We start from the raw sequence: 72,089 nt of genomic DNA, 5'->3' as shown, positions 1-72,089 counted from the left end.
ATTGTACCGGGTAGTATATAGTAGAATAAACATATTAACAGATTGTATGTACACTTGTGCAAATGGATAATTTAGTAAGTAGAGGTAGTGTTATATACATGTATACATAAGATGTAGATATAATAAGGCACAGTAGTGCACACTATAGGAGTAGTGGAAGTGGAATATTGCTCTTAAGGAGCAGTTATCTGTTTAGGAGGGAGATTGCCTGGGGGAAGAAGCTGCTTCTGTGTCTGGAAGTCCTGGTGTTTGGTGCTCTAAAGCGCCGGCCAGAGGGCAGCAGATCAAAGATTAGGTAATGCACCACAACAGTCAAGTGACTTGCGTGAGCCACCTTATTCCCCTGTGCTACCCACTTGAGGGGCGCAATCCACAGTTTGAGAACCCAAACCTCTCATCTAAAGGTCCATGCATCGCATCATGGCCACTCTGCAGAGGTAAGGGATGTTTTTACACTTATCCTTACAGAAAACCCCCGGTGGTGCACAGCATGTTGTATTTCTAGCTCTACTTTTGACATTTTTTATTTAAAGTATTGCAATATATCGCAAATGTGTATCGTATCGAAATACATAGCAATATATTGTATCGTGACCCATCTATCGTGATATGTATCGTATCGGGAGGCACTTGCCAATACACAGCCCTACAGCTGTTGGACCTGAGTTTGATCTGGAAGATCACCTTGACCCTTCATGTCACTGAACTAAGGATTGAACGACCTTAGACTATTTGAGGTCGACTATTATGGGATAAAAGTTGCGTCGACTAGTCGATGACGTCATTAATAAATCAAATAAGAGCTAGGAAATGTGTCGCAACAAGATTTGATGGGTGTGGGCAGTAAGTCACTCGTGTGTGTGGGCTGCGGGACAATGGTGGGACTCTCGCAAAATAGCCTCTAAATACAGAATATAATATTTAAATACAAATAAACTGTTGTTCATCTATTGCACAAGAGCAACAACAACTAAAATAAAATAAAACTATTTTAAAGCGCGAGGTTGGTGGGCTACGCAGTAAAAGAACAGCAGGTGGATCTCTATAGCACCACTTCAGATCTGAAGTGTGCGTATAGACCAAACTTCCCTGACATTTACATGTCAACTGAAAGGTGTCATGCACTAATAGATGAAACAACAAAAAAATGTGTTGAGTTTGTTTGTGACGGCCTATGACTTTCAAACAATGTCAATATATTTATTAGCCTTATGCAGCAGACGCTTTATCATAGCGACATGACAACCTGCTTGTTCTTAATGGGTTTGTCGCTTCTCGCCGCGCCACATCCAGTGTGGACAATATTTGAAATTGTAATGGGTTCTAATGCGTTTCTAATGTCACCAAGAATTACGAGTTTAAGTGGCTATGCCCATATCAGGATGTTCCAGATGGAGAGAACAGGGAACGTCAGACCTCATTTAATCCAGAATGGACAAAAGAGCACGAATTTATATCCAAAAACAGTAGAAACGCTTTTCATGGATTTTGCACACTGTGTCGCTGTGAAGCGGACGTTAGAAGTCAAGGGAAAGCCGCCATTAACCGACATGCCGGCACGGAAAAACATAAATGCAACCGAGGTACGTCTTCCCTTAGGTCATTTTTTCGAGAAGCAACATCACCTCAGGATGACAAAATCTCCGCTGCAGAGCTTTGTAAAGTCTATCACTCAATCAATCATCACCAGTCATACAGTAGTGTAGATTGTGGAGTGAAAGTTGACAGAGAGATCTTTAGTGATTCATCTACAGCTAAGGGGATGACCTGTGGGAAAACAAAAGCTAAGGCTTTGTGTGAGAATGTCCTAGCGCCCTACTCTGTACATATTAGACATCTGCCCGGTTAACCGAAAATATATATCACGTGATTTATGCACAACTTGTGAGTGAAGTACGGTAAAATGCTGCTGCATCCGAAAGCCAGAGGGCGCTCTTGTGCAGAAACTCCAAATACGCACTGCAGAAGAAGACCATAACACACGTAGTTCTAGGAAATGCCTAAGGACATGTTTTTATCACTGATCCTCAAGCCTCCTCAGGTATCTTCATGATAATAAAGTCTATTTATAATGATCATGTTTGACGGGTGTTACTTTTTTAAATGCACGTTATAAGCGACTCAAACTCGCACTGCTTTTAGATCGGGCAGCATTTCCTACTGATCCCAGAGCCGTGCTTCAAGGATGAGCCATGCATCAATAAAATAATCGATACCTTGCATTATCGCAGCCAGCTCGGTTTCAGCAGGATTTTGTGGTAACCGCGGTTAACCGGGCACATGTCTAGTACATATACATTTAGATTACATCAAATTAAACAATCTGCCTTTTTAAGTGGCAACGGATGCATCAAACAAAGGTACGACCAAGTGTTTCCCGATTGTACTGAGATATTTGCACTTTGAGGAAGGCGTGCAACATGCACTGTTAGATTTTTATAGTGACAGCAACGAAACTTCAGAGGCTATAACAAACCAGCTGCTGGCTAAACTGGAGATGTCTGGTCTTGATGTGAAAAACATGTCTGCATATGCAGCAGACAACGCCAGTGTCAACTATGGAAAACACAACAGTGTTTATCAGAAATTGAAACTGGCTCAGAAGGATGTGCTACCTGCAAACTGTTTAGCCCATATCCTGCACAATGCAACAAGACATGCAGCAGACAGCCTGGATTTTGATGTTGAAAATGCTGTGCTTATGTGTTCTATGTAGTCTTATGTGTTCACAAATCTGATGCAGATAGTTTGCTGTGTATTGTATTTAATTAAGCAAATATTGGCTACATTCATTTCCTGTAGGAAGCTCTTAAGCCAAATTGATCTCTAACGCAGCATTTTGATTTTATGAATGGGTTATATGAAATATTAATATGTATTGGGTTTAAAACAATACAGATTTTTGAAAGCTGACAACACTATTTTTGCTATGTTTTTATGTGTACCACTCCCTGCACGAGATGAACAAGCCCAGGGGCAATGGGGGCTTGGTGGCTATGATGACCCTAGAGGTGCTGTTGTCACCTGAGCTGCTGCAGAGGGTGAACTTCTTTGTTAAGAACTGAAATGTGTATTTATTTATTTTTCGCATTCATTATTTGTTTATTTATGTATTTCTGTTATTTCCAGAAGTCCAGAAATGTTGTTTTCAGGCACTGTGCACTTTGCAAGACAGGTTCATCTCAGTGGTCAGTTTTTAAAACAGACATCACAATGTCTTGAATAAATACAAATACTGTGAACAAACACTTTTTTGCCTCTTCTGTTACACATAGGTCTACATCAAGATACACTCACCTAAAGGATTATTAGGAACACCATACTAATACGGTGTTTGACCCCCTTTCGCCTTCAGAACTGCCTTAATTCTACGTGGCATTGATTCAACAAGGTGCTGAAAGCATTCTTTAGAAATGTTGGCCCATATTGATAGGATAGCATCTTGCAGTTGATGGAGATTTGTGGGATGCACATCCAGGGCACGAAGCTCCCGTTCCACCACATCCCAAAGATGTTCTATCGGGTTGAGATCTGGTGACTGTGGGGGCCATTCTAGTACAGTGAACTCATTGTCATGTTCAAGAAACCAATTTGAAATGATTCGAGCTTTGTGACATGGTGCATTATCCTGCTGGAAGTAGCCATTAGAGGATGGGTACATGGTGGTCATAAAGGGATGGACATGGTCAGAAACAATGCTCAGGTAGGCCGTGGCATTTAAACGATGCCCAATTGGCACTAAGGGGCCTAAAGTGTGCCAAGAAAACATCCCCCACACCATTACACCACCACCACCAGCCTGCACAGTGGTAACAAGGCATGATGGATCCATGTTCTCATTCTGTTTACGCCAAATTCTGACTCTACCATTTGAATGTCTCAACAGAAATCGAGACTCATCAGACCAGGCAACATTTTTCCAGTCTTCAACTGTCCAATTTTGGTGAGCTCGTGCAAATTGTAGCCTCTTTTTCCTATTTGTAGTGGAGATGAGTGGTACCCGGTGGGGTCTTCTGCTGTTGTAGCCCATCTGCCTCAAGGTTGTGCGTGTTGTGGCTTCACAAATGCTTTGCTGCATACCTCGGTTGTAACGAGTGGTTATTTCAGTCAAAGTTGCTCTTCTATCAGCTTGAATCAGTCGGCCCATTCTCCTCTGACCTCTAGCATCAACAAGGCATTTTCGCCCACAGGACTGCCGCATACTGGATGTTTTTCCCTTTTCACACCATTCTTTGTAAACCCTAGAAATGGTTGTGCGTGAAAATCCCAGTAACTGAGCAGATTGTGAAATACTCAGACCGGCCCGTCTGGCACCAACAACCATGCCACGCTCAAAATTGCTTAAATCACCTTTCTTTCCCATTCTGACATTCAGTTTGGAGTTCAGGAGATTGTCTTGACCAGGACCACACCCCTAAATGCATTGAAGCAACTGCCATGTGATTGGTTGATTAGATAATTGCATTAATGAGAAATTGAACAGGTGTTCCTAATAATCCTTTAGGTGAGTGTATATCGTAGATCAAATTGTCTGGCAATGAATAGAGTAGGCTATTTCAGAATCACTGTATCATGATATGATGGACAAAATTGTATTGTAGTTGCGAGTACACCAGAGTCCTATGCGATTATTCTTGCCTCACTAAATGCCGCAAAGTGTCCTCCTTTTTGATGTTATAGAAATGGCCACCCTACCCGCGGCTAGTTGACATCAAGCTTTAAATGTCGCGCCAGAGCATAAATGTTGACTAGTTCGTGCAACCCCTACACTGAACACAACCTTTTAAAATAAAAAATATTAAACATATTAAGCTTACCTTTGGAGAAAAGAATGCTGGCTCCAATCAACATTAACATCAGGAAGAACTTCATGGTGATTTTCTTTAGGTTGCGTCCTGAAGACAAAACACTCAAATCAGATTCTGCTGTTTGGGTCACTGTACTTTGCCTTATATATCATTGTTTTCAATGGTCTCGTGATATTTAAAAGTTTCAGTTTTATTTCACTTCCCCTCGGTGTTTTGTGTGTTTTTGACATTGTACTGTATGTGCGTGTGAAGGCTCATGTGTAAATATGTGGTTTTGATCTGTTCACATGTTTATCAGTGATGTGTTATATCTTATGTTCTCCACGTTACTTTAAATTCAAAATCCCCCTAGAATTTTAGGATGTTTCATCACAATTGATGATATTCAAACTCCTATATGTATGACTTTGCATTTTTAAGCAACAGTCTGTATGGGATACAAGACACATATAGATAATCACTTAAATGGCTCAATTATTAATTGAGCTGATAAATTACATTTAATTGATCATATATTAATTTATTACATTTTATTGATCATATATTCATTCATTATATATATATAATATATACGTTCGAGGTTACCAATTAATAACCACAATGATAACATTTATATATGACACATTTAATTTGATTTATTATATCACAATGAAAATAATCTACAAATAGTTTGTTTGCTTGCCTCTTTTTTAGGTATAATGAAATCACTGTCATTCTTCCTCACATTGTAAAAAAAGTCTCAATGTGTCATTGTTTATATTAAGTCATGCTTGCTATCTACTCAAGCAAGCATGAGATGTTTTCGCTACAAATGATGTCAGAGTTACACCCTGTCTACACCGGATGCGGCGCCGCTCCAGTGTGGACAAAATGTAAATTTTGCGTTCTATAGTCGTGCCACGCTGCGTCCGGTGTTACTGTAGTTTCAGTCCCATTTTGATTTTATTATTTATTTATTTTAAGGGAAATGAAGGCACAAATTCCATGTTCTGAGACAAGACATTGTTTAAAAACGACATCAAACTACCCTGTTTATTGGAAGTGCCATTTATGGTTCAGTATTACTCAACACTTCTCACAGCACAGGGTCCCGTTCTTCATACGTCGCTAACTCATTTAGGCCGGTGTCCTGCAGAGTTTAGCTGGCCCTCATGGAACAAGTTTGGAGACCCCTGCTTTAAAGCAACTATATATCCAGTTTTAGTTTTGTCTTCTTTATTTTGTCAAGGTCAATGTCTTGAAGTTTTTGCTTTATAATGTGCATATATTCAACCTTTTAAGACGTTATACAACTTTAAAAGTTTATACATCGATGTGCCTTGTTTCTTTTGTGGAGAGAAATCAATAATTCACAATACAAATAATTAAATACAATAAAAATAACACAACAAAATCAGATTTTCCACACCCCAGTACCACGTTTCTGTGCAGATTCAGCAGATGTAGGCCTTTCAGATGGTGTGGACTCCTGCAACTGCTACTTGCAATATAATTTATACAATTTAAAGGGATAGTTCACCCAAAATTGAAAATGCTGTCATCATTTACTCACCTTCAGGTTTTTCCAAACCTGTATACATTTTTTTGTTCTGCTAAACACAAACGAAGATATTTGGAAGAATGTCAGTATTCAAACAGATCACATCCCCCAGTTACTACCATAGTACGGAAAATAAATACTACACTGTAAAAAATAAAAAGTTGACTTAACTTAAAATTTCAAGGCAACTTGCTGCACAGCTTTTTTGAGTTTACTCAACTTTGGACCAAGTGGTTCACTCAACTCAAATCACTGAGTAAAGTCACAGGTCACTTTTTTGTTCAGCGAACACAGTTTTGTTAGTTGATAAGACTTCTAATTCTTTTCCAATGCGTCTCAATAAATTATGTCAAGTGAACTTTTTTCTGTGAGTTTTATGGACAAAGATGTTATGTTCTTGTGTTCTAGCAATGTTATAAAATAAAACTATAACTGCAGGTTTCAAGTTTTGTTTATTACCCTTAATGTTGAAAGAAATATAAATAAGGTCAAATAAAAGCCATACTTCCTAACAGAAAAAATGTTGAAAGAAATATAAACAAGGTCAAATAAAAACCATACTTCCTAACAGAAACAAAATGACAGTCAATAAAATAAAAAAATCCTGGAAAATTTTCAAAATCAATTCTAAACTAACGGAGGATAAATGAAGATTCACTTTTAACCTTTTAACATGCTTAGGCTTTGATTATTTCTTTGAATGCTTAAAACATTAAAACACCAATAAACATGTAAAATAAACAGTTTTTAGAACTGCAACTTTAAAACAAAGCAGTTCAACACTGGATGGTCTGCCCACCTTTCAGCAATGTAATATTGTCAACAATGTGAACATATATATAATCAGCATTAACATTTTCAAACAAACAATTAACTAAATAAAAATAAATAAATAAAAAGAGTAAAAATACAAATTAAATTCAAATAAATTAACAAATAAAATGGCACAAAAAAGATTCTGAAAAAAATGAAAAATAAATGCACCATCAACAACAAAACAAAAATTGAATTAAAGTGACATTGTGAATTTGCATTTCAACAACTCAGTTTTACAATCCCTTTGATTAATTAACATTTTAACATTAAAGGAATTCCTTTAAAATGCTAATATTTGTTTAATTCAAAAGATGCTCACACCAAAATGTCAACGTTCTCAGCCAGAGTTTAGATTTCAGGGACTGTACCCTTGCAAAACAGAAAGTGCCTATTTCCATTACGCCAAAAATAAAATATTAAACATAATAACGACATCAAACAGTCTTAAAACATTTCCAAACATAGTTCAACAATTCAGTTCAACAATCCCTTCGAATGTTTCATATTTTAACATTAAGTTGTTAATATCTGTTTAACTTCAAAGATGTTCACACAAGATTTCAACATTCACAGCGCGAGTTTAGTTTTCAGGGACTGTACTCTTGCAGAGCAGTGAGTGCCAATTTCCATAAACACCTTCTCAATTACCTCAAAAGTATATTTGAGTTCTTTTGGGTATTCAAAATCCAAGGCGAAGATAAAGCCAAACAGGCAAGAAACAGCAGATTATATGTCTGAAATGTCTTTCAGAACAATTGCCTCCTCCAAAACAACAGCAAAGTTTGTAAAGGTAGGCAGTGCGCTAGGGGCAACATCATCCTCCGTTATAGCAAGAATTCCCATGTTCATCCCTCTGGTCTGTCGGTGGAGATGTGTCCTAATGAAACAACGAATACATCATTATCAGCTGATCTCAGTTTTTTATTTTTTTTTCTGAAAAACAACTAATATGAAACAAGCAAATATAATATTTTTAGTGTGGGTGGTTTATGAAGTTTTTTTTTATTTCATGGTAAACATTTGCTTATCCTGCATATGGATAAGATGTGGATGCAAATGCAATGTACATACTCAACTGTCCTTTTGTATGTTAATAACAATTTTGAATCCTATTGACCTACATTGAATAAACAAAACACCTCACACATTCTTTATTTCTTTGTTTTCTATAGTGGTTGGACTGTAACATGAGTTTGACATAATATACATGATAAAAGGTTGCATATTCTTTTAATAATGCTAATTTACATTTAATTGCATAATTTATCATTTACAGAAGGCAAGTAAACAATGACTGTCAGTGAGGCTGTCATTAATCATTATAATGATCATAAAGAACTGTGTATTGAATTATGCTGATTAATGCTAAATTCAATCATCCTAAAATCAAAAATCAAATCAGAATCAATTTGCTCGCAATGCAAAGATTAACTACCCTTTCCCACTAAACATAATCATGTCCAGAAGACGTCTTTTCAACGTCTTTGTCACAAAAGTCATACATTGAAAAGGGGTCCACTGAGGAGCCAGGATGAAAGTTATGACGTCTTTTTTTGATGTCTTCTGCACGTCCGATATAGACGTTCATAGAACCTCCGTACAAGGTAAAAAAAAAACACCTCAGCCACAAATCCATCCACAGACAGTAAAACACACGTTCGCACCTTTAGACAACTTAGCATCTGTAATTCACACATTTTTGGATTGTGAGGGAAATCAGATCTGAAGAAAACACTTTCTGGCTCAGCTGGGACTCAAACCAGGAACCTTGTTGTGAGGAGACAGTGTTTCCCACTGAGCCACTAGTGCAGTCCTTTGCAGACTATTTTTTAAATGTTTATATGTCAAATAAAATGAAATAAAAACATTTACAGGTACAAAAATCTGTTTGGATGGATGCTGAAATGTACAACATACACTGCAAAATCCTCAGTGAACACTAATCTGTGTTTATATGAGTCCAGTCTACATAATGTTAAAAGAAACACTAAAATAGTGTTGAAGTTAATGAGATAATTAAGTGATTCTGGCTCCTTAGTGGACGTCTTTTTAACGAACGACTTTTGTGACAAACATGTTGAAAAGACTTCTTCTGGACATGACTTTGTTTAGTGGGTTATTTCTCTTAAGGTTATGTGGCAAGACGTTGTAAAGAAGTGGACTGAGATCATTCAAAGACTCAGGATCCAGAATATCTATCTCTGGATGTATGTTTTCAACAAGCTCGAAACACCTGTAATGTTCCAAATACCAAGATGAAAGTTTGTCAGAGATAAATGATACACTGTTGTCAACAACAATAATGCTGACAATCCTATAAAATTCTGGCAAAACCACTGCACTGCCCAGCAGAAATGATCATGTCCTTAACATATCGGACACCTTGTAGGCGTATATCAGAGCTTAAAGAAACTGTTTTCTGTTGAGGATACTTTTTTTGTGACTGCTGCCCTCAGTGTTGTATCTAATAAACCCGTCTCAACCACTTTAAGTTTCTCAACATATAACTGTGGCTTGAAGAGAGAGTGTCCATCTAGAAAATAAGCAAATATTTGCTGATGCTTTGTTGCAAGTGAGAGAAGCACATTCTTGAAATTGTGGGTACCGTGCACAACTTTTTTAAAGAAACTGTGCTTTGCCTCGAATCTCATCGTCCATAAATCCACTAACGGCCCAAAGCAGCGGATCAGGTGTGGATAATGATCGACAAAGTGATGTTTTGGTCGTATGCTGAAATTAGGAAAAGTCTCTGCAAGTAATTTACGATGTTCTGCTATTTTACTCTCCAAATAGCACAATGTCTCATCTGAGAACTTTGTAGATACAACCAATTCCACAATGTCTTTGAGGTCCATTAAAATCTCCCAAGCAGGGTCATTTTCTGGGATACTGCTGCCAATCATGAGAGGGAGTAATCGCAACAGTGTCCAATTTTCGTGTCCGTTGCCACCGATTGTTCCTTTTGCAAAGCTTGATTTGGGAATTTTCTGTGGTTTATTTACACAATCTGCATTCTTGTAGGGAAATGACTTGATACGACTATTTATTTCCTCAAATGATATGAATCTTTTTGAAATCAAGTCCTTCAGACAGAGAGATAATTCAAGAGGGACGATCCCTTCAAAAAAGTCGTGTAAAACATCAGCAGGAAATCCTGTAATTGGATGAAAGTATGATAAGTGCTTGCTCAGAGCACACTCCTTTTTCACACCATTCAAACTACGGAGCTGGTCATCATTCTGAAGTTCCTTCAGTAGAGAATTGTGTTGTTCTGGAGATCTTAACTTAAAATCCCCAGGCTCAGTTCTGGCAAGTTGTTTATGACTTATTAGGCAGAATCTGCAAAAGTTGTCAACAATGAAGCTTTCTTGGAAGCCTGCAAGGCCATGTGCTCCAAGGTTATCAGCACAGACACAAAACACAGTTCCTTTCACGTACTGCTGTAGAGCCGGAACAAATATGCCCACCTGTTCCAGTGTCTTTATATCCTTTACCAATGGATCAAGGAACTTCTCATAACCAAACAATCGCACATCATCAGTCTTTCCAAGAACTGCTAGATTAATTAAATTTAGACTTGAACGACATTTTGAAGACAAATTCAGAATGACCCAATATACAGCGGTAATTTTATGAATCTTTCTTGAGGTGCCGAGAGGGTTGCAGACCTCAAAGTCGTCTATGTATAAACCCAAAGCTATGTTACTTTCTTTTTCACCTAAAAGTTTGTTCTCCTTGTAGTATCTTCCATCCTGAAAAGACTTGTATTGGCCAGGCAAAGACTCTTGATTAAACACAACCTTGTCCAAAAACAGTCGATGACCAAGTAAACACTCCAGCTGCTTTGCAGTCGAAACATAGACGTAAGCATTTTTTTGTGTCCTGTCATACAAATATTCAATAGGTTCAATCAGTTCAAACTGCTCCTTAAAATACACATTTCTTCTGTAATCTGTAGCGAATTTGCCTTGTGCTGAAGTTGTTACAAAAAGAGGATTTGTTTGAAAAAGTGCATCTGTAATGTCTTGCACAACCTGATTATTATCTGTTACAATGTTATGCTTGGCAAGTATCTCCCTAATTGTATCAAGAGCATAACACTTAGAAAAATCTAAAATATCATGTAACTGTTCCACTATTTTCTGTATTGCACTTTTAGAAATATGCAACACTGTTTGCATAGAAAGAAAAAGTTGTGCAACTTTACGCTGAAGTATATCAATATCAACACTTTCTGTGTCCTGTTCTCTCCTTTCTACAGGCTCTTGTGATGAGGTTGCAGGTTCAAGATCATTGTTTAACCCTGTCTCTGTGTCATCCAAGTGTTCTCCTGAGTCCTCATTTACTAATCTGAAGTCTTGTATGGTGTGATTTTTATGTTTTCTTGTTCTGTGACTGCTGAAGCTAGAACGATTGTTGGTTTTAAATGTGCATCTCCAAAAGGGGCACAGGACAGTTTCTTTATTTTTTAGATGTCTTCCAAGGTGAGCAAAGAATCGGGTTTCAGTGCAAATCTCGTTAAAATCACACAAGTCACACAAAAATGTCGTATTTTCTTGATGTTTTCTGCTTCTGTTGTGTATTCTTGTAAGATGTGATTTGAGTGAACTTCGGGTTTTAAAGGTGCAAACACAGTTGTCATAAAAACAAATCCAATTTACTCCTCCTCCATGTCGCAGTCTTGTGTGTTTTAGAAGGACATCTTGAGAAGAGTGGGCAAATTTGCAAATTTTACATTGCATGTGTTGAGCTCTGAAACCTGAAACCCAAAAATATGGCCACTAAATAAGCTGTTTATGTGTTTGTGGCTATTGCTGACCAATGTATGTTATGCTATGGTGTACAGGCAAATATAATGTACACCAACAATTTAAAACTTATTTTCAAGAAAGAATACAATAATAATCAATTGTATCACACTCGTTGTAAACGAAGAGTTTTAAGCGCATTACACAGAGTGTTACACCATGTCTACAACAAAAGACGATAAACCCATTAAGAACAAGCCATTTGTAAATTCGCGCCACATCCACTGATTATAATGGATTCATATGGTCTTTTGGCGCGTTGCGTCTCTCGCGTGCGATGTACACGGTGTAAATCTAACAAGTCCACTTTATCATGCTCTGTCTGTGACTTAATAAACAACACGATTACAATTTGAGTGAAGTCTATGACAAATCCACACATTATTTCCGATAACTGGTAAATATAGCCAGGATTGCAAAACATGAAGTTAGATTTGTTAGATTGCATGTCGCAAACAATATGCTTAATGGTCACACTAATGTTTTACAAACATTTTAACAATCTAATAAATATAACAAAATGAATAAAGATACTTACTTTAAACGATGAAGTTTGAAAAGATGAAGTTTGTTGTGATCTCGTGCCACATGGAGCGATCATTCCATGTGAACTGCAATGGCTTTTTCTGTGATGTAATAAACAACACAATTATATTTTGAGTTAAGTCTAACTTATAAGACAAATCGCACACTATGTCCGATAACTGTGATACATTTAGCCAGCATTGTAAAACATGAAGTTAGATTTACAAGATATAGGCCTAAACCCCGGATTGCAACATTTTCTCCTTGATGGGAACGTTCATGCAAACTTACTTTAAAATAAGCTTGCCCGGTGACACTACATTCCTTATGAATTTAGTTTCAAACCCAGGTCAAAACACACAACGTACATTTTACTGGCATTCTGCTTAATGATCACACTTATGTTATACAAACATTTTAACAATATAATAAATATAATAAAATGAATAACGATACTTACTTTAAACGATGACGTTTGAAAAGACGAAGTTTGTCGTGATGTCGTGATCTCGTGCTGCACGTTTGACTGACGATCAAAATGGCATATCATGTTACAGCGCGCATGCTCCAACCACCAACCAACATGTGTGCTTGTAAACTTGCATGTGCACATCCAGTCAACAGTTTAAATTAAGTTGGTCAGACAATTTTTTAACCAACTTATTTCCACTTGTTAAGTCAACTTTTTATAGTTTTATTGTTCAGTTAACTAATAGATAATAGTTTTTACAACTTTTTGGATTTTTTACAGTGTATGGGAGCCAATGGGAGATGAGATCTGTTCGGTGTTCAAATATTACACAAATACGTGAAATGTGAATCGGACCTAATTGTTCTGTGCACTGATATATTAAGGCGCTTATTTATATCTGTGAATTTGAATTTATTAAGTCTATAACTTGTAAAAATACAAAAATGTTAACAAAATGAAAATGTATATGCCCTTTTAGAATTCTGTCAGGGGTTTACAGGCAGAACCCAGGCTCAGACAGAGTGGAGTGAACAGAAAGTTTTATTATAAATAAAAACTGAAAAATACAAACAAAACCAGACTAAAACAAACGCTACGGGAGGAGCAAAACAAAGGAAGTCCAAAGATAAACAATAATCCAAATGGAAGGCTAGAGAAACTTAGACGAAAGCGTAACCTCACTGGACTAACACACGCAGAACGAGGGCACAAAACGAACCAGCACTGGACAGAGGGAACTGGGGCTAGATAAAGGGTATGCTAACGAGGGTTGCTAACAAGGGGCAGGTGAGGGGAATCAAACACTAACAGGACGATTCCACGGGCAGGTGAGGGGAATGAAACACTAATGGGACAATGACGTGAAACAAGGGGGCGGGGCCAAAGCATGAGACAAGAAGACACGTGCCGCAATGTCATAACAAACAGCCACGTGTCTCCACACAAGACATAACACATACAAGACGTGGTACTGTCCACCCTGTCCACAAGACTCAAACACTCCGGACAGGAGGGATATGGTGGTTTTTCTATTATTGTATTGAATTTCTTATATGAAATAATATATTTAAGTTTCATACACTTCTCTGATACAGCAAAGGCTATGAGTCTCATGGGTCAAAGGTTATGGGCCCATGTTGAGCACCAAGCAGCACCATTAGACATCTGCTTAACATTACAAACACACAGACACTTTGCAGACATTAGTTAGTTCAAGCATAGTTCAAGTATATATTTTGCAACACAAAAGTTGACAGTAGTCTGTTCATTAGCTTGTTATTGCACAACGTCACGAACACAGATGTGTTCAGTGTTAACTTGTTTGAACAGTAATCTTTTTGGGTCACACAGTATCCATTTAACTATGAGCTCATGGTAATAAAAACTACATTAAGCAAGGAAGGGTTTAGTAAATGACAACTATATACATTTGCCTGCTAAAAGCAAATGTATACTTTTCTTTTAAGAACTTCAAAAAGGTTTTCGCCACGGTTAAGTCCCATAGCAATGTCCCTGGTGTGAAATGTACACCCTGGTGTATATATGAGTCCGTACGTACGGGTGTACAAATGTACACTGAAGCAGAGTCTTTCTGGTGTGAAATGTTAATTTATTCATGCAGTTAATGAATCAATTGAGTTCACTTTACAAGTGATGATTGATCTTTAGTGATGACACCTGCTGTTCATGATCAGAGTCCACTGAAGAAGTGAACAAGAACAGGAAAAAAAGCCTGTAGCCACACAGATTCATGTCATATAAATACACAATCAAATATGCTAATAAAATACATATTTACATGTAACTAAATGAAACTCTTGACTTCTTTGAATATAATTAGTAGAGCTTTAGTTGTATTTAGTGTTGCTGACGTTGTTTTATTGAACAAGTCATTTAAATTCACCATTATGGTGATCAGTGTTTTATTTGGTTGGGTACTTGGACTAAAGTCCAGCTTGGCAATTTTCTCTGCTTGTGTAAAGCAGCGTTCTAAACATACAGCGTGTTAAAGCGAGCAGGACATGCAATGCACAGTCCAATCTATTTATTGAGTAGAGGCAATAGTATCAAGTAAGGCTTAGGGCACAAGACAAATGAAAAATAGTGTTGTTTAATATAATAATGTAGAGCTAGAGTGGTAAAATGTAATTTTAAAGATTTGATCAGAGTTTGCTAAAACATTTCTCACACATGCTAAGACTTCAACACTCATCCTACAAAACTCAACAGTGGTGGTAAAAATAACCAAATGCATGCTGGGAGTCATTGTTAAGTTTGATGCTATTCTATTACCCAGCATGCACTGCAGCATTTACGGTTTATTGATTGTAACCGTTATTGAGATTTGTATGCTGAGTTTTGATGTCTGTGTGTAACAGTTTAAAACATCTTATTTAGTATTGTTGACAAAGGCAGTATCTGTTTATCTTACACACTGTTATTGACAAGCATCGGCATCTCTAGCTTGACTAAAACAGATGAAAATTTCATTACACCAACATAATTTTCTGATGATTTCAAGGAAAGTCACTACATGTACATACAACAAACATTTTAAACCACAGGCAGTGTGTCTGTTTAACTCATTTTGCAACAGCAAAAGAAGCGGGATAAGGAATGTAAAAAATGTCCAAGTACCCCATGCACTGATGAGAATACTCCTCACCCTAATGGTGACGTCACATCTAAAACATTTCAAACTTACTCAAACTGCAGCTAAAACTCTAACTCTACATGAACATCTTTTACACTCAAACTTCTTTTAATAAGTGATTATGGCAACACTGTTTAAAGTTGTTTAAGCATCTTGATATTTCGTGATGTCAGGAGACCACATTAGTTCTACACATAGATTTGTTGTATTTGCTTTACATCAGCTGTGTATCTAAACACTTCATAGACAGCAGGTATCATCACTAAAGATCAATCATCACTTGTAAAATCAACTCAATTGATTCATTAACTGCATGAATAAATTAACATTTCACACCAGAAAGACTCTGTTTCAGTGTACATTTGTACACGCGTAGCTACGGACTCATATACAGTATACACCAGGGTGTACATTTCACACCAGGGACTTTGCTGTGATAGCATAAACCTGACATATAACTGTAGCAGGTTAAGACCTAGGTAAGATATAATGGTAGCGACTCGAGCAAATAAAGTTTCAACTCTTGGCATCTGGAACCCTTGTCACTGAGATTTCTTTCTGCGATGGAAGGCCGATTCGCCACAACAGGGACAGGATCATGACAGAATTCCATGCAAGACAGATTTACAGTAATAAAAATAACATTTTATTCTGTTAAACATTTGGTAGCAAAAGAATATTACAATCTATTATGTTATATCATCCATCCTTACAAATAAATAAATAAAAACAAACCAGATTACACCGTTCAAATGTTTAGGGTCAGTTGACTAAAATGTTTTTCACAATTCTGTAAAACATTTTGATCTACAGGTCCGAAAGTTTGATATTGCCAACATATTATTTTCTTTCATTACAAAACTAAAATGTATTTAAAATGTTTTTGATGACTTGACATCTGAATAATTCATAAAAAGAAAAATAGGAGCCCAGAATAGATGGGAACTCCTTCACTATAGTGCTTAAGAAGCATCTCGGGGTGACTACACTGACGATGTTACATGTAAGTTTTCATTCATTATTTATTTTGTCACAACACAATTCCCATAATAGCATTTGTTGTTTTATAGTTTTGATGAACAAGAGGGATGAATAAGTGACCCTAAACATTTGTATTGTTATAGTGTCAAATACATTTGATAAATTCCTTCAAACAAACATCAGCTGCGGTCTTATATAGTCAGAATGTCCTCTTTGTGTTCTTTAGTGAGCAACTAAGTTGTTTTTTTATTCATACTGCCTATGATACTGTTTGATTTCTTGTTCCATCTGCAAACACAGAGAGACATAAAGTTAGTTCAAATTGAAATGATTTAAAATCATTTTACTGAATTAGAAACATTTGCGACAGACAACATTATGAGTTGACATTTAAGCAACTTACTCTTCCATAAGAGATTTCACCCAGGCATCACTGGGATTCAGACAGGTTGTTGTGCTTTTGTTATTTTTATGCTTCACTATGGCTCTGTAGAAAACAAACATGCATTTCAAAATAAACAGCCTGACATTACAAGCTAACTTAAAGAATGTCTAATGTGAATCAGAAATATGTCCATATTTAATAGCTCATAAAATATGCTTGGGTTAGTTTTATACTCACATGATCTCCACATTTTTGCAATGCGGACCAGCAGCAAATGTCTTTATTGAATCTACTTTGTCGATAGAAATGGGTTTTCCTAAATATGATCCAACACACTGGCATCGAAGTGGTGGTCTACCTGAAAGTGCAGTGAGAAGAAAGAGGAAAATATTAGTGCAAATGAAATGTTAATGTTTAAGAAATTCTCATTTACAGACAGCAAAACATAAAAAAATCTATGCATAAGCAGTTATAAACCTTGGTCTGCTTACCTTCTGATGTGGACAGCAGTGTCATGCAGATCAGAAAAGTCACGGCTGCTACAGTGAACGTATTCATATTGAATCAATGTTACGCAGAGCAATGCTAGTGTCTTTCGTATCAAGTAGCTCACTCATCCACTGTTATCAGTAGTGTGTGAATATAGCAATGGCCTGCACTCTCCCTTTTAAAGAACTTCCCACAAGAGTTCATTGCACAATAGAAATTTCTCAGTAATCGTATCTTCCACAGAATCTCCAAGCTCTTCATAAGCCGGAAGCCACTCTTTTCACTTTTATTGTGGTATGCATGTTTTTTTTCAATGGTAGTGAGTAGGTGGTATGTGAAATGTCTTATTTCATCATAGTTGGTATCTGTAACTTTTGCTGCTTCATCGCCAGCGACGTCTGACACAACTGCAAGTTGCTTGCGTTAAACTTCTGCATTTTAGAACTCTAAAATTATTGAGCAAAGAAGGCTGTAAAAATTAATCTGGGTAATTTATCCTCTATCTTTTATTCAGAATATTTTTAAATATGAAATTGAAATATTACCTAACTGAGGTAAAACAAAAAAGTGGAGAGAAAAATCACATTGTGAAACAAATGGTTTTCGCCAATTATTGGCAGCCCCAGAGAAATTCTTATGAGTAAAATATCTCTGTATATTTACATTTATATTTTACCTTACACACTACAGTGAGTCAAAATAAGAGAACATTTCCCACAATTCGTAAAACCAAAGAACATGTGACCCTGCCAGTGAAAACCTAGCTTTGATTTACTTTTTTACTCTGCGTAAAATCATCCTACATTATATATTCAAAAATGATTCTGTGAATATATAACCTTGATATATTTAATACTGACTATGTAAGGCCATGTTTTGTAATCAAAATTATAATTAATGATTGAAATCAAATTTTGATTATTTACTTTATGTGATCCTGTCTGTGAAAACCAGGCTCAAAGCATAGTTCTGATATGCAGCAAAACATTGTTAATATAAATGGCTGTAATAAAATAGCTTTGTACAGTATCTCACAGAAGTGAGTACACCCCTCACATTTTTGTAAATATTTTATTATATCTTTTCATGTGACAACACTGAAGAAATGACACTTTGCTACAATGTAAAGTAGTGAGTGTACAGCTTGTATAATAGTGTACATTTGCTGTCCCCTCAAAATAACTCAACACGCAGCCATTAATGTCTAAACCGCTGGCAACAAAAGTGAGTACACCCCTAAGTGAAAACGTAGGTTATACAAGCTGTGAGATACTGTGTAATACACTCACCTAAAGGATTATTAGGAACACCTGTTCAATTTCTCATTAATGCAATTATCTAATCAACCAATCACATGGCAGTTGCTTCAATGCATTTAGGGGTGTGGTCCTGGTCAAGACAATCTCCTGAACTCCAAACTGAATGTCAGAATGGGAAAGAAAGGTGATTTAAGCAATTTTGAGCGTGGCATGGTTGTTGGTGCCAGACGGGCCGGTCTGAGTATTTCACAATCTGCTCAGTTACTGGGATTTTCACGCACAACCATTTCTAGGGTTTACAAAGAATGGTGTGAAAAGGGAAAAACATCCAGTATGCGGCAGTCCTGTGGGCGAAAATGCCTTGTTGATGCTAGAGGTCAGAGGAGAATGGGCCGACTGATTCAAGCTGATAGAAGAGCAACTTTGACTGAAATAACCACTCGTTACAACCGAGGTATGCAGCAAAGCATTTGTGAAGCCACAACACGCACAACCTTGAGGCAGATGGGCTACAACAGCAGAAGACCCCACCGGGTACCACTCATCTCCACTACAAATAGGAAAAAGAGGCTACAATTTGCACGAGCTCACCAAAATTGGACAGTTGAAGACTGGAAAAATGTTGCCTGGTCTGATGAGTCTCGATTTCTGTTGAGACATTCAAATGGTAGAGTCAGAATTTGGCGTAAACAGAATGAGAACATGGATCCATCATGCCTTGTTACCACTGTGCAGGCTGGTGGTGGTGGTGTAATGGTGTGGGGGATGTTTTCTTGGCACACTTTAGGCCCCTTAGTGCCAATTGGGCATCGTTTAAATGCCACGGCCTACCTGAGCATTGTTTCTGACCATGTCCATCCCTTTATGACCACCATGTACCCATCCTCTAATGGCTACTTCCAGCAGGATAATGCACCATGTCACAAAGCTCGAATCATTTCAAATTGGTTTCTTGAACATGACAATGAGTTCACTGTACTAGAATGGCCCCCACAGTCACCAGATCTCAACCCGATAGAACATCTTTGGGATGTGGTGGAACGGGAGCTTCGTGCCCTGGATGTGCATCCCACAAATCTCCATCAACTGCAAGATGCTATCCTATCAATATGGGCCAACATTTCTAAAGAATGCTTTCAGCACCTTGTTGAATCAATGCCACGTAGAATTAAGGCAGTTCTGAAGGCGAAAGGGGGTCAAACACCGTATTAGTATGGTGTTCCTAATAATCCTTTAGGTGAGTGTATATAAACAGGTATATACTGTATATACATGTTCCTTTTCTGTTCAATCATAGCGTAATATTTTTTTCCTGGCTGAGTTTTACAGCTTTCTATTTTGCGTAAATGTAAAGCCTTCCCAGCATTTATTAAAAAAATCATGCATGGTGGTAAGTATTAAGATCTTAGTTCTACAAACACACACATGAATAGTTATAGTTAGTGTTAGCTAGTATACACTGTGTTGAAAATCTGTGAGGATGGGGAAACGTAAATAAATGAATAAATATTGTTATGTTGCAGGGAAAAGAGCGATGAACCTTTGTTGCACCCATACGTGCCAAGTTCATTTGTCAACGGGCCGTCAACAACCCGGAAAGAACTGCAATCTCAAAGTTTCTAAAGGCCTTGATTTTCTCCAAAAATACGGAAAGAAAATAATCCATATTGTCAATATTCACTTTGTAATGCATTTAGTCATTGCATGTAACACCACTGCAATGCTCTGATTTAAATTGCATAACAGAACTATTGTAAAGCAAGCTTGTCAAATAAACGTCTTGTCAGATTTTGTGAATTTTTACCACCAATTTTGACTTTTTTAAACAAAAGTTTTTACACAAAATTTTGCCTTGTGTGCTCAAACATAAATACGCAGTTGGAAAAGAGCATTAACACATTACACGCAGATGTATTTAGTATTACACATGAATGTTAACACATACACATTTAGAACAGCAATGTAAATTAAATAGTCAATTTGTTGAATCACATAATGTATTACTGTAATCAATAATTGTTTACTTCACGCTTTGTGTGCTTCCCCAGCGTCGAAATGAGCTCAGAAAACACGATTCCGCGCAACATTTCATTAGACCGTAGGTAAGTCGTAAGGATAAAAGTCCAGCTGCTTTTAAGTTCAGCAGATAATAGTTTGGTTAAATCCGGTTTGGCTGTTTACTATTAGAAGCAATCGTTTTCCAATGTTTTGCCACGGACTAAGGGGGCGTGTCTGAGTAAAAACGTGACGTTAATGTATAAAATGTTTGCATGTGGCTGAATATTTGAGAACTTTTTTCCTCTTTTGGCAGACATTTTTAACCTTTTTATGCTTTATGATTTTTATGTCAACTGCTATGAAAAACAAGCAGTAAATCCAACGTTGTCATGCCTCCATTTTCTAATAGCTGCAGATGGATTATATGGTAAGAAACCTTTTAAATTTAACCTTGTAATTTAATCATACACGTTTTAATATTGTTATCTGAGGAATATTACTCTTGAAAAATCGTAACAAAAATATCTAAGCAGTCTTATCCTTGCCATAATGTTTAGCGATAAATCCCAAAATTCCACATCAGGTTTATTGCGCCCTTGAGTAATAGGAAGCTTTCCTTGAGGGCCAAAACTGCACAAACTTATTTCTGCTCAAATTACTTGGCAAACATTCATGATGTCGGTCATAGATGTCAAATGTATGAATGTAAGATAATATCAGTAGAACAGGAAACTTGCAAAACGGATGGGTAAGACAGAGTTATGATGAAATCTGAATTATGTCAAATCAGAGCTGTGTTGCAAACCTCTGTCATTATAAGAAAATATGTAACATTAGCTGTTTTCAAACACAGGATTTATTAAAAACAAAACAAAGTCATCCACACACTTTACAACTATTACAACAGAAGTAGGCTTATAATAAAAGATTGATGCAAAAATACATATGCAAAAATGATAGAGATTAACTTTTGATGAATGACACAGAATACATGGCGAAGCTACCTTGTGAATAGAGGTAATGAAAGTGATATTAGTGTATTTTATTCTTTCTTGTTGCTTCGTTCTTTTTCTCAATAAAGTTAATGAGTTTTTTAACCCATGGTGTCCTGGGGTTAAGGCAGATCTTCTCTCCACTTGATAAACCGGCACTGAAAAAGACATCATGCAACATATTTTTAAGCTGGTACAACATTTATTCATAACACTAAAAGCTTGATGCTGCGTCTTGCTCAAACTGTACTGTAAAGAAAAATGAATGCAGACAGAGGAATTTATTCATAATATATCACCTCTGCTTTGATTCAACAAGTTTAATGTTCGGTCAATGTCATAATGAATAATTGTCCAGTCCTGCCCTGCTATATAAAATAACCGAGGAAAGGTTTTGTGAGGACAGTTGTTTGCTTTAGTGAAAAGTGAAGACACAAATCAAATTCCAATTTGCAATACTCATTTTTGTGAGTAATATTTCAGGAAGATTCAGTGAGCACTTACATGACCTCTGTAGTCTTACAGTGATGACCTCTTGGCAAGATCTCCACACTTTGCAAGTTATCTGGTGGGATTACCCTCGACTCCAGTTTTACACACATGCAGTGGCTGTTGTAACCTGGGCCGAAAGGCTGCATAGCTGGAGAAAGAGACGGCACTTAGTCATCATTCAAAGTAAACAATCATGTGAATCATTGAATGAGTCTAGCAGCTCAACGGCTGCATTATCGAAAATAATGACATAAATCCCAAACAACACAAAGTGCGAGTTCTGTAGAAGTTCAGGCTTTCTTTCTTTTATTGGACACTAGACTAGCAAGAATTCTGACAGCTTACCTTTGGAGAAAAGGATGCTGGCTCCAATCAACATTAACATCAGGAAGAACTTCATGGTGATTTTCTTTAGGTTGCGTCCTGAAGACAAAACACTCAAATCAGATTCTGCTGTTTGGGTCACTGTACTTTGCCTTATATATCATTGTTTTCAATGGTCTCGTGATATTTAAAAGTTTCAGTTTTATTTCACTTCCCCTCGGTGTTTTGTGTGTTTTTGACATTGTACTGTATGTGCGTGTGAAGGCTCATGTGTAAATATGTGGTTTTGATCTGTTCACATGTTTATCAGCCATGTGTTATATCTTATGTTTTCCACGTTACATTAAATTTAAAATCCCCCTTGAATTTTAGGCTGTTTTACCCACAAATGATTATATGAAAACTGCCCTGCATGACTTTGCATTTCTAGGTTAAATATTGGGATACAAGACGCATATAAGATAATCTCTTAAATGGCTCAATTGATAATTTGAATGTAATACTTTAAAAAAATAATTTCATGATGTTCCTAAGAACAAATATATTGTGAGGCCACAATAATAATACATTTAGTAAAATTAATTTAATTTATTATATCACCAAAAATAATCAATCTACAAATAGTTTGTTGTTTGCTTGCCTCATTTTTTAGGTATTATGAAATCACTGTCAGGGCATTTTCTCACATTGTAAAAAAACGTCTCAATGTGTGATTTTTGATATTAAGTCATGCTTTTCTCTCTACTCAAGCAAGCATGAGATGTTTTCGCTACGGATTATGTCAGTGTTACTGTAGTTTCACAAACTGGTGTCCCATTATGATCATATTATTTATTTATTTTAAGGGCAATGAAGGCACAAACTCCATGTTCTGAAAGAGAACTGTCAAATTCATTTCATGATTAAGCATCAAATTGCACTGACCCTTTATTTTAAAAAGACACCAAGCTGCCCTGTTTATGGGAAGTGCTGTTTATGGTTAAGTATAAGTCATGTGTACTTTTATGTATTTTTACACGGTCTATTTATTTATTTGTAATTAGAATTCACATTCTGAGAATACAATACTAACAATGAATAGTAATACACTTTTTTCATTAAAAGTTAATTTCTATACCCTTTATGAATAACTGGTCAGTAGCTCAGTTGGTTGGTTTTCATCATCCCTGTATTCTGTCTCGTATTTCTTGCTGATGAGCGGCATAACTCTGGTGTCATCTGATGCTATTGCTTTGGTGTTTTGCAATCTGACCATAAGTCAGCTGTCATGAACGGTAGGTGGTGAGAGACACGAAGACAAGGACAGAGGACCCAAGTGCAGACAGCGGGTAAGGGGTTAACACAAACTTTAATAAAAATAAGTAACAAAACAAAGACCCACGTGGGGGTAAAGTAACAAACATGGACACAGGAACAAGACTAACTAAACTAACAGGACTAGACAAACACATCACAACTACAAAATAAACTAAACTAAACTAACTCAAAGACAGGAACTCACCACATTACACAAACACGACAGTACAATGAACCAGCACGAGACAGAAGACACAAGGGCATTATAAAGGGGATAAATCAAGAGGGGACAGGTGCAGGACATGAACTAATTAACAAACAATAACGAGGAGACGAAAGGGCGGGAACAGAGACGCCACACCGGAGAGAGGGAGTATATGGAATGCCAAAACTGACTCTCTCCACATAAAACAAGAGGTTCTATCATGGTTCTGCCACTAGGTCAAGAAAAGCAAGACAAGGTGGGACAGAACCATGACATCAGCGAGATGTATAACAAGGGACCCAGTGAACAGCCCTGGTGCTCTGACGGCCTGTGGTCTCTTGCTCAGGAAGTCCATTATCCAGTTGCACATGAGTGTTTTGATGAGCGTCTGTGGGATGATTGTGCTGAACATCTGACATCTAACACAAGTGTGTGAAATCCAGGTGGATTGTGAATGCATTTGCATCATCTCTGAGCAGTTGTGTCTGTATGACAATTGATGTGGGTGTAAGGAGTGCTTTGAGGTGAGCCATGACCCGTCTTCGAAAACATTGGGGTTTTAGGGTGGGGTTGCGCATAATTTATATCATCGCTGCAAATATAGCTTTAATAATGCTGGAAGTTTCCTCATCGTTAATCAATCTGTCAGAAATCAGTCTGGCTTTATTCTAGAATTGCATTCCACAGTGAGCGCTGCACCGCCTCCCTCTGCCCATGTCTACAAATTACATTTTCATTTGAATCTTTCACTGAGCCCTGTTGAGCATCTCAGTGTTTCTCATGGTCAGTGTGGTCTGTCCCGCGCTGATCTCGTCACACATCAGAAATTTACCAAAGTGAGCCAAAGACTGATTAACTTTTGAAGGCCACATATTTTCCAGGCAACACAGAATAAAAATAGTTTAAAATGGCCCATCCTGCATTAGGAGTAAACTCTGAACTTCAGATGCAGAATCTACGAGAATCTGGCGGTGTGCAATACCTGTGACGCGAGTTGTAGACGCGACGCGGTGCGATTATACAGCATACACAATACACATATACACAATAATGGTGACATCAAATTAATCTTGTGTTCATTGTCAAAAAGGAGTTTTGTAAACGTGTGTTATTTGGTCAATAAAAGCAATTGACGTGATCTCCTGTTTCTGACCAATTTAGGTAATTCAAGCTTCTCTGAATAAGTCATATTTAGTGTTTAATCATTCAATATTTATCATTCATAATAAGTAGATGAACCGTTGACGGTTATATAAACTAATATTACTCAATTTATATAAGTAATTAATATTGAGAAATATTAGGTAGACTTTATCTAATTTATTTTAGTGTGTCATGACTCATATCTGATAAATTTAGGTACTCTTTACTTAAAAACATAGAATAAAATCTACTCAATCTAATTGAGTGGAAATTGTTGCCTCAATTTTATTGAGTAGATTCAGTAAGTTTGCATATAGTTTACTTTGCTACCTAATATATTGTAACAAACCTCTTAATAAGGAGGAAACATTTAAAGAGAATACCTTTCAGGAGAATGACGGGTACACAGTAAACCAGATTCTTTGGAAAAATATATTACTTTTATTGAAACATTATATAAGTCTTATGCATCAAGTTCAATCACCCACGGTTTTGTATGACTTTATCAGGGCCAATAACAAATACAGATATGATTCACGGCACAACACTACACTCTAGTGGTTACTCAAAGCACAGCACCCCCCCCACACTTCCCACTACGCCCTTTTCACAATGACGTCACTTAACTTCCGCCTTTTTGCAAAGCAGTGTATCATAACAACCGTCTTGTAACAAACAAGAAGAAGAAGAAGAAGAAGAACTTGCGTTTTGCCGTCGCGCTGGAATTTAACAACAGTGAGAAAAAAAACTGACAGAACACGTATTCAAGTACTTATAGTAGCACATTCGCTAACACAAAAAGAAAACAAAACACTTACCTTCATAATCAAACAGGTACTGTTCAACGAAGAATTTGTATCCTTTGTCTACCGAAAATTTGTCTGCAAGACGTTGTACATCATCTAGACGTATTTGTGGCAGATGTGCAAGCCACTTGGTAAACTCCATTCTGAGGCGCTAGCGGAAGTAACTTCTTCTTCTTCTTGAGTTTTACTGGCGGTTGGCAAATCAGCTTACAGGTGCATTACCGCCACCTTATGAACTGGAGTGCTAGCGGAAGTAATGATACACTGCTTCGCGGCAGAACGGAAGATGCGTGACGTCATGTGAAAAGGGCGTATAGGAGTTTAACACACGATATAAGTTGCCTTGCGCCACGCTCAGTACAAACCCCCTAGGACCATTGTAACCATTGCATATAAACTCAAAAAACAAACACAATCATTCATACACGTCATACACTCATACAGATAATGTTTAAAATGCAGCACTTCCCCGTTCTCCTCCAATGAACAAGATCCCGACCCGGGGTCTGGGAGAATGTACAGCCCGGATGTCCTTTCACATCTGCATGAGACTTCCCAGGTTGCGGACCTCACGGAAAACCAGCCAGTCGCTGGTATGTTAGGTTCAGATCCACAGAACGCGCAGCAACATCCAGCAAGTTGCGGGTGTGCCTGGTCGACGTCCACGCCACTCGTAGCAGCGTCCAGTCAATCGCTGGTACTCAGTGTCAATGTCTATTAGATCCTTCTACGCCTGGGCTTACCTCTGAGCCCTCCCACAAAATCCGGTATATGCTCGCAACCACACGAACCAGTGGCCAGCACTCCTAACATCCCCCCACTATCTGTCTAAGCCCAACAGGTCCCGCTATCTAGCTATTTTCGTTGCCGGACAGACCCTATTGGCCTCGAGCAACACAAAGCGTCCCCTTGAGATTCCGACCCTGAGCGCACACGGCCCTTTTGCATCTAGTCCCGGTTCTCGCCTCAGGTCTCTTAAATGTCCTCACCCCCAGGGTGAAATCAATCACCCTTACCTGATTCTCACGACGAGACCCCCCCACAGCTAGCTCATGGAGGTGGACCAAGCCAACCACCACACCACCTAGCACAAACCCAGATCCCCAAGTTCATTACAATATGTAAGTAAAATTTAACTGATTTGCATGGGTAATATTTACTAACTCTCAAGAATAATTTTTTTCAGTGTATGGGAGTCAATGGGGGGCAAGGTCTATTTGGTTATAAGCATTCTTCCAAATGTCTTTCTCTGTGTTCATCAGGACAAAGCAATGTATACATATTTGGAACAACTGGGGTTATTGATGACAGAATTTTCATTTTTGCACTGTAAAACTTTTCATTGTAAATTTGCAGTAATTTACAGGCAGCAGCTTCACCTGCAAGGAACTTGTTTTCCACAGTTCTTTACTTTATCTAGAATTACAGTGTGATACTGTTTTAAAAATGTACCTGTTAAATTACAGTATATTACTGGCAGCTGTGATTTCAAGATCATTTCGTTTCTATTCAAATTTAAAATGTTAATGTTTATTAACATTTATTAACATTTACAAGCATCTGCCAAATTAATTAATGTAAATTTGGTGTTAGTATAGTGAGTGTATTTAATTTGATCCCACTAAAAAAGATTCTCTGACACAAAATTAACCTGCAAAGACATATTAAACAACAAACTAAACATTTAAAACACCACTTAAACTGAAGCCTCACAAAAAGCATCATTAACTTACAATAACACATACACACGTGTGCTAACATAATTCACACAGATTAACATTACATCAACAACTACACAGTTATTCTATAACCAAAACTATAGATCTACAAACCCTTAAACACTTGCGCTAGTCCTCAGCACATTGGTGACATTGTTGTAATTTTACAGTAAACTACTGGCAGCACCTTCACCTGCCTGAAACTGTTTTTCTACAGTTTGCTTGCTGTAAATGAGATTATGAAGTGATGAACACAAATACAATCACTAAAGAAAACATGATCAATAAGAAGTCACCATAATAGTGTTTAGTGTTTCCTTTAGTTGTGCTCTTACCCTTGATTTATTATGGGAAGTTTCTTGTTAGATGTAGTGGTGTGTTTCTGAAGCACATTTATAACACCCTGACAAAAGACAAAATAGTTTGGTCCTTTTTCTGGTAGTAATAAGCGCAGTGGTGGACTTTTAGTTACGTAGATGTGTTTTGTCATTGTCTGACTCAATATTGTGCCTTACTCTGTGATACCGCATGGGGGGAAATTTTATGATGGAAATTATTTTTTCACTAATAAAAGCAAATATCACATGAATAATTCAGACATCAAGAATCAGCTCATTAAACTCAACAGTGGTGACACTCAACAAAAGAAAGCTTCGAGCTGCAATGCATTGTGGGTAACAGCATAGAACAGAACTCATCCATGACTCCCAGCATGCATTGCGGCAGGAAGAAAAGATACAACTCAACTTTACTTTTGCCACCATTGTTGAGATTCATAAACCAATTCTTGATGTCTGGAAGATTCAACTACAAAATCTTTCATTTCTGCTTCCTTAAAACGCTGTTATAATAGAGATGTAAATTGGGGAATTTTAGTCTAAGAAATAACATGACACATTATCACTCAAACAAAATTTGTAGACGTATTCACAATTCCGCAAGAAGGACATCATTATTTGATGTTTCTTCTTAGCTATTATAAACGTGCTTCAGAAACACACCACTACAGCTAACTAAAAACTGAGCGTAATAAATCAAGGGTAAGAGCCCAACTAACGGAAACACTATTATGGTGACTTCTTATTGATCGTGTTTTCTTTAGCGATTGTGCTTGTTAACAGCAGATAATTCTCATGAATGACTCACTATCTGAATTCACATGAAATCACATGATTTATTTGATGTGTTCTACTAAATACAGGGTTACAACCACCAATCAGTGTATGACATCACAGTATCTCAAGAGTGAATAACAGCATTCCTCAAAATGCTGTGTAAAAAAGTTCCACCAGTATCGCATTGCAGTTTACAGTATGACCCGTATGTCATTAATACAGCAGAATACTGTAGAATTTCACCGTAAATTGACATCAAAGTTTTACAGTGTGGGTGAACTATCCAGTTAAGTCTTATACTGTAACACATATATTACACATGCGTCCCCATCAGTGATTGGAATAGCTGTCTAATTGTTTCGTGTACTGATGTTTTAAGGCACTGTTCACTGGAAAACAGCTTTGGAACTATTTGTATTGTAATTTGATATTATTATTATTTAAATAGATTCATATTTACAATAATCTACAATATGTTGGGCAATGTTACACAGGGAGACAATCAACAAAAGCATGACAAGTAAAACAGACTATAAATGTATTTAGTTGTAATGTATTTATTAAGTATAAAACTTAAATACAAAAAATGTTAACAAAATGACAGATAGGTAAACTGCTCTCTTAAAATTCCATATATGATAGATTCACAGTAATAAAGCAGGGGGTGCTCACCCTGTGGTTTGTATGGGTCCTAATGCCCCAGGATAGTGATGGTGACACTACTGTATACTATAAAAAGCACTGTCCTGCGGATGAGACGTTAAACCGAGATCCTGACTCCCTGTGGTCATTAAAGATCCCATGGCACTTCTCATAAAGAGTAGGGGTGTAAACCCGGTGTCCTGGACAGATCCCCTCCACTGGCCCTTGTCAATCATGGCCTCCTAATAATTCCCATCCTCTGAATCAGCTCTATATCTCTCTCCTCTCCACCCATAGCTGGTATGTGGTGAGCGCACTGGCGCAGTTGTACTGTGGCTGCCGTCGCATCTTCCAAGAGGATGCTGCACACTGGTGGTGGTTGGTTGAGGAGAGACCCCCCTCCTATGATTGTAAAGCGCTTTAAGTGTACATAAATACACAATAAATCGCTATACAAATGCCTCATTCATTCATAAAAATCACATTTTATTTTGTTGAACATTTGGTAGAAAAATAATATTATATTTAATATTTTATGTTAGTTATCATCCATCATTACAAATAAATAAATAAAAAACAAACTTGATCACACCGTTCAAATGTTTAGGGTCAGTTGACATAAATATTTTTCATGATCCTATAAAACATTCCGATCGAGAAAAACTGCCCAAAAGAGCCCATAATAGATGTGAACTCCTTCGCTAGTGCTTAAGAAGCATCTCAGGGTGACTACACTGACGATGTTAAATATACGTTTTAATTCATTATATATTTTTGTCAACATAATTCCCATAATCGCATTTGTTGTTTTATAATTTTGATGAATAAGAGGGATGAATAAGTGACCCTAAACATTTGTACTGTTAGGGTGTCAAATACATTTAATAAATTCCTTCAAACAAACATCAGCTGCGGTCTTATATAGTCAGAGTCGTCTTTGTGTTCTTTAGTGAGCAACTAAGATGTTTTTCGATTCTTGCTGCCTTTTGATACTGTTTGATTTCTTGTTCCATCTGCAAACGTAGAGGAAAATAAAGTGAGTTTAAGACTAAATGATTTAAAATCATTTTAATGAATTAGAAAAATCTGTGATATTAGTTTAGTTGAATTTGAAGCAACTTACTCTTCAATAAGAGATTTCACCCAGGCATGACTGGGATTCAGACAGGTTTTTGAGCTTTTGTTATTTTTATGCTTCACTATGGCTCTGTAGAAAACAAACATGCATTTCAAAATAAACAGCCTGACATTACAAGCTAACTTAAAGAATGTCTAATGTGCACAGCTATAAAAGCTTCAGAAATATGTCTAATAACTCATAAAATACGCTTGGGTTAGTTTTATACTCACATGATCTCCACATATTTGCAATGCGGACCAGCAGCAAATGTCTTTATTGAATCTACTTTGTCGATAGAAATGGGTTTTCCTAAATATGATCCAACACACTGGCATCGAAGTGGTGGTCTACCTGAAAGTGCAGTGAGAAGAAAGAGGAAAATATTAGTGCAATTGAAATGTTAATATTTAAGAAATTCCCATTTACAGACAGCAAAACATTAAAGAAATCTAAGCATAAGAAGTTATAAACCTTGGTCTGCTTACCTTCTGATGTGGACAGCAGTGCCATGCAGATCAGAAAAGTCACGGCTGCTACAGTGAACGTATTCATATTGAATCAATGTTATGCAGAGCAATGCTAGTGTCTTTCGTATCACTCATCCACTGTTATCAGTAGTGTGTGAATCTAGCAATGGCCTGCACTCTCCCTTTTAAAGAACTTCCCACAAGAGTTCTTGCGCAATAGAGATTTCTCAGTAATCTTATTTTCCACAGAATCTCCAAGCTCTTCATAAGCCGGAAGCCACTCTTTTCACTTTTATTGTGGTATGCATGTTTTTTTTCAATGGCAGTGAGTAGGTGGTATGTGAAATGTCTTATTTCATCATAGTTGGTATCTGTAACTTTTGCTGCTTCATCACCAACACTGTCTGATACAACTGCAAGTTGCTTGCGTTAAACTTCTGGATTTTGGAACTACAAAATGATTGTCACCCTTTTTAAATATGAGCAAAGAAGGCTGTTAAAATAAATCTGCGTAATTCATCCTCCACCTTTTATTCAAAACATTTTCAGAATTAAAATATAAAATTGAAATATTACCTAACTGAGGTAAAACAGAAAAGTGGAGTGCAAAAAATTACTTTATGAAACGAATGATTTTCTCCAATACACAATATAGTTGAAAATATAGTTGAAAATGGTCAAATATAGTGGACAATTTAAAATTGTTTCTAAAAGTATCCAAACAAATTCAAATCAGTATTATTTAATTTAGAATGAAAACATTTCTCCATTAAACTTACAGCCAAACAAACTATATTCTAAAGAAGACAAATATAAATACTATAGTTTACATAGTAATAGCCAAATAAACTATATTATAAAAAATATATATAAATAGTTTATATATTAATAGTTTGACTAAAGAGGCATCTGTGTTATTTATTCCAGTCTCCCACGTTGTACATTGTCATGAATTAACATCAAACAAAAATAAATGTCTAGTGTGACTGCATCCTTACTGTATTACAACATTTAACAATTCTTCTTTGAGGTCGGTTTCAGGGGGCGTAACCATCATTTCAGAAGTGAGGGGCATAAGTTACAAGTGAATACCCTTTGCCCAATAAACATGGAACCCCCACATATTGTATGCCTAGGACACACAGTTTCACAAAACCCTTCACACCCTACTTCACATAGGGGAATTAACTATATGGGCACAGTACTTATGTGACGCATTAGTGGCACAGTACTTATGTGATCGTTTAGGAGTCTGTAACAAGAACAACATCGTTTCCACGTGAAACTTGGCATTTGTCAATATGGACGTGAGCGGTTCCTACAATCAAATCCCACGACAGGTCTCAGATCGTGAACGCAAGTTTTGAGATAGGGTGAAAGTCTGTGTACGCTTTACCCTTTTGATTATTCCTGAAAAGGAATAATGACAAATATAAAGATTAGTTTTTTTTTGTTTAGTTTAACAGATGTAAAAATAGATTACGATGCGACTTCTTATTTTTATTACATTAATAAAGTATTTTCCTTTCTAGCCTAATTGCATGATCTTTTAATTGTTTGAAATTACAAGGTTAACGGGTGCTTTGGTGTAAAAAACTTTCATGAGATTTTAGGCTACTTCTAAGATAATTTACCACAAATTAAAATGCACAGTTTATGGGTAAGTGTACCTATTTGCAAGGTGATAACTTCTTTGTTTGACAAGTATGGATTTTAATGAAAACCAAAAACACACATGCTTTGATGTTTTTTCTATTTGTGCGATCTGCGATGTTCGATGGATCCTCTTCTTAGTATTATTAACTCATCTCTGACATTAGGACATGTGCCTAAAGCATATAAGTTGGCTGTTATAAGGCCCCTTGTCAAAAAAACCCAACTCAACCCTAGAGAACTAGGGAACTACAGGCCTATATCAAATCTATCTTTCATATCTAAAGTTCTGGAAAAAGTAGTTTCAACTCAGTTATGCTCCTTCCTCCAAAGGAATGACATCAATGAAGAATTCCAGTCTGGATTTAGAGCATGTCACAGTACAGAGACTGCTTTGATCAGAGTTACAATTGATCTGCTATTGGCGTCTGACCGAGGTTGTATCTCGTTATTGGTGCTGCTAGAACTTAGTGCTGCATTCGACACTATTGACCACAGCACACTCCTACATAGACTCGAAAATTACGTTGGCATTAAGGGAATAACTTTGAAAAGGTTTAAATCGTATTTATCCGACCGTTTTCAATTTGTAGCAATAAACAATGAGGTGTCACGCAAATTGCAAGTCCAGTACGGTGTACCACAGGGCTCAGTCTTAGGGCCTCTGCTCTTCGCATTATACATGCTACCTCTAGGAGATATAATAAAGTGACATGAAGTTAGCTTTCACTGTTATGCTGATGATACTCAACTTTATATTTCCTCGAAGCCTCATGAAACACAGCAGTTCCATCGAATAATAGAATGCGTAGTCGATATAAAAAACTGGATGAGTAACAACTTTTTATTACTGAACTCGGACAAAACAGAAGTGTTACTTATTGGACCGAAAACCGCCATATATAACAACCAAGAATACTGCTTAACTATTGACGGATGTTCCATAAAACCCTCGTCGTCAGCTAAGAATCTTGGCATTCTATTCAATAGTAATCTGTTATTTGAGAGCCAAGTTGCCAACACCTGTAAAATGGCATTTTTCCATTTTAAGAATATATCTAAACTACGTCATATGCTGTCAATGTCAGATGCAGAGAAGTTAATTCATGCATTCATGACATCAAGACTAGATTACTGTAATGCACTGTTAGGTGGTTGCCCTGCAGGCTTATTACAAAAACTCTGGTCCAAAACGCGGCAGCTCGAGTTCTAACACGTACAAAAAAGGATGAACATATTACCCCAGTTCTGTCAACCTAGCACTGGTTACCTATAAAGCATCGCGTTAACTTTACAATCTTGCTTATTACCTATAAAACCCTACATGGTTTCGCTCCTCAGTACTTGTGTGAACTCCTCTTGTATTACAGCCCTTCAAGTGCATTACGCTCTCAGGCATCCTGTCAGTTGGTAATACCTAGAATTTCAAAATCAAGTGCAGGTGGTAGATCCTTTTCCTATCTAGCGCCTAAACTTTAGAATTGTCTTCCCTGCACTGTCCGGGAGGCAGACACACTGTCAGTTTAAATCTAGACTAAAGACGCATCTTTTTAAACTTGCATACACTACACTTCCATAATATAAAACCTCTGAGGGTTTAGGCTGCATTAGTTAGATCAACCGGAACCAGGAACACTTCCAACAACAATTGATGTACTTGTTGCATAAAGAGTGCGGAACAGTACTCTACTCTCAGCTAGTCTTGTCTCATTGTTCCAAGGTTACCACAGCAAGCAGGATGCCCAGACCTGATGGTAGAGCGAAGAATAGGAAGCGGTGACCTGACAAGAGCTGAGATGATAGGGCTGGATAAAGAAGGACGCGGCAACTTGACACTGTCATGATTCTGCCTCATCATGTCATGTCTTTCTTGGTCTTGTGGCAGAATCATGGCAGAGCCTCTTGTTTTGTGTGGAGAGAAATGTCGGCCATGATATAATGTGCGTTCTCTCCGGTCTCGTCTTTGGCCCCGCCCCTCTCGTTTCCTCGTTTAGCTTCCTGCCTGTGTCTCATTACCCACACCTGCCCATTGTTATCTTCTTTGTTAGTTCCCTTATTTAATGCCCTTGTGTCTGCTGTCCTGTGCTCGTTCGTTTTGTACCATTTGATTCGTTGCTTGTGACCTTGTCTTATGTTTGCTGATACTTACCATTTGGATTACCTTGTCTTGATGCCGTGTCTCCCTAGTTCCGTCTTTGGTTGTGTGCGTGTAAGTTTAGTTATCCTGTTCCCTTGTTTTTTGCCCCCTCGTGGGAAGTCTTATTTTTGAAGTTTGTATGGTTTAGTTTGCGTTTTACCTCATTGTGGGTTTTTTGTTTTGTGTGTTTATTATTAAAGTTTATGTTCCATATTGGAGATTGGAGCTTTGGGTCCTCGGCACCGTTTGCATACTGTTTTGCACTATTTGCCTGGCCGGGGGGGCTGCTTTAGAATTAGAATTTTAAAGTTTTACTTAAATAATATTGCATATAGGAATTTATAGTCTGTTTAATATTTGACCTGTGTTTCTCTCTCCTTTATCTTAAATGTGTGCTTTTCACTGTCCGTGTGTGTGCGTGTCTGTGTGTGTTAGTACATGTGCATATTGTGTGTGTGGAGTGTTGTGTGTGTGTGGAGTGTTTTGTATTTGGATGTGTCTGTCTTCTGTGTTTCACCTTTTTATTGTTTTTACAGGTATAACTTTAAATGTTTTGCTTATAGTCAATATGTCTCATGTACAGCTGCTTTGTAACAAAGAAAATTGTAAAAAGCGCTATGTAAATAAAGTTGAGTTGAGTTGACTATACATTGTAATCTGGTGAATGCCACGTTGGTAAATTAAAGTCCCAATGTCGTGAAGTCCTGTAATATCTGTACATTGTAAAACGGTCACGTGAACTGACAGCTGTGTCTTTACCCCCAGTTTGTGGTACACACAACAGTTACACCTGTTATAAATATTTTTGTTAGTGAATTTGTTCAGTAGGCCTACTTCAAAACAAGCAATGTAACATTACAATATAAGCAGGTGCCCATTAACTACAGACATTGTTAAAAGATACGCGATAAAAGAGTTGTTTTTGTGTTCTATTCTACAAATGTGTCATGTTAGTATACTGTAATACAATAGTATACTGTAAATTGCTAAAAAAAGTTTCATTCTTATAAGATGTTAGAAATGAATAAGTGGATACTTGCGGGTAGGTGGGTGGATGAGAGCACATCTGGGGCTGTTGCTCAAGGTCACCATGAGGTCTTAATACACCTATGCTACTGCACAACATATACATCTTATAAAGTGATTTTAGTTTTTCCACATCAAATTCCTTTGGCTTTACACTGCCAAGAAGTCTTTGTTAGACGTGTCGTGGATATAAGTCGATCAGCCAATGTAGAAAGAATTCACGAAGTCCAGAGAGCCAGGTTTCAAGAGGTTTCAATCTTTATTTGCTCGAGCAATCAAAGAGAGACATACAGAGTTCATCTGATGATGTCCAATGATGTCCAACGAATACATGTCTGACTCCATCTTTTATACATTGTTCTCAAGTTGTTATCACAGTTCAAACCAATCATGTTTTACCTGACATCATCTTCTACTAATTTTTCTAAGTGTTACCAATTGAAGTAATTTTTTAAGTTGATCCAACTGATCATTTTTTACAGTTTTTTACCTGGGAAATTTAAATTGGTCCAACTTAACATTTTTAGGTTTTACCATTTGTACTCATTTTTTTAAGTTGATCCAACTGTTCAATTTTTACAGTGTAGTGTGAGAAGATATTTGGTGTGCACGCAGGTGTTCAAGTGTCCAAACTCATACATGAGGCCCATAGCCCTTGTTAAGATCAGAGAAGTACATGAACTCTATAACTACCTTTAAATGTATTCTTTTATATAAGAAAACTCAGTAATATATTTAGAATATAAGAAAAGTCAATAATATGTCTAGAAAAACCACCATAGAAGGTATTGATATGGTATTGAAATATTTTTTCTCACATACGTGCTTGTATGCATCCTCGTTTTTACTCGGTTTAAATATAGGCCAAGCACTTCAATGAATCATTACTTCCATATTGCTGCAGGGAAATTCTTAAGACAAAGGTCTATTGTGTAACATAACTGCTGGTAGAAATGATTATGAACGTGCGTAACAAAACTGTTATTTAATAGGCTCACATTTCAACAGAAGTTAGACATGCAACAATGCAATAGTCTATGTCATTATGATGATGTCATAAGTGAGCAATATATTCCTAAGAAACATTGAAGATAAAAATGTGTGTGCGTGGGCTTTACATTCTTCATTCATCCATTTAACATTTCATTAGCTCAGTATTATCTCAATATAATGTAGATACATTATAATATAGATAAAAATTGTATAGCTCAATGTAATAATACACTCTGTAAATACTGCTATATCTACCTTTTTGAAAACACTATTTAAATGGCTCTGTGTGTATGTGTTGTAAATAAAATGCAAATGCAGTATGTCATTTATATTGAACAGAAGCATGTTTTTGCATGTTTGACCAAACTTTAAGTTAACATAAAAAATTGTACAACAGATTGTACACTGAAAAAAAATGAAACACTTGGAAACTTTGGATCAACTTAAAAAAATTACTTCAACTTTGGACCTTTTTTGTTATATTTTTGCTTTGGTTCAAACTTTAAATTTTAACTTTATAATAATCCAAATGTTTATTTTACCTAAGGAAAAGGGAAAAAATAGGATTTATTAAGAAGACCATATGCCATTTTTTACTTTGTTACATTTTTTCAATTTGGAATAATCTAATATTTAACTTCTATTTACTATTTAACCCAACTATAGCTTTTTGCATTTAAACAAATGACAAAAAAATAATTTTGTTAAAGACAATTTAATTAAAATTTCCCAAGGTTCTAATTCAATGCTCAAATTTATGTAAAAAATTAATGTTAAAATTGTCAATATCTCTTCTGCACCCACAATTAATGTTGAAAAAATGTTGAAACTTAAAAAAACACCATTATTGTGATCTGTGTTTGCTTTAGTTGGGCTCTTGATCCCTGGCTTGGGTTAAATTGAATCTCTTTCCACATTAAGGTTTTACAGTATTGTTTCGATTATAATCCTTGAGCATTAATAATAAAGAGGAATGAGAATGTTTAAAGTTAAGTTTTTGTGACGTGTGTCAAGCTGAAACAAAGATGGGAATCTACACTAAATGGTAATGAAACTGATCGTTCATGATTGATATGAATATACTGGTTTACAAATGTAATAATACTGTTACAAAAAACCCCAGAAAGATTTACTGACACACTTAGACATCAATATTCATCATACAAACCTCAACAATGGTGACAATGATTTAATTCAGATAAACTGCAATGCGTGCTGGGAATCATAAATGAGTTTGTACTATGATGTTACCCAGCATGCATTGCAGCATGAAGCTTTATTTTGTTGATTGTCGCCATTGTTGAGATTTATACACTGATTCTTGATGTCTAACTGATTCAGACACGTAACAGCTTTGTGAAAATCATTTGTTCCATTAGTTGTCCATAACGCTGCTTTAATCACTTTAAACTGTGCTGTAACTCCACATTCACATATTAGTAAGGGATAATCCACAGCTAGCTGTGCGTTTAAGGGTTTTAATGCAGGCCAAGAACCACCCGAAGCGGAGTCCTGTGGATTATCCCATTTATACCACGGTCATTTGCAAAGTTAAATCTTTTATTTGTTTACAGTGAAATTTTAGTGCAAACAGGTGAATATTACAGTGATTTTGTCAGTTAAATTTCAAATGTAATCAAACTTACTGGAGCTACCTGTGCGTTAGAGGGTTTTAATACATACCTTCCAATCAATCTGAATTGAGCATTCAAAAAGACCATGGTATAATTAACATTATACACTCAGAAAGTAAATTAAAGAATTTCATTGTGATGAAATAACTGTCATTTTCTGATCCCACTGGATTTTAGTTGTCTCTGCTACAACATATTTGAACACACATGGACAATTAAAGAAAACTTAACATTAAAACTCAAAAGTCAAGATCCCAACTAAATCAAACACGGATCACAATAATGGTTGTTTGATGAAATTTCAAAAAAATTCAACATTAATAGCGAGTGCAAAAGTGATCAACATTTCAACAAATCAACAGTGGAGGCTAAGAGAGAGCTGGCCATGCAGGGTAAATTAAGAATGAATGACAAAGAAACTCTAGCGTGTTTTAACTTGCACAATGTTGTTAAAAGACTTGGATGACTCAACTTTTCTCATCAGACTTTAGTTTGGTGTTGGTGTTAAAGCATGTGATGGCGGACAAAAGAGTAGACCTAATCTTGTTCACACTCACTTTCTCACATAACCAGACATTGTCTGAAAAACAAGTTGCGAAACAATCAACACAATATTTTAATCTTCATACATGCATCAGGTCATAGGAATAGAATAAGTTCAAACATAAATAAAAATTATATAAATAATATAAATTATTTACTCACCCTTATGACATATTGAAAAAAATAATATAATATAATATAATTTAATATAATAGAATTAATAGAATAAATTATATAAGTTGTGGAGCTAAAACTGGACATGTATAGTATTTTTTGAAAGCTTAGAACCTCAACTTTCTTCCTAGTCCCATCAATTTTGCATTTATGTTAGTTAAAAGAACATAATGAGGTCTGAATTCATCTTCCCAAAGCCCATCCCCCCTATGAAAATCATACAAAAAATTCTCAATTTCATATTTATATCATACAGAGTCGGCGCCAGGGTGCACAAAGTGAGGGGGCTGCTATGTTTAGTGGGGGGACCAGGGTTTAGGGGTTTAGAATGGGCTGGTGTCCCGAAATTTCATTCTACCCGTCAGATTATCCTACCAGGCATGCGCACATCAATGTTACGTCATTTTCTTGTGCTATAAAATCATCCTACTTGTTTATTTTATACTGCTACGGGAATCTGATTGTGTATTTTCGTTGTTAAATCATTCTAGGTCTACATATTTATTTAGTACTGTAGTACAATTATTGGGTATTGCGCTGTAAATGAATCATGTTTCTTTTATGTTGGTAGGATAATCTGACAGAGTATTTACGACGTAAATGACTTTAATGTCTTCATTTTAAACTGGTAGGACTATTGACAGGGTATTTTGCATTGTAAAATCATCCTACCTGTTTATTTTGTCGATGTGGTTCAGATTATAGCCTAAATTTTGCCCTGGACAATTCGTGGTTGAGACACGGCACAGGCTGAGGTCTCGCTCTGTTCTGTTTCAGTGTGCGGCTCTTCTGGTGTTAAGAAGTGGCACTCCGCCATGCCCCAGTTTTCTTCTCAAGTTTAAGTTTTACCAATTTACTTTTTTATCAGAGATAATCACGGAAAACCTGGGCCCGTATTCTTAAAGCTTCTAAGAATCCTCTAAGAAAGCTCTTAATTTAGCTTAAAAACTTCTACGTAGGAGTCTTAGTTTAAAAGTGATTCAGGACCAATCTGAGAGAAACTCTGAGCAAAGAAAAGACAAAAACTTTTATCTTAGTGAGGAGGCGGGGCTGACCCCGTTGCTATGTCTTTTGAAGACTGTGATTGGTTGGTTGGCCAAGAAGGAAAAAAGAGCGCTTTTAAATATAGGGTCATTAGTTTGAAATTGCACATGTAATTTGTTTCTGTTTTACCATACTCACGCACACGCACACGCACACACACATATATTCTTTATTTTTTATTTACCATGCTGTTAATGTCAACATATCTGATAGAAAATGAACAGTGACACAGTAAGTTTCTGTAAGTGCTGTAATTGTTTGTGTGATCACTATAGAAGGTTGTGACAGAACCGAATCATTTCTGCTGCATAGCTGCATTTCTCCAGTTGCTAAATATGTTAATGTGGTGATTTCTTCTATTTCTGGTGCTATGGCATTTCTGCGCTGTCTGGGAGATGTTAGCGTGTCTCTTATAGGATCGGTCACAAACATCTAATGTGTTGTGTCTTATTACACAACTGTAATTACATTACTGTCATTCAATTCAGTGTAATTTAATGTTATAGCGCGTTTACAATTTGCATTGCATCAAAGCAGCTATACAAGAAAATCAAAGTTGAACACACACAAAACAATTTAAAAAATCTGACAAACCTTTAAAGTAAAATGGAAATTGTCATGCATTGCAACACATTTCTTCTCACTTTTCATGTTTCGTCCATTTTCTCTGCTGCTAAAGAAACTCTTAAGTCTCTTAAAAGTCCTCCTCGCTACTCCTAAAATTTTGGATCTTATAGCTCTTTTAAGGGTTGAGATGCTTTATGACTTTATTTTTTCTTTACTAGGATCTTTTCTGTAATTTTAAGGGGAAACGCCCATATTTCTAAGAATTTTCTTAGAATTTTGTCACTAGGAGCAACTCTTTGCGCAAAGATTTTTCATGAATACAGGCCCAGATCTATATGCAACGTGACCAAATCACACTTGTAAAAGCGGCACATTCGCACATAACAAGTGCGCGAAGAAATCCATGTCCGCACACATCAGCCGCGTACTGCCTTTTTCATTGAGAGCCAGACATTTTTAACTATAATACAATAAAAAATCTAGTTAAATCCTGCCTATGGGTGCGCAATACCTAGCTGCGAGTTGTAGACACAAAGCGTTTCATCCAGTGCACTGCCGTTTTGAAGCTGAACAATTCTAAATGTCCATTTCGAAGACAGCATTTCATATTTCGCATAGCTTTTTCAAAGCTAATAAATTGAACTGAACGAAAAGACATGAAAGACACTGTATGAAAGACACTGAAACTGAAAGGCTATTTTTTATATCAACTTGGAGGAGAGCAAATGTTGTATGACGTTTTGACAAAAAGAACTGGAAATACACCGATCATTGCCTACATAAATTCAGCGGAAGTTAATAAATGAAGATTACTAATTTAGACGCATATATATATAAAAAATACATATAAATACGAATAAATAAATTATTTTTTACCCTCTGCTCTTGTTGTTTCATTAATAAATATAAACCAAATTCATTCTCCAAATGTTTTTTAATGATTTCGTCTTTTATCATTTTAAAAAGTGAGGGGGCACAGTGACTGAAGTGGCCGGGCCATGCCCCCTAGTGGCGCTGACTCTGATATCATACAAAAGCTGTCACTCAAGAACATCACCGTGTATTTTACCAATGTAACACTTTAGAGTAGAAACAGAATGGCTGTCAAATTATTGTCAAGTTGTTAAAACTAAGAGGGTTTTCTGTAAAAAGAGACCATTTTAAAAAAATGTCTCATGCAGTTCATTTTCATTATTCCTACACAGTGTTATGATACATATTTATATGTTATATATCATATGTATATGTTCATATAAAGTATATGTTCAGCTAATTGTAAGCATATTGCCTGTCTCATAAACAGTTAGCAGATATTAGTAGTCTTTATGGTTAAGCTCATTGTCATTAAATCTTTCTAAAATGTTTATTTTTCAAGGTAGACTGCCGGTGTTACAGCCATTTTAGGATTGTTGTGAGTTGGTCTTAGTGATTTAGGAGTCCTCTTTGCTAGCCCTAACGTCTCACAGGTGCTAAAACAATTTTTGAAATACTCTGAGCAAAGAGTCCTAAAATTAGCACCGACACACCCATTATTTTTAAAAGTTTCTCCTAAATCAGCAAGTTAGGAGCTACTTTTAGCCTTAAGATGTTTTGTGAATTCACACTTAAGAATAAGAGTGATTTATAAAGGTTCATAAGTGTTAAGACTATAGGTATCAGCTCCTAAATTATAAGAGAGCTGAAGAGGTCTCCTAACCTAGTGAAGAGTAACAAGCAGTACAGAGGTACAAACCATGGACTTTACAACAAAGAAACAATGTGTTGGAATGATATGATGACAGGGAGTTAATGAAATAATATATACAAAAATGTTAAATCCATTTTTTGCAGCTTTGGTCTTTTCTTTCTGTAGCCTACAGCTGTGAATGTATTAGGATGTGATTCAGCAGCTTAATTATTTAAATTAACTGTTAAAACTCAATTAAAAGTGTATGAAACCAAGCCAAAGTGGTTACATATTTGTAATATTTTGCGCATAATGAAAAATACATTTTTGAAACAGAAATGTTTTACTTTTACTTATCTCTGTCGCCATCTCTGTTTGAAAAATGAAATGGCAGGTTACTTTATGTATTTATCTTCATGAAGTCAACCGATGTAAAATTTCCCACAAAATCGTACAGCTCAATATATCACTTTTATATGCCAAATCAGCTTGCTGTTGTAAATCAGGGGAAGGTAGGCAGACAGTTTTCAACACTTATTTTTATGTACTTTGGGTTTATTTTACCAAAATAAGTTATGGATATGCGCCGACACATAGCGCCAGTGCACTCACGGCGACCTGGGTTCGATGCCATTTTGTGATTAAATCATTGTAGTCCTTAGTTTACAACACTTAAGTCAGAACTTAAGAATCAGTCTTAAACATTACTGAAAGTTGCTTTTAACTTCTTTATAAAAGTCTCCTTCTCTTAGAAAGTCCTACTTTTTACTAAGAATTTTTTGTCACTTAAGTCAAAGTTTAAGACTACTCTTAAGAGCATTTTTTAGAAGTTTTATGCATAAGGGCCCTGGTTGCCAAATGTAAAAATTTAGATAAACAATCAGAATCTATTACGGACACACTTAGACGTCAACACTCATCATACAACCCTCAACAATGGTGACAATAATCAAACTAATTCAAATAACAATGACACAACACAATCAAAATTATTTTGCCAATTTCAAAGTGCTTAAAATCAAACAAACACTACATTGGTTAGCACAACAAACACATTTTAAAACACATAGATGACCAAAAAACGTAAATTTAAAAGACACGAGTCAAGAGCCAAATTAAAGCAAACACTGATCACAATAATGGTGATTTGTTGAAACCAATTTCTTTTATGCAAAAGTTTGATGTCAAGATCTTGACGTCAGTTTGATTTGCATTTTTACCTGTTTTTTTTTTACTTCAATTTTACGTCCTTTTAACATCAAGGTGCCCGCTGGGGATGCTCTTCAACAGGTGAGGATTGCGCATGCTTTACACAGATTTTACATGTGTGCGTTTTTGTGTATTTTAAATAAAACCTTTAAGAAAAACACAAGACTGTTTGAATGCCCAATGATAACGAAGAGCAGAGTTTTCTGCTGTTTTAGAATAGACTTATCGGTTACGCTTTAGATTACGGCCCGCAATGTGCCGCATAATTAAACAGGATTTACAGCGTAAGTAATTGTAACAATAATGTACCTCTACAGTACATATCTGTAGGTAAAGGGGAACAATATGTAAAATTTGGGGAATAAAGGGGTAAGAGTTGGGAAAATAAAAAAAATATATTTATGGGTGAACTGCATGCCATATTAACTTAAAATATCAACATTGATTTTGTACGTTGCACATTAAAACTCATAATAACTCATAATTAAAATAAATGATTTGTGACCAACAATCCTAAAATCAATCAAATTCAAATTAATCCTAAAGTCAAAACTCAAAAGTCAAATTTACAGTTGACAGACAGCATGCTTCATTCTTGATGTTTTGCTTGCAGAAAACTGAACACATAATTTCCCTTATTTCGTGTTTGCTATAATAATAAAATAAGAACCTCGTACTTAATTAATATCCAAAGTAGCTTATTTATGGGTACATTGCGATTACAAAAATGTAGTGTGTGTTCACGCTAAGACTGATGTATAGCAAACTGCAGGTCATGCATACCATGTAATATTAAAATAGTTTCCCTTAGTTTTAAAATACTTCAAGTATAAAAGTTTTTTTGAATTTTCTGACTTCTTCCCCAAACTTTGCATATTGTTCCCCTTTACCTACAGATATGTACTGTAGACGTACATTATTGTTACAATTAGTTACACTGTAAATTCTGTTTAACTATGCAGTACGTTGCGGGCCATAATCTAAAGCGTTACCGACTTCTCATGCCAATAAAAAAGTCTGTGGAATATGCAAAAGTGTACTGTACAGTATCTCTTTCCTTTATGACATATCACCAATGCAAGAAGAGCTGGGCAGATCACTTGTAATAAGTTACTGATTACGAATTGCACGACAAAATTTGTAGTCAGAAATACTTACATTACACATTTTTGGTAACGTAATCGGACTATTTATGGATTACATTTAGATTACTTTTGACTTAAATCTTATTTGATGTCACACACAGTATATTGAAGAAGGGTAATTTTGACAGATACCAAGAGGGAAAAATATATTCCATTCTTTATCACCAACAAGAGCCTCAACATCTTTTTAAAGTACAGTACGACGGACAAAATACTAACACTGATATAATTGCTATGTGTTTACTGACAGTAACACTGTGTAGTTTTTCCATGAGTTTCCTTTAACAAATGAAAAGGTGTCTTTTAGGGGTGTGACAAGATCTCAAGCCACCAGATCTCACAAAACGAAAACATGACAAGATTATTTTCGAGGTGAAAAGTTTCACGATCCTGTCTGCCTCACAGTGTTTCCCATGGTCAATTTTCCCCAAGGATTCAATTTCCCACCATCCTCCATGCTCCCACACATGTCACGAGTCTGCTATCCCCGCACATGACAGCTATTCCCCTCATCACCCGGACACTATAAGAACTCACTCTCTTTGCCCCATTGTTGTCTGGTCTTGTCTTTATGTTAACGTCGTTGTTAGCATCAGTGTTGTGAATCTCGTTTTAAAGTTTATTAAACTTATCTTTTGTTTGTATATTAATTTCGTCTGTGGTCTGTGGCAGCCCTGACAGAAGACCAGACCCCATTATTATGGATTATAACGGTTTATACTCTCGAGAGCACATCGACCTGTACCAACTCTGCCAAGATGGCCCTCCTCTGGAAAGGTACGTGGAGGACTTCTTGGACTATGCCACCAGTGGCCTGTATCATCAAGCAAGGTGAACAAACACTGAATTGCAGAGTAAGTTTTGAGTTGACAAAACCAGACAAACCCAACCTGGTTTAGACCAGGTTCAGCTGTAGCACAACGCTTGGCATAAACTTTTTCTGTCAACTGCGGTTTGATCCAGAGTTTTTGAGGTGCGTGCACCTGAAAGTGTGACACGTGCAGCAAACAGCCAATCACAAGGAACATGGAAAGCATCATCAGTTTGATTGACTTCTCGCGAGTATCAGCGCAATTCACTTTTCTGTTGAAGATGACGAGATCATTATGCAAAAATGTCATGAATTGAAACACATTTACAAGGCAGGAATAAACACGGCTGCAGTGAAAGTTTGAGAAGGCAGCTATACTGACTATATCAATGCAGAATCAACTGAATTTAAATTGATATAGGTTTACAATAAGATCAAAAGATAATATGTATACTTCATTACTTTAAAATGTTTTATATATTAAAGTTGTTTTTTATACAAATATAGTTATATTAATTAAAATGCTATGTTTATTATTAATTAATTAATATTAATTATCAACTCATATAATAATTATATGAATGTGTTTTAAATTTTAATCAATAAATGTAAATATGCAATACAAATTAACACTTAGCAGCAACAGATTTTCCCTCTAACATCTTATCACTTTAATTCGGAGCGAGAGATACGAGGGGGGTGGCTTCACTGCGTCAGATATACGTCTCTTTCTCAAAGCTGATTGGTCCAGTTTTGGTTTGCGATCTCTAACTCAGAATAAAACCTGCTCCGGAACAGGTTAGCCGTGTAGCCTAAGTTACCATGGCGACGAAACCCGCTCAAAACCAATCCACCTACTTGAGCCCGAAAACTCAGAGTATGCTCAAACTGAACGCCAACTTACTTGGGTAAAAACCCAAACCAGCTTCGTGATACAGGCCACAGGTGAGCTGGGATGATCGTTCACTAAACGGTTTCGTTTTGATGGAATTGGATGATGTCTCTCTTAACAAGGGACAGGCTTGGGGATGAAACACTAATGGAAAGCTAAACGAGGAAACGAGAGGGGCGGGGCCAAAGACGAGACCGAGAGAACGCACATTATGTCGTAACAGACAATAATATGCTTCTCTCCACACCAAACAAGAGGTTCTGCCGTGATCCTGCCACAAGACCAAGAAAGCGATGACATGATGAGGCAGAATCATGACACACACCAGAGCGAAGTCCTCCACAAAGTCATGCCGCTGCTCTCTCCCAGAGTTTTCCCCAGAGTCCTCTCCAGAGTTTGCCCCAGAGCCTGCTCCGGAGCTCCCACTGGTTGACCAACTCCTGCTGGTGTTTGACCCCTTTTGTAGCCTCCAGATGGCCACACAAGCTAAATCCGCTCCAAAGTTTTCCCTCTGAGTCTGCTCCAGAATTTTCGCCTGAGTCTGCTCCAGAGTTTTCCCGAGAGTTTCCCCTGAGTCTTCTCCAGAGTTTAGTGATGGTGAAATTAGTATTGAGCATGCTCTGCCACATTTAAATCATATTATACTGTAATTCATAAAAATAGACATAAAATGACATTTATTAAAGCTGATTTTCAAAATGCACCTGCCTTTCGTTATTTTCAGTTGAAAAAAGACTATTTCATATATATTTATACAGTATACATATATATATATATATATATATACAATATATATATATATATACTGTATATGTATAGTTGAAGAGTTTGGTTCCAAAATGAGATAACTCCGTTTTATTTTTTATTCAAAATCATGTTTTTCATTATGTTTTATTGTGTTAGTTAGCTGTATTTTTTAAATTATTGTTGCTTAAATCAAAACAAACCAACTGCAGTTTGATTGATATTAATTGGAATGCACAATAAAAAAACGTGATTTTTGATTTTTTTAAACGGAGTTATCTCATTTTGGAACCAAACTCTTCATTTAATCATTGAGGATTTCTTAAAAATAGTGGTAAAATCATCTTGTGTCTCATCTCGTCTTATCACATGGGATAGGTGTCTTGTAACAGCCCACACGCTTCATTTTGCAAAAAAACTTGAAGAATCGAAACATACAGTAAACGTGGCAGGTATTTTAGATAAATTTAGAAATATTTGAAATAAAAAATTACATTTAGGGGAATCACTGAATTGTAAACAACTTACTGCCATTCTGTGAATAGTATGTAATCACATTATCCAAAAAAAAGTAACTGTAGTCTGATTACAAGTATTTTAAAATGTGTTTATTTAATTTACTTTTTAGGAAGAATATAGCATTATTTCAATGTTTTGCATACTGATAGATCCAACTATGGATATGTCTTGCAAAATTATAGTACATAATTTATTAATTTGAAAATATCAACTCTGTTGTGAGTTAATACTTCAAATCACCAGGAAGATACAGAGATGAAGAGAAGAACAGCACGCAGGAGACGAAGTGAAAATGGTATATTGAATAATCTCAGTTGTGCTTCAATGCTCAGTCTAGCTCTGTCCAACTTCGTCTGACTAGAAACAGATTCAATAGGTATTATAAACCGTGCAAGATTACGGTAACAAAACATTGTTCATTATAATGAACCTTGAGATTGAGACCATTGTAGACTCATATCAGCATAAAAGACAATACAGCATTCAACAGAAGATTAAACAATATAAAAAATAAGGACAAAATGTAACACGATAAAATACATAAAAGTGAATAATAAAGTGACAGAATAAATGAATCAATACTGTATATATATACTGTATATTGTATATGATAAGCGAAGATATGATACATTAAATGTAATAAATGCATAAAATTTAAAAGGGATTAAGTAAATATATATTGGAAATAATAATAAATGGAATAATATAATAAAGGAGATACATGAAATAGACTAATAGAATAAATTTAGAAATACATGTATGCTTCTAACCAGATCTATAGTTTACTTTGCTACCTAATATATTTAAGTAAAAGTTAACTGATTTGCATGGGTAGTATTTACTACACTCAAGAATATTTTTTTCTTCCCTAACCCTACACACGCACGCACGCACGCACACACACACGGGTTGCTTTTAAGAAATTAAGATCCTATGATCCAACTGTATTATAGGAATTGTATTGTGACTAAAAACTAAAAAAAGTTGTCTCTTTTATCATCTTCCTTTTTAAAGTCTCACCATCAATGCTGACCTCTTATTGGCTGCTTGTCTTCATTTTTTCTAATTAATGGTATATGAAACTCTTCAAAAATCAGCATTAGCAATTAAAAATATAGGTTAACTTTGATGCTTTGTTTGCTAAACGTATACATTTTTTGCAAAGCGCAAAAAAGAATGTGTAAAGAATATGAGGTATGATGTACAGAAATATTTGCAAAGGGGTTAACTTAAATGTATACAGTACTGATATATTATCCAGGCAGAACATTTAACTGAAAACAAGGTGTTGGTAAAGTCAGAGGTGGAGTTCATTTAAAAGTGATGAGGTAGTCTGGGTAGGCCTGGCAATCATGAAACACCACAAACATAGTGGGGTCCTGTGTGTTGTCTACCACGCTGTCAAAGTTTTCAGGAGGTGCCTTCATGGTGCCCTGACCCTGAGCGTAACGACCCGTAAGTACACGAGCCACAAACATGAGTTGGGTGCCATCTGATTTAGGTATCGAGTACAGAGGGTTGGCAGAGTAACTAGCACTCACAGCAAAATATGTTCCCACTCCATACACGGTTCCTGAAAAGCATGTAAAAAAGGTTCACGAGTAAACCGATTAGTCATGCAAAGGCAAAGCAAGCAACTAGAAACTCAATGGATGAAAGTTAATCAGGAAATAAAGAAACTGTTTATCTAAAATAAAAATATAATATTTTTACAAAATATTACACATTCCCATTCATTGTATTTCATTCTGTTGAAGCTTTGTCAGAACATCCATTTAGAACAAAATACAGTTCGTTATCAAACTGTTAGCAATGTGTGCAAGCACATCTTCTTTTCACCTGAACATGAATAAAATGGCATTTGGAAGATTACCAGTGAGAAACAATTCAGAATTTTGGCCTGTTAATTACACAAAGCTTGGCTTCAGAAGACTTTAAATGTAGCAAACAAATAATATCTTTTAGAATTTTTTTATTTTGGTATAAACATTGCTTTAATTACCTCCCCAAAAAGACTTGCCTACTGTCCATATGTAGTATAAACCTTTAAAAACAGCATTTACCATTTTGCCCAGCATATCTGCGGTTAAAGTTGGTATTCATGATGGCTTTGGAGGCTTCCTCTGTTGTGCCGTGATAAAGTATCTTCTCTTCTGCACCGTCGGGACCATTCCTGTTCTCCTGTTCTTTTATACGTCCCTCATATGACCGCCGAAGATGCACATTTTGGATACGTTCAATCTATTGAAATAATAATTTACTTATTTTTTTAGTAGAACCAAAGCAAAGTATTGTGGCTAATTTTGAGGAAGGTGTCATAGACATCCCAGCCCGCCCAAACAACTCAACCAGCAGCCCCCCCCCCCCCATCTCAACCATTGAACACAAATTTGCGGATTTTACAGCTCACGTATACTCAAACGTCACCGGCAGTATTAAGCTTACAGAAACAATAATCTATTTATTCAACGGTAACTTTAAATAAGATAAATTCACTGACGAGAACAAATGAATAAAAAAATCAACACGCAAAACTATTCCAGAATTTAATTTCAGAATCAGCACAGCACCGGCCCATTTATCTTTCGCTGAGCTCTGTTGAGCATGGCCGTGTTCCTCACTGTCACTACTGTGGTCTGCGTCTACTGAGGTCACACGCCGGAATTTACCAAAGTAAAAACATTCAAAAGCCACATGTTTTTTCAACTAAAACAGAATAAAATAGTTAAAAGTGAAGTAGACTTTGAACTTGAGCTTGCACATGCAGAATGTACATGTACGGTACCTGTTGGGTTGTAGACGTGATGCGGTGCTGCGCTTTACGTCTGTGCGCACTAACATTTGAAAGTGTAAAGTAATAATGAGTTGTCTGTGAAAAAGTCTTGCCATCCAAATGACCATTTTAAACATCAAATGCTGTTTTGCTCTTTATGGTGTGTGCGTGTGATAGACTGCAGCAACAAACACAAGTTAATGGATCAATGTCTTAAAAACGCTTTAAATAGAAAAATTTACATTTAGTCTAAAATAAAGATGAATAAACAATAATTCGATCTGTAAAATAGAGTCCTGCTTGCTACACTGTAAAAATTGAACAGTTGGATCAACTTAAAAAAATGAGTCCAAATGGTAAAACCTAAAAAAGTTAGAACGAAAACGATTGGTGATACCTTGAGAACTGTTTGTTTGACAGTCTTCCTGAAGTCCACCTTTACATTGTGGTACTCTGTAGATGATTGGTCTAGGTTAACGACCTTTACGAGCTCATGTGGATTCATGTTGTCCCAATAGATAGGCAAAGAAAAATCTAAAACATCAAACAAAGCTAAGTAAGTGAGTAGATTTTTATTCATCAAAGCAGTGTACTTGTCATGGTCCATGCTAACACAATAGTCTGATGTTAATGCGTGTGATAGTTCACCCAAAAATGAAAATTATGTCATCATTTACTCCTTCTTTCGTCATTTCAAACCTGAATGACTTTATTTCTTCTGAAGAACACAAAAGAAGATATTTAGAAAAATGTTGTCAACAGAAAATCGTTGGTATATTCTGACTTGCATTGGTTTCGTGTCCATACAATAGATGTAAATGGGAACCAAAGGTTTTTGGTTACCAACATTCTTTACAATATCTTCTTTTGTGTCCTGCATAAAAAAGAAAATCATACAGGTTTGAAATGACATAAGTTGGAATAAATAATGACATAATTTAAATTTTTTGGTGAACTATCCCTTTAATTATAAAAAGCACTTGTTGAATGTGTTGTCTAAATGGTGATACATTGTAAATGTATATAGTTTAATATACTGTACAGTTAATTATTATAAAGTAACTGTCACCCAGACCCTCACATAAAACGTGTACTTTTAGAATATCATAACATCAACTTTTTATACTAAAATGGATGTCATATGCACAACTGGGGACACTTCTGGAAGCAAATTTGTCCCAACATATAGATAATAATGTGCGAGTAGTATTTAGACAGTGATTTTCTATAGCCAGAAATGAAAGATAGGAGATTTGGATAGCCTCAAAATATTATATATTATATTTAGTGAAATATCATTGTGAATAACTTACTGGTCCATCTTATTCAGTTCTTACATAACATGACACATCTTCAGTTACTTTATAAATAGTGTTCATAAAATAAATAAATAAAACTTTTTCAAGCTTTTTTTTGCACAAATATACCCCTACAGGTTAGCATATTAATGAATTTTTAAATAAAAGGAACTGCAAAAGTCACCACAGAATTCACTTCAGCTCCACCAGTTTGAAACCACTGGTGTAAATAACACTAGACTACACCAGAGACTATTAAAAGGTTCACTTCACCTGAATGGTTCTCTAGTCGTTTAAGTTTGGTCTTCTTTCTTGTCCCACTTGCTTTGGCCACCATATTTCTCAAATCCACAGTCCATTTCACACCTTGTGCATCCATAATTCCATCTTTTACATCCCTTTTTTCAAGCTTATAATTCATATCTTTGGATAACTTCTGCCAAAGGCCCCGTTGTCCCAGAATGCACCATGTTACTTGGCCATAAAGGTTTTCCTGGTCCATTTGTCTTAGCTTAGAAATGGGGAAAAGTCCTGTTTATTAGTATAAGGTGTTTGATTTTGGTATATTTTGTAGTCATGTTCATGGTACTTGTAGTTCTATAATGTTCCCCACCAGTGTTGGGAGTAACGCATTACAAAAGTAACAATATTACAGTAATGCATTAGTGTTTGTTGTAACGCAGTAATGTAGTGCATTACTAATATGATTTTGGTAATATTATACCCGTTACAATCTTTGTAACGCATGTTACAACAACACATTTTAACCCGAAATTAAGTGTTCGGTTTGTTGAATAGTTTATCAACATTATATTACCAGAGAAAAAAAATCTGTGATTAAAATACTCTATTTCCTGTTGCTGGAATTCGATGGTTGTGATGAGTGAAACGGATTCTACAAAATAATAGAAACGAAAGCAAAGAGGTTTTGCATCTTACCATGTCATTAGGCTATATAGGTTGCATTAGTGGGCTGTATCTCTATTTTGTTTAGTGTATCTACCGCAATTTACCATAATTTGATAGTTATTCTACTTTTGTGATTCTGATAGTTAGTGTTACTTGTATTGTGTCATGAGCCTTCACTGTGCCTCATTTTTTCACTGAGGCATTTAAACACATCTTTTACAGAATCAATAAAACGTCGGCTGTGGGCAATTGAGTGTTTTTTCAGGTGCATTGTTTTCTATGATACAAGATTAGCTTCTGTTAATATTGTGGTATATGGATATTATATGATACAGACATCAATACTTAAATACCAAAAAATAATTACTACATTGTTTTAGACATTGTACACAGACATATGGTTGTACAGGTATGTGCCGATTGGTTGATGCGATATTTGTCCCGCACCTGCGCTATGATTGGATGGCCGAGTAAAAAGTGTCATAACTATACAACTAATTACTTTTATACTAGCGTACTTAATATAACTAGAGTTATGTTTTAAGTGATAGAAAATCCTGTCAATGGTGTATAAAGTATAAGTGTTTTTTTATTCTTTATAGATATTCTTATAGATATTCTGTTTATTCTTACAGTTCGGAACACTCTCTGCCAACAGCGGCTGGAATGAATCAGCTCTTTTGGTGGTTTATCGCCAAGGCCTGGATACAGCGGTTCGGACTCATCTAGCCATATATGACGATCCAATTGGACTGCAAAACCTGATTCAAAGCACTGTTCAGATCTCTCAGCATATCGCTGCCTGTACCTCTGTACGTTCCGCTCCATCTCCTCTGCAACCGTCCACCACTGCTCTCCCTCTCCCTCACCCTCCAGACCCAGAACCCATGCAAGTGAACCAATATTGGCTCTCCTGGGAAGAAAAGGCTCGTCACAATGCCCAGAAACTGTGCTTATATTGTGGGGAATCAGGACATGTGATCGCAACCTTTCCTGTGCGCCCGGAGCGACCCTCGGTGAGTAGTACGATTCAACCCCCTGCTGTTGTGTTTTGTCTATCATGTCTATTTCAGCAAAAGCCCTATTCGACTCTGGTGCTGCGGGAAATTTCATCTCACCCTCTCTGCTCACCACCCTCTGGTTACCTCGGAAACGCAACGATCAGAACCTGAGAATAAACAACATACTCGGAAAGCCGTTGGGTCGCGGCCGGATCTGTTACCACTCCCCCACAATAATTCTCAGAATTGGCCCGGCACACACCAAGGACATCTCCTTCCGGTTCTGGAGGGTTCCAACGTTGACATCATCCTGGGACGTCCTTGGCTCCAACAACACCAGCCTCACATTTACTAAAAGTCTGGAGAAGTTCTGCACTGGAGTGAAACCTGTCTCTATCGTTGACTTTCCCCCATCTGTCAAAGGTCTGCTGATCCCCAGACGGTACCAGTGAGATCTACGTCTGTGGAAAGCCCAGAGACATTATGTAAAGTCCAGATACCTGAGGAGTACAGCGCGTTTCAGGACGTATTTTCAAAACAACTGGCAACCAAGCTTCTCCCTCACCGGCAATGGGACTGCGCCATCGAGCTACTGCCTGGGGCCACCGTGATGTATTTATCCACTTTCCATCCCCGAACAGAAGGCCATGAATGAATATATCTTGGAGGCGCTGGCGCAGAACTTAATTCGACCATCCATCTCCCCTGCCGCTTCCAGTTTTTTCTTCGTGGGCAAGAAGGACGGAGGTTTGGGCATCGAATACGGGACCTTAAATGCCCATACTAAGAAGTTCACCTATCCCTTTCCCCTGGTCCCATCCGCCTCAGAGCAGCTAAGGAATGCCACCATCTTCACAAAGCTGGATCTACGCAGTGCCTACCATTTAATTTGCATCAAACCTGGAGACGAGTGGAAAACTGCATTCATAACCCCTTCTGGACACTATGAATATTTAGCCATGCCCTTCAGGCTAGTTATTGCCCCTGCTGTAGTTCCAAATTTCATGAACTAGATCTTAAGAGACTTACATAATCAGTTCCTCATCATATACATATATGACATCCTCATATATTCCCACAACCTCACAGATCATGTTACTCACTTCACTCAAGATCTCCAAAGACTCCAAAGTCAGTTCCATCTTCCCATCATAAACTTCCTCGGTTACATCTTCAGCAACAACGCCGTCAAGAAATGGCCACAACCCACCACTGTCTGAGAACTGCAACGTTTCCTAGGTTTTGTCAATTTCTATTGACATTTCATTGCCAACTTTAGCTCAATCTGCTCACCCCTCACCTCCATGATAAATAAGTAGTCCAAATCTTTGTCCTGTAGCCCCGAAGCCCTCATCACCTTTCAACAACTCAAGGAAGCTTTCTGCTCTGCACCCACTCTCTGCCTCCCCAACCCTGAACTCCCCTTCATAGTCAAAGTAGATGCGTCTACCACTGGAGTGGGTGAAGTGCTGTCGCAGCGGCAGGGAAGACCGCCACGTCTGTAATTACAATATCGGAAACTGGGAACCCCTGGCTATCAAGCTAGCCCTAGATGAATGGCGGCACTGGCTGGAGGGATCTATATTCCCTTTCACTGTAATTTCTGTTCATCAAAATTTGGAGTACGTGAGGTAGGCAAAACGCCTCAACCCCCGCCAAGCTTGTTGGGCACTGTTCTTCACCCGGTTTAATTTCTCAGTCATCTACCGACCTGGAACCAAGAATGTTAAAGCAGATGTCCTTTCTCGTCACATCCTCCCTCCAGCCATGTTCCTGAATCCCATTCTGTGGGCAGAGGACGATGAAATCGCTGCCTTCATTCCATGTTTCACTCCTCAAACCATACACTAACCCTGATTCTGTTCCCTCCACAGAGTGGTTGACCCCTCCTTTTTCTCCACCTATCAAAAACAACCAGCAGAATCCATCCTGAACTTGAGATGACAAGGCGGCTGTCTGGAATATCTGGTGGACTGGGAGGGGTGTGGGCCAGAGGAACAGTCCTGGGTTGCTCACAGTGACATTCTGGACCCTTCTTTGCTCCGGGACTTTCACGAATCACACCCTAACCTAATTGCCCAGGTCCTCGCCCCCTCAGCTGTCCTTGTCAGCCAGTGAGGTCTGCTGGAGCGGACCGTGGAGGGGAGGTACTGTAACGAACTCTGCGCCTCTGCCGGCCACACCCCCTGCACCAGCACTCTCTCCCAGATACTCACGATCTCACTGACCGCCTTCTGATTACACCAGCACCTGCAGCCTATCATCCCGGACTCTATTTAAACTCACCTTTGTCCATTGTCTCATTGTCAGGTCTAGTTGTCTATTGAAATACGCCAGAAATGCGTACATTGAACCAAAAGTTTCATCCATCATTCACGCAAAGCGTCATGGGGCGTTTTTTTTTGTGGTCATATTTCAATGTTTTTCCCATTCCTGGCTGTAAAATCTTAGTAAAGCTTATTAAATCATCGAATTTGACCCACATTTTGTAAGTTTTCAGTTGTTATTTAGTTACATTTCGTTCAGTTTCTCACCTGTCTGCGCAGTGCACCCTGAATCAGTCCTGCCACCTCATTGACTCCATCTTTCTGCCCCATCACTTCATAGACACCAGAGCTGCTCTCTTGCATGTGCAGGTGCAGTGACTCCACTGTAGAGTTAAGCTGGTTCATCTCATCAGCACTAAGACAATTAATATCTTCAGAGGAGATAGACTGAGAAGAACACTGGTTCTCATATGCCCGTTTCAGTGCTGTGCATGCATTAGACACATCATCAATAGTATGTCCAATGACAAGAAATTCAGCCTTGGCCAATGCTACAGGCAAAGACAAAAGCGAATTAATGTTGTTTCTTATAGGTAAAGAAAGGGATCGGCTTGCTCTAGTGGTGGTTGCATGCCGCTCTCCAGTGGTTGAACTTCGCACTCTGGTGGTTACACGGGTAGGTACAAGAGGTGCAGGAACTGAAAAAGGTATGCGTAATATTGACAATGAGTGTCTTGTGAAAATACTGTACAAACATTGACATTAAGGTCAAAATAATGAATCAGTCAGACTCATCTAATGGAAATGTTACTGCTGGTTATAACGCGGTACAGATTTATCTTCACCTGACAACTGTGTATTGATGCCCAAGATGTGCTGTGCCATCTCTTTGAATGCCAGGAAAACATTGATTTTCAGCAGAACAATGCGAACAGTTTTGAGATATCGGAGATTAGCTCCTTGAATGCCATCCTTTACTCCTTGTAAAACGGACTTGGCCACCTCCTTTGGGTCCATACATCCTTTTCCTGCACAGGCCGAACATTTAAAGTTAACAATTAAAAACAGATATGACATGAAAATGTCCATTCATCTGTATTTCTAATTAGATAAATTAAATAAGCTCTCATGCTAAACTTGCACTAAACTAATAGGCATTTCTTTGAATATTGTAATCTTTGGACGGTCAAGACCATACAGCTTTTTTACATTTTACAGTATACCCAAGCTTATATATTCAGATAACTCTTATATAAATCATTCATTATATCAATTCAATATATTATTATACATCATCGAAATTATTTAAAATAAAATAAAAGTACCCATAAATAGAAACACTCTCCCCTCGACCAAACATATGTGCAAGAGACGTCTTTTATACTTATTTATATCATTTTGGAACCAAACTCTTCAAATTCAACATGAAAATAGAAGAGCCAAGAGCCCAGCTAAAGCAAACACTGATCACAGTCAAAGACGTGGTTGTGGCGGGCTGTGCTTAGGATACTATGATCACAAGCATAGGATCTTGCATGAAATGAAGGGCACATATTGGTCACTTGTGAACACCCTTCCGCAAAAAGACAGCCTACATACTTGTGGACCTCTAGAGAATGCATTGTACTCAAGATATCAGATGCAATAAATGTATAATTCATGCAAAAACATAACATAATTTAAAAGTAAAACATAAAAGTTTTAATTTAATTTAATATTTCTTTTTCAATTAAAAACTACTGACCAGCACAGATAGCAGGTATGGCCACTGACTGGTAGTGATCACGTTCACAGTGAACCACTATTTCTTTTGCCAAAGTCTCGATTACACTGGCACTCCTCTGTCCACACACATGCATGATCTGCTTACAGGGAAAGCCTCCTGGCTGAGTCTTAAAGATCTCTCCACTCTGGACCTGAGCTGGAAACACATAAAATAATATGCTAACAAACGGTATGCTGTGTTACACTGCTGCCATTGTTGGCTTCCTGTATTATAATTGTAATAAATATTTAGAAGCAGAAAGATATATAGTGTATTAAAACTGCAATCAGGTTCAGAATGTTTTAAATAGTTTGTCAAATTTTAATGTGACAACATTGTGAAATAAAATCGCCACCATCAACAAAATAATTATTTTTATACAAAATTACGGTACCCCCTGTCAGTTGAGACTGGATGTGTGGTCCTGCCTTAGTGAGAATGTCCTTACACACTCCTGTGAAATTCAGATATTTGGTCAGACTGTTCTCTTTAAAATGTTATAGGCTATGTTAAATTATTTGGTAGAATAAGTCCTTTGTGGAGAACCTCACCTGTCTGGAAGTCGGTTGTAGTGAAGTCAGTAGTGTTGAGAATGACATCAGTAGTCTCATTGGTGATGTCGCCAAACACCAGGTGGACCTGGGTCCCAGATTCTGCCGTGACGATCTCATCAAGGTCAGTGGTCAGTGAATTAAAAAGAGCTGTGTAGTACAAGGCATGTAAACGTATACATTTTAATCCAGGTGTCCATGTTCCCGTCTATCCTTGTATAATATTATTTGTTCTTTGAAAAAAGTCATTTTGAACAGATTTTGGTAAGTTTTAAATGGGATGTAAGTGATCTTTCTGATATTACCACCTAAGAAATGTTTTGTTCCGAGAACGTTCTCAGAATGTCCCTGCTGGTGTCAAATACTGTACATTCCCAGAACGTTCCGATATGGTTTGTCAAAGGGTGTGTGGGGACATTATTTGGCAGACCTTAACAGAACATTCAGAACGTTCTCTGAAGGTATAGGGGACCCCCAGACATCAAGCCAACTGGTACAAACCACTGAATCAATCTTAAAAATTGTTGATTTGTCAATGTTAATTAATGCTATTTTACATTTACAATTATGCATTTGGCAGACGCTTTTACCCAAAGGGTCTAACATTGCATTGTACTATACATTAGTTTTTAATATGCATGTGCAATCCCTGGGATCAAACCCATTACCTTGGCATTGCTAGTGTCATGCTCTAACCAATGAGCCACAGGAAAGCTATTAATGTTGAAATTGTGTTGAATTTCAACAAACCACCATTACTGTGATCAGTGTTTGCTTAAGTTGAGCTCTTGACTCTGGTTTTAATGTGTCATTTTGGTTTTCTGTTTCAATGCGTGCAATGTGTTTCTATAAGGACCCCTGTGCATTGTTTAAAGTAAAAAAAGTTTAAGTTAGCAATATTTGTTAATTGTGATATATGCAATAAAAAATTAAATGCTTTAAGTCATACTGAGATTCATGCGTTCTTGATTAATGAAATTTAATTTTTCAAAAAGTGGAAAGTACTGCAACAAATTAAGCTTAAAAAAAACTTGACAATGGTGATAATCAACAAAAGAAAGCTTCATGCATGCTGGGTAAAACCATGGTACAAAACTCATTCATGACTCCCAGCATGCATTGCAGTTGATCTGTTTATCTGAATTAGTTTGATGATTGTCACCATTGATGAGGTTTGCATGAGTGTTGATGTCCAGGTGTGTCATAAATTGTGTTCATTGTGTTGTTCGGTTTTTGCAGTAGGTTTTCATTAGTCATGAAATCATGAATCTCAAGATCTATTGAAGTGGTTTCTTAACTTTATTATTCCACATATCATGAAAAGCAAACAGCTCTTTCTTTGCCATTGCACAAGTGCTCTTACTGTAGCACCACCACATGTATCAATAGAGGAAAGAATAGAATTTACACAATGAAAGTCAAGAGTGAAAAGCTCAACTAAAGCAAAGACTGATCACAATAAATATATTAAATTTGTTAACATTAATTGCAGGTGTAAATGTGATATTGATTGTCAATTTGTCATTTAAAAATAATAAAATTACATGCCTGGGACATGACAGTTGGTCATTTGTTGACAGGCAACATTGGTCCCATGAAGGTCCACCAAATGTTACGAGAATGTCCTATAGTAAAGTTCCCCCATACGTACAGAGAACATCCTGAATGTCCCGTGAAGGTCCACCAAATAACGTCCCCACACCCTTTAAAAAACTCCACATCATGACCATCTCGGAACGTTCTGGGAATGTATTCGAAACCAGCAGGGATGCCTGAGAACGTTCTTGGAACAAAACATTTCTTAGGGGGTAAAAAGCTCAGTTTTGTTTTAATAAGACACTTTAGACACACTTGCCTTGCCCTGTGTTGTCCACCATTTTTGCACTTAGCTCCACACAGACTGTTTGGAACATCTGCAAAACATTTTTTAAATGGTTTTTTTACCTTATTGAGTGATTAAAGGGATAGCTCACTTAATAAGTGCTGACCTGTGATATTTATATTTCTCATTGGGCCTTTAAACTGTTGCCTTTTGAACAGCTTGAATGACCACTAAGCAGGTTCTTACTGGAACATCATAGCTTGTGAGAGGTTCACATTCAAAAGATAGGGTATTTGCATGAGAACAGGCTTAAGTTGCATTTTGAATTGTGTGAACGGCCATTGTGCCCATAATAGAAACACATTGACAATGATATTCCTATTTTGTATGGCGTCTGAGAAATGGAACAGGTCAGAATAATCACACAGTAATTGACTATATTAAAGTTTATTTTGAACAACATTAGGGATGAGTAAATCATGATGTCATATAGTGTTCATTTCTGAGTGTATTCAGTTATAGATTGTATGTTATAGATGATTTACCTCTTCAGAATGAGTGTCATTAGGCATTATGGTGATGTAAATGGTGTGGAGAGAACCAGTGAATCCAGATAAAAATGTGGTAATCTCTCTGGTAAGAATATCTACGGCATCTTTGACAGGTATTGACAGCGCCAAACCAGGTCCAATTATTGGTAATGCAACTGAACCACGGGATTGCTGCTCACATAGTGTCAAAACTCTGGCGAGTCCAGAATGAAGTGCCTGTAACAAGTTGATATGAAAAGTATTGAATCCATTGTCAAATTAAACATATTTATAATATAAACATATTCATGTATTTATTAACCCCACCCTTTCAGTCCTTTCCTAGAACTTTTTCTTACCACAGCACAACAAAATCTTGTGTTTCTTACCTCTGCACTCTTTGGCACACATTCGATGAAAAACACCTCGGAGCATCCCAAAGTTAGTGTCCCATCAACCTCCAGCACATCTCCAGGTGTAAGTGTACGCTGTCCCTTGGCATTGTTAAAATTAGTCTGGAACCGTTGTCCTCCTTTCTTTAACAGGCACGATCCGACCATGGTTGAGGTTAAGTTTGTTTTTATCATTGGCGCAACAAACACATCAGCCTGTTTTAATAATGCAAATACAAAATTACTTCGGATAGACACATAGAGAGTGAGAAGTAAGTACCCCCTAAGAAATGTTTTGTTCCGAGAATGTTCTCAGAACGTCCCTGCTCCTGTCGAATACATTCTCAGAACGTTCCGATATGTGACCCTGGATCACTAAACCAGTCTTAAGTAGCACGGGAACATTTTTAGTAAAAGACAAAAATACATTGTGTGGGTCAAAATTATCGATTTTTCTTTTATGCCAAAAATCATTAGGATATTAAGTAAAGATCATGTTCCATGAAGATATTTTGTAAATTTCCTACCTTAAATATATAAAAACTTTATTTTTGTGAGTGGATGGTCTGCCACAGTGCCCGATTAACAACTTCAAAGGCGATTTTCTCAATATTTTGATTTTTTTGCGCTCTCAGATTCCAGAGTTTTAAACGGTTGTATCTCAGCCAGATATTGTCCTATTCTAACAACTCATATATCTATAGAAAGTTTATTTATTTAGCTTTCAGATTATGTAAAAATCTCAATTTCGAAAAATTGACCCATAAGACTGGTTTTGTTGTCCAGGGTCACATATGGTCATGATGTGGAGTTTTTTAAAGGGTGTGGCGATGTTATTTGATGGACCTTCACAGAACATTCAGGACGTTCTCTGAACATATAGGGGACTCCCAGACAGCAAGCTAACAGGTACAAACCATTGAATCAATGTTAAAAATAGTTGATTTGTCAATGTTAATTGATGCTTTTAATGGTGAAATAATTTTGAATTTCAACAAACCACCATTACTGTGATCAGTGTTTGCTTTAGTTGGACTCTTGACTCTGGATTTTCATTTCAATTAAATTTCCTCTTTCAATGCGTGTGATGTCTTAACATTATTATTGCACATACTATGAAAAAGCAAACATCTCTTTATTTCCCAATGCGCAAGTGTTCTTATTGAAACACCACTGCATACATCAAAAGAGGAACCGGCACAATGAATGTCAAGATTGAAGAGCTCAACTAAAGCAAACACTGATCACAATAATAGTGGTTTGATTAATTTTTTAAAGATTTATAGCAGGTATAAATGTGATATTGATTGTCAATTTGTCAAAATTAATAATATTATATGCCTGGGATGTGACAGTTACATTGAAAGATGGTAAGTCTTAATATTACCAAACGGACAAATAAATAACAACTGGTTGTCATTTGTTGGCAGGCAACGTTGTAGTTTAGTCCCCTGAAGGTCCTGCAAATGTAATGAGAATATCCTATAGCAAAGGTCCCCAATACATTCAGAGAATGTCCTGAAAGTTCTGTGAAGGTCCACCAACTAGCGTCCCCACACCATGTAAAAAAACTCCACATCGTGACCATCTCGGAACATTCTGGGAATGTATTCGACACCAGCAGGGACGTTCCGAGAACATTCTTGAACAAAACTTTTCTTAGAGGGTAAGCTACCTTGAAAAAGTAGTTAGCCTTACTTGCTGTTCCTCAAGCCTACCGATCACAACTTGAATGTGCACATCAAGGTAATCCACCTCCATTGGTTCTGGGCCACAATGAGGTAGTGGCACAACTGGTAGGCTGTGAAGACTGGTACTGGTGCTTGCATCTGTGGGCACTTGAACACTTTGCTGCGTTCTTTGAACAGGAAGAATCTGTACCCCATAAGACTTTTTTGCTAATTGTAAAGTCTCCCTACCATCACCTTGAAAAAATTGTTGAACTCCAGGTCCATTCACTTCATATCGCTTACTGACAAGTCTCTTAAGAAATGTCTCTAGGTTTTTCTTAAGTCCTTCAACTTCACAACGTGGTCCCGTGAGGTGGACACGTGGAACAGGTGAACATGTTGGATTTACTTTCACCGTACTGCTCTTCAAGCCAAAGAATGACAAAATGTCAGAGAATTGTTCCGCCATCTCTGGCATGGGAAGAGGCAGAGATTGATGGATATCTTCATTATTTGTTTTGTATTCTAGTAAGATGTCCTTTAGCCTACATACTTCATGAGTATAGCCCACAATGTCCACGTCGATGCTGGGGTTAATCGGATTTGATCTCTCTTGGTAGGCAACATCCACTTTCACACTTCCAAGATTGGCCTGTTGGACAGCGTCATTCAAATGGTCTTTAAGTGTAATGAATCCAGGTGACTGTTTTTCAGTCTTCTCCAGGCATAGACTCTCAAAGCACATGTCTCTCTGCACAGCAGCAGCTGCCTCAGTTAGTGCTCCATCAGTAAGACTCAACAGAAGAAGATCTGAACCTGCATTCTCAAGCATTACTGGGCTGCGGAGGCTCTGTTGAAATCGGTTTTGGAAGAGCTGTATACCACCACTTGATTCTAGGAAGGTACTAATGCTATGATGCAATGGGATCCTTTTTTCTTTAATTCCCTTCACTAAATTCAAAAGCTCTTTTTCTCCTGCATCAACCTCTTTTTCTCGACCCTTCAAAATCACAGTTCCTGGTTTTTCTTGACTGATCTCAATGTTTGAGAAACTAGACTTTCTGCTCTGTTCAAACTGTTCTTTTACAAGGGCAAATTGTTTCTCTGATATGTGACACTCTCTCTGATCCTGCTGTTTGGCCTGCAATGCATCAATAAACTTTGTAATCTTTTCCACATTTTCACGCTTTCCAACCACAACAGCTAAGGTTTTTTCATGATATTTTATTAAGTTCTCATTAAAAAGGAGAGAGTTTTCTTCTAGAATTTCTAGTCTGTCTGTTTCAACTTCAAAGTGGAGAATATAGTGATTCTGAATGTCTGTTAAAACTTCCTCAACTGCGAAATGCCATTTCTTTGGGGGGCAGCTATCTTTATCTTCCTGTTCCTTTACCACCACTAACTTTTCAGAGTCTATGCAGATGTGAAAGGAGCTGGAGAGCTTAGAAAGACGTTGGTTCAAATCTGAAGTCGCATTTTTACATTCGCTGAGGTAGCGTAGCAGATATGGGTCCAAATTAAAAACCTTCTCCATATGTTTAGCACTAGCACACATCTATGAAAAAAAACAATGCTTTATGTAATGCATAATACATAAGGAGGACAAGTATTTAACAACAACGAGTAAAACATAACAATACAAATTTTAACAATTAGAAAGGTCGGATTTCTAATTTTCCTGCCAGCATTTGCACTTGGCCTCTCTACAAATGGGAAAATGTCTACATTAAATTTCATAAGGTTTAATAATACAGCATGAATAATAAAAAGTAAGGTGCAGTCACAGTCGAAAGCTTGCCTTATGACAAGTAACTTTTATGTCAACTGCACAAAATTCTCCTGGGGCATTGGCCCGTTCTTATTATTGTGTGTGATTTCCGAGAATGATCTGATGCAAACAAACAGAGTATGCCTCGCACTGGCCTTATGGAAAAACTGGTTTGACTACATTGTATAAAAAGAAAACAAGTCTTAGCAGTACAATTACATTAAGCTTGAACAAATCTTAAAACAAAAAATATATACGGCTGCTTTTTACGCTTGCCACATACCTGTTGGTCAGAAGATTTAGTCTGTTTATCGCTTTCAGCAATATCGTCATATCTTAAAGAAATACAGAGCTCGTCTTGTCCTTGTAAATGGATGACATGATCTTTTTGGGCCAGAACCCTTTTCTGGGCTTTAAATTCAAAGGCATTTATTGAGTACATCAATACAATGTCTTATGTAATAAATTAATATTATGTAGTTATTTGAACAAGCATGAGTTTATGGCAGTAATTTCAAGAACTGTTAAAAATCATCTGCTTACCTTCTTTGTCCCTAAAACATATCTTGTAAGTGTTGGCACCAACTTTTAGGATTTCACATTCTCCCCCTCCAGATTTTCTCTTGATTTGAAAGTACTTTTGTATTTGTGCAATATCTAAAGAATTATTTGCCTCAAAAAACACAGCATGCTGGTAACTTTCCATTGTGAATTTGTTAGTGTGGACGACCATCAAAAAACACTGCAAGATTAATGCACTTTCACTTTTGTTTAGCTCATATTACAGACCACAGTTTCCTTAGCCACACCTACCCGGACTTTTTATATCACCATTGAGCATTCTGTCTTTGTCATGTCCACACAGCAAAATCCCCAGAGTAAAATTAACTGCTCAGAGAACATATGTGGGCGGTTTCCCAGACAGGGATTAGTTTAAGACAGGACTAGGCCTTAGTTAAATTAATGTGGCAGTACGAGGGATCGGGGCACCTACGGAGTACAATAATCAGACTAACCAGTATGTTTTCCCTCTCACATTAAATATCTCTTTCCGACTACGCCACCCTGGGAGTTTCACCCAAGGAACTAAAGAGACACCCCGAAAGGCAAACACAGGTCCAAGTCACCATGAGAGTCAGAGACACCAGGTCAATATACAAAAATAAACTTTATTAACAATTAAAAGCATTTTTAAAACAACCCGTAGTCTTGAAGGCCTCCATTGTACATAGCAGGGAACTGGGCTTACCAACAGGGGCAGTTTTAATCAGAACAAGTCACTCCAATATGGACAATCACAGCAATCGTAATGCACACCCAAATATGTGTACAAATTGGTATTAATAAAGAGCACAACACATAGTGTAGGAAGGGCGCACCACCACCACAGCAAGACCACTCGTCTGCCCCCAGTGCCCAGTTCCTGACAAAACAAGAAAACACAGCAAAAGATGGACCTGACCACTTAACGACCACTCTTAAACCATAAACAAAAGAAAATAATTAATCTAATATAAAATGCAGCCTGGGGCAGATCCACAACACAGGGGGATCGTTAGAAAGCTGGGTTCGTTCCTTGTCTCAAGGGCTGAGAGACTCAGCACTATTTCCCCCAGGACAGCATAAAGCAAACAAATCAAAAGAAATATAAACCATATACCTGAAACATTACCGGTGTTGCAGCCAAACAACAATGAAAGTAAATAACTCAGATTCTACACAAACACAATATAACCAAAATATAAAAAAGAAACAAACATAACCAAAACAAACTTAACGAAACCAAAGGGGCTAGGGCCCACTCAAAAAAAGGAAAAAGAAAATATCCCTTTAATAATTAAAACGAGTTGGTCGCCTATAGGAAGTTCACCAAGTGACAACAAGATCGGGGTGACACACCCACACTAAAAGTCGTCACACAGGAACAGACACTCTGGAAACAGAACAGCAACGCCCCTGTGAGAGCATGAAGCAGCAAGGTTAACGCACAGACGTGAAGCTCGCAACACCCCTAAAGCATAAAATAAGATGTTACATGGTTATTGAATTCTCCCTTGACCCATGCCCAGCCAAGATACATACCCACTATCAACCACGACGCCGTCCGAGCCGCTACAGCGGGGTTCTACTCAACGTGCAGCAGTTTATTTGGTAATGTCATCGGCGGCACACGGATCAACTGCATAAGATGCACATGTTAGCGCAGAGTTAATTGGAACTAACCACATCAGCTCGGTTTAAAACAACGTGCTTACCGTCTACCATGTCCACATCCGGTTCCCCAGATAATAATGCAGCAGTGAGCCACCAAGGGCAATAGTCCGACCTGCTGCAGCCCTTTATGGCCAAAACACATATCTCTTAGCCACTAAAAACACAAGAGATAACTATTGAGAAGAAAAAGCATGTCCTCACCATAGGGTGTCAACTCTCCACTACGAAACAAGCAGCAACGGCGCTCCGGTGACGTAAGCGGCCACAGAAAATGACGTACACTACCCAGCTAGTGTCCGCTATTTATATACTCTCCGAGGCGCAGCCAATAGGCCGAACCTATAATTACCACTGGGGCATCATTCGCCACAATCTACCCCTCCATTTTGCATCGACGCCCCGACGATGGGCTCAATACAAGGCCGGTGTTACATCCAAGGCCTAAACAAAGCTGAACCATCAATAGAAATTATCCCGGAACAAACACCAACTCTATTCCTAACCATTTCTACAGTCCGAGGAAGACGGTGTATATTTGAATGCTGACCCGCTCCAACACGAACCGTCTGCTGAGGGGCAACGGCCTCTTCGCCCTGGGAACCAGAAGGTACTACAACTTCAGTCACCTGCCCTGTATTTCGTTCACCTGACAGCCCTTCACTTGTGCCTACAGGAGGCGGACGCTCTGACATTAACGCTTCCCCAGGATTTGATTGCACTGGACGCCCTATCCCTCGAGCGACACAGGGGGTCTCGGGCACCAACACAACCAGATCAACGTCAGTTGCCTCATCCATCTGAGGCTCCTCTTGGCATCCTACAAAGACCCTAGGTTGTTCCGTCGACAAGGTCTTTCTCCGACTACAAACCTTCAGCAACGAACGATGGACACATCGAATCTTACTCAAATCTGTTGTTGGTGCAATGGCATACATCACACCCCTACCTCAGGGGAACACACCACCTGATATAGTACTGGGCTCCATAAGTCCTGGACCTTGTGACGACCCTTAAATGAGTGATCCCGCAAATAAACTAACTGACGTTCTACCAAGGGTAGGTCACGTACATGCTGGTCATGTCGCTCTTTACGATGATCTGCAGCCACCCTTAAGCGTCCTTGTGCCCCCTCAAAGGCGACCTGCAGTCTCCTGCAGTGCTCCTGGACCCAATTATGCACACTACCTGCTGTTGGCTCTGGAACCGTACCAAGCAGAAAGTCCACCGGCAACCGAGGTTCCTGTCCAAACATCAAGAAATGAGGAGATTCTCCCGTCCCCTGGTGGGGAGTAGTATTGTAACAAAAGACAACTTGGGACAAACAAGAAGCCCAATCCCTCTTCCTAGAGTCAGGTAAGGTTCGCATCAAAGTGTACAAAGTGCGATTAAACCGCTCACACTGCCCATTGCCAGCTGGGTGGTAAGGGGTGGTGCGAGACTTCTTAACCTGATATAACTCACAGAGCTGACGTATAAGAGTGGATTCGAAGTTGCGGCCCTGATCCGAGTGGATACGGCATGGGGCTCCAAACTTATAGAACCACTCTTCAACCAACATCTGAGCTACTGTCTCGGCACGCAGATCACGAGTGGGCACAGCCATGACGACCTTACTGAATACATCAGTCATTACTAGTATGTTCTCTTGCCCGGAATGAGAAGGTTCAAGCACGGTGAAATCGATAGCAAGGGTCTCATTGGGCCTCGAAGCTAGTAAATGGCCCATATAACCCCGTGCTACAGGCTGACTATCCTTAGCAAGCTGACAGCGTTCGCATTCTTGACACCAACGAGTGATGTCAGCAAACATGTTCGGCCAATAGCACCGCTGTCAGACCAGCTTACCGGTACGCTCGATTCCTTGGTGACCATGTTGTTGGTGTAACTGCTCTAACACTACATGCCTCAAAACATCAGGCAACACTACCTGATAACAACTTTCGCCTCCATCAAGACGATAAATCTGTCGATACAGCACCCCCTCCCTTTCTATCAAACGATCCCATTGTTGCAACAGGGCAAGTACCGGTTTAACCAGCCGACGGCGCTCTTCGGACCCCGGGTGGGTACCTTGTTCCCAAAACCGCAACACTGGGCCAATAACAGGATCAACCTCCTGCATAAAGCGCAGAACAGAAGCAGAATAACCGGGCAATGCACTCATCTCACTAATAACCGCCTGCACGCCACCGCTAGGATTAACGGCCTGCTGCAGTGATTCCGGCACCGGAACACCCGCAGCCAACCGCTCAATATCACCCCGGTCAACTGTATTCTGCCGGGAAAGTGCATCAGCATTTCCATTACTCCTCCCAGACCTATACTTCACCTAAAAGTCAAAGGCAGCTAGCTCAGCGGCCCAACGTTGCTCAGTAGCCCCGAGTTTCGCTGTCGTCAAATGGCTCAGAGGATTATTTTAGGTGAACACAACGCACTTGTGCCCTAAAAGGTACCGGTTTAACCAGCCGACGGTGCTCTTCAGACCCCGGGCGGGTACCTTGTTCCCAAAACCGCAACACTGGGCCAATAACAGGATCAACCTCCTGCATACAGCGCAGAACAGAAGCAGAATAACCGGGCAATGCACTCATCTCACTAATAACCGCCTGCACGCCACCGCTAGGATTAACGGCCTACTGCAGTGATTCCGTCACCGGAACACCCGCAGCCAACCACTCAATATCACCCCGGTCAACTGTATTCTGCCGGGAAAGTGCATCAGCATTTCCATTACTCCTCCCAGACCTATACTTCACCTAAAAGTCAAAGGCAGCTAGCTCAGCGGCCCAACGTTGCTCAGTAGCCCCGAGTTTCGCTGTCGTCAAATGGCTCAGAGGATTATTATCGGTAAACACAACGCACTTGTGCCCTAAAAGGTACTCCCTAAATTTCTCCACCATGGCCCATTTAAGTGCCAGAAACTCTAGTTTCATCGAGCTATAATTATTCTTGTTGCGTTCAGTAGGCCTAAGGCTTCGGCTAGCATACGCTATGGGCCGGATCTTCCCCTCAAACTCTTGGGAGAGTACGGCACCCAAACCTCCATGACTAGCGTCCACCTCCAAGATGACTGCTCGGGTGAAGTCTGCATAGGCTAGCACAGGCATAGAAGTTAACTTACTCTTAAGTGCTTCAAATGCCTCTTGGCACTGCAGAGTCCATGCTCCAGCTAAGCTATACCCCCTCCATTTCCCCGACCTACCTCCAGTAACTTCAGCTACCAGCCAGTGTAAAGGTGCTGCCAACTTGGCAAACCCCTCAACAAAGCGTCTATAATAGCTCGCGAACCCTAGAAACGTCCTTAACTCGGAGACCATGGTTGGGCACCGCCACTGGGCAACAGCCTCGATTTTACCTGGGTCAGTTGCCACTCCCTGTGCCGATATGACATGCCCTAGGTACTTTACTTCCTGCTTAAAGAATGCACATTTCTCCAGCTTTGCCTTGAGTCCTTCCCTCTCTAACCGACCCAGGACCATTTCCAACCTCTCCAAGTGCTGAGCTATGGATGAGGAGAACACCACAACATCATCAAGATATAACAACAGAGATTGACACCGCTGGTCACCAAACAACCGCTCCATTAGCCTCTGGAATGTGCTTGGCGCATTACAAAGGCCAAAGGGCATCCGATTATACTCAAATAACCCGAACGGCGTGCAGAATGCAGTCTTGGCCCTATCCTGCTCAGACACAGGAACCTGCAGGTACCCGCTGGCTAAATCCAATGTCGAAAACCAGCGGGCACCAGACAACGAATCTAAAGATTCCTCGATACGAGGAAGGGGGAAAGCATCCTTCCTAGTCTTGGCATTCAAGTGACGGTAGTCTACGTACATGCGCAGGCTACCGTCTTTCTTTTTGACAAGCACGATCGGCGATGCGTACGGACTGGTACTCTCACGGACTACACCAGCCTCCAACAACTGATTAATATGGGTCTTAACGACTTCATATTCGGAGGGAGGGATCCGACGATAGCGCTGGCGCACCGGGACATCATCTAAGACGGGTATGTCGTGGGACATCAGACGAGTACAACCTAGATCTCCCTCCTGACATGAAAACACGCCCTGATACCTCTGTAGGAGAGCTCTAACCGGACCCTGCTCTGCATTAGGCAAAACGGATAAATCGAGAGATTCAATCCGTTTACGCAAGGGAAAACCCTCTCCTACCTCACAGAGCTGCGCCTAGGCAACCACTGACTTAACCTCGACAACCCCTGATGGCAGACTTATCAAGTAAACCTCCCTCAACCTACCAATCACTAAGGTAGGGCGAAGTACCACATCCACTGTGCCGACGTTTACCACAGGCACGTAAACTGTTCCCTGAACAACCTTTACCAAAGCGGGCGAGGCCAACAATCCGGCAGGAAGGCCAGACTCGGGAGGCTCGAACAAAACAGTCCTGCCATTATACTGGGCTGAACAAGTTGCAGCTACCAATTTAATGGTACCCCCTAGGATCCGTCTTACCTGACGCCCTCGCATCCGTGCCCTACTTATTTGCTCAGAGTGGTCCTTGACACCCACATGGTGACAATACTTAAAAGCCCCTGACACACCTGGAAGTTGCATAACTGCAGGAAGGTCAAAGAGGGCGGTGCCATGCTGACCAAAGAGCTCCTGGTAACAACGGCTCAGAATATTCATTCCCAGCACTCCAGGGATGTCTATACTCAGACCTCCCGGAAGGTCCCGAACCACCAGGACACCGCACCCCGTAACAGACCTGCCACAGAGCTCCACATCTAATTCTAAATAGCCAATATACGGTATTGCAAGCCCATTAGCTGCTCGAAGCTGCAACCACTGGCATCCTTGTAGATGGTCACGTCCCCAAGGTTCAAAGTGTTGACGAAAACAGCTTTCAGTAATTGTCGACACCATTGAACCGGTGTCCACTAAACAGGGCACCGAACTCCCCCCCCCCAATGCAGGCAACCAAATGTGGACAGGAAGAGATCAACCGGGAAAGCGAACCACGCGCATCTACATTAAATGAGTCAATTACTTCCCCACCAAGGCCATGACCCTGTGACCCGGCGTCAATAAGTTTTCAGACGGCTGAGAATGGCGCAATTGTCCCCCTGTTATAGTAGAAACATCAGGCCGAGAGGTACGCGGGGGAAGCTGTCCTTCGTTACACTCCCGGGCAAAATGTCCTGATCGCTGACACCGCCTGCATATAACTGAAGCAGAACACGGCGAACGACTACGCATATGCGGAGCTTGAAAACAAGCAACCGTTTGAGTAAGCTGATGCAACTGTTGCTGCCGCAACATGTCTCGCAACTCGCTCAACTCAGACTG

At 38.1% G+C, this 72,089-nt stretch overlaps 4 protein-coding genes across 5 annotated transcripts; all 4 read right to left on the bottom strand.

Annotated features, from left to right (window-relative positions):
* Positions 1-16,245: 16,245 nt before the first annotated feature.
* Positions 16,246-17,640, bottom strand: LOC130560091 (interleukin-8-like). Its single transcript, XM_057343587.1, has 4 exons — positions 17,480-17,640; positions 17,226-17,346; positions 17,007-17,090; positions 16,246-16,891 (listed from the first exon to the last, which is right to left on the bottom strand). The coding sequence occupies exons 1-4, from the start codon at positions 17,544-17,546 to the stop codon at positions 16,837-16,839; spliced, it is 327 nt and encodes a 108-aa protein (XP_057199570.1). The 5' UTR covers positions 17,547-17,640; the 3' UTR covers positions 16,246-16,836.
* Positions 17,641-21,578: 3,938 nt separating this feature from the next.
* cxcl19 (chemokine (C-X-C motif) ligand 19) lies at positions 21,579-22,680 on the bottom strand. Its single transcript, XM_057343596.1, has 3 exons — positions 22,564-22,680; positions 22,231-22,366; positions 21,579-21,884 (listed from the first exon to the last, which is right to left on the bottom strand). Exons 1-3 carry the CDS (start codon positions 22,616-22,618, stop codon positions 21,767-21,769), a joined length of 309 nt encoding a protein of 102 aa, XP_057199579.1. The 5' UTR covers positions 22,619-22,680; the 3' UTR covers positions 21,579-21,766.
* Positions 22,681-29,932: 7,252 nt separating this feature from the next.
* On the bottom strand, positions 29,933-31,199 carry LOC130560077 (C-X-C motif chemokine 9-like). Of its 2 annotated transcripts, XM_057343569.1 has the most exons (4): positions 31,073-31,199; positions 30,818-30,938; positions 30,591-30,674; positions 29,933-30,480 (listed from the first exon to the last, which is right to left on the bottom strand). In XM_057343569.1, the coding sequence occupies exons 1-4, from the start codon at positions 31,137-31,139 to the stop codon at positions 30,414-30,416; spliced, it is 339 nt and encodes a 112-aa protein (XP_057199552.1). In that variant the 5' UTR covers positions 31,140-31,199; the 3' UTR covers positions 29,933-30,413. The 2 variants fall into 2 exon arrangements, with proteins under 2 accessions (XP_057199552.1, XP_057199560.1); XM_057343577.1 differs by lacking the exon at positions 29,933-30,480 and having other exon boundaries at positions 30,587-30,674.
* Positions 31,200-47,895: 16,696 nt separating this feature from the next.
* LOC130559865 (protein mono-ADP-ribosyltransferase PARP14-like) lies at positions 47,896-65,409 on the bottom strand. The gene is made up of 15 exons (XM_057343161.1): positions 65,101-65,409; positions 64,841-64,968; positions 62,818-64,344; positions 61,117-61,335; positions 60,743-60,964; positions 60,231-60,288; positions 58,376-58,525; positions 58,219-58,278; positions 57,804-57,980; positions 56,905-57,087; positions 56,327-56,757; positions 52,156-52,393; positions 50,982-51,118; positions 49,875-50,052; positions 47,896-49,384 (listed from the first exon to the last, which is right to left on the bottom strand). The coding sequence occupies exons 1-15, from the start codon at positions 65,288-65,290 to the stop codon at positions 49,122-49,124; spliced, it is 4,161 nt and encodes a 1,386-aa protein (XP_057199144.1). The 5' UTR covers positions 65,291-65,409; the 3' UTR covers positions 47,896-49,121.
* Positions 65,410-72,089: the final 6,680 nt, after the last annotated feature.

Source organism: Triplophysa rosa, linkage group LG1 (assembly GCF_024868665.1).
Source record: "Triplophysa rosa linkage group LG1, Trosa_1v2, whole genome shotgun sequence".
In the NCBI taxonomy this organism is placed as follows: domain Eukaryota; kingdom Metazoa; phylum Chordata; class Actinopteri; order Cypriniformes; family Nemacheilidae; genus Triplophysa; species Triplophysa rosa.
Note: the sequence above shows the minus strand (reverse complement) of the source record. Positions and strands in the feature narration are given on the sequence as shown.

Coding starts and splice junctions, on each gene's coding strand:
- cxcl19 (XM_057343596.1), bottom strand. CDS start 22,618: ATGAAGTTCTTCCTGATGTTAATGTTGATTGGAGCCAGCATCCTTTTC. Junction 22,367..22,563: donor CAGCATCCTTTTCTCCAAAG/GTAAGCTGTCAG, acceptor CTCTTTCTCCAG/CTATGCAGCCTTTCGGCCCA. Junction 21,885..22,230: donor TGTAAGACTACAGAGGTCAT/GTAAGTGCTCAC, acceptor TGTCTTTTTCAG/TGCCGGTTTATCAAGTGGAG.
- LOC130560077 (XM_057343569.1), bottom strand. CDS start 31,139: ATGAATACGTTCACTGTAGCAGCCGTGACTTTTCTGATCTGCATGGCA. Junction 30,939..31,072: donor ACTGCTGTCCACATCAGAAG/GTAAGCAGACCA, acceptor CTGCACTTTCAG/GTAGACCACCACTTCGATGC. Junction 30,675..30,817: donor TGCAAATATGTGGAGATCAT/GTGAGTATAAAA, acceptor TGTTTTCTACAG/AGCCATAGTGAAGCATAAAA.
- LOC130559865 (XM_057343161.1), bottom strand. CDS start 65,290: ATGGTCGTCCACACTAACAAATTCACAATGGAAAGTTACCAGCATGCT. Junction 64,345..64,840: donor CTAAATCTTCTGACCAACAG/GTATGTGGCAAG, acceptor TTTTTTTCATAG/ATGTGTGCTAGTGCTAAACA. Junction 58,526..60,230: donor GGTGGACAACACAGGGCAAG/GCAAGTGTGTCT, acceptor TGTACTACACAG/CTCTTTTTAATTCACTGACC.
- LOC130560091 (XM_057343587.1), bottom strand. CDS start 17,546: ATGAATACGTTCACTGTAGCAGCCGTGACTTTTCTGATCTGCATGACA. Junction 17,347..17,479: donor ACTGCTGTCCACATCAGAAG/GTAAGCAGACCA, acceptor CTGCACTTTCAG/GTAGACCACCACTTCGATGC. Junction 16,892..17,006: donor GTGAAATCTCTTATGGAAGA/GTAAGTTGCTTA, acceptor CTGTGTTTGCAG/ATGGAACAAGAAATCAAACA.